This window comes from Melanerpes formicivorus, unplaced genomic scaffold (genome assembly GCF_026170545.1).
Source record: "Melanerpes formicivorus ecotype bairdi unplaced genomic scaffold, bMelFor1.0.p_v2 SCAF_249, whole genome shotgun sequence".
NCBI classification, from domain to species: domain Eukaryota; kingdom Metazoa; phylum Chordata; class Aves; order Piciformes; family Picidae; genus Melanerpes; species Melanerpes formicivorus.
In genome coordinates this window covers 151,618-221,903 of record NW_027142601.1, presented here as the reverse complement: position 1 = coordinate 221,903, position 70,286 = coordinate 151,618, and the positions used below count along the sequence as shown (strand labels likewise).

General features: G+C 53.0%; 1 long non-coding RNA gene across 1 annotated transcript; it reads left to right on the top strand.

Annotated features, from left to right (window-relative positions):
* Positions 1 to 41,890: 41,890 nt before the first annotated feature.
* LOC137458473 (uncharacterized) lies at positions 41,891 to 45,856 on the top strand. The gene is made up of 3 exons (XR_010991758.1): positions 41,891 to 41,992; positions 44,599 to 44,688; positions 45,023 to 45,856. It is a non-coding gene; the product is annotated as an uncharacterized lncRNA (long non-coding RNA).
* Positions 45,857 to 70,286: the final 24,430 nt, after the last annotated feature.

Sequence of the window (70,286 nt, the reverse complement as noted above, 5' to 3'; positions counted from 1 at the left end):
CTTGGTGGACCCAGCCAGCCTGCTGTTCACGGGAGAGTAATCCCATACTTCAGCTCCTGGGTGAGTGGGAATTCCTTAGATCAAGACAGAGAGACTGAGCTGTGAGTCTGATGGGTGATAGCTGCCCCGGCTGGGCGCCTGCCTTGCCTCGGCTCCTGCTGTCCTCTCCCAGTCTGCTCACAAAGCCTGGTAGGACTCTCCAACCTCCTCCCAGATCTCTTCTCTGCCCTCCTTGGGCAGCAGGCTTTCTCTGCTGGGAGGTTTGTGAGTCTGGCCAATTAGTGGGATCTGCCTCATGGGGCCCTTGATGCCATCCCCTCCAGCCCTGCAGAATCTCTTTCAGCTCTGAGATCCCAGCTTGTGGTCCAAGGGTGGCTGTTTGCAGAGCATCCTTCTGAGGGCTGGATCGTGCTGTGAGAGTGAGACCTTCCTCTTGGGTCCCTGGAGGCTTTGTTGCCCCCCTCTGGGTCCACAGAAGCATCTTCTTCAGCTCTGAGATCCTGGCATGTGGTCTATGAGTGGCTGTCTGGAGAGAATCCTTCTCAGAGCTGGACCATGCCGCGCATCAGGATGCATAATGAGATTCTTGGCAACGTGTCTGCCTCTTACAAATGCCTTCTGGAGTGGCTTGCCAGACAGATCCACAAGTGCAGCCTCCCTCTGCCGCTCAAAAATGAAAGAGAGCTTTGTGAAGCCACCACAACCAGATCTTTCTTGTGGGTGGACAGCAGCAGCCAGCCTGAAGGCAAAGCCCTGCTCGTGCCACAAGGCCTTGGCAGAGCACAGAGGGATGAGGGGGAGCGAGGCAGGGGCTGCAGAGGAGATGGGACACGTGGGAGGGTGGAGGACCTGGGGTGGTTTACCCTGGAGAGGAGCAGACTGAGAAGGAATCTTCTCAATGCTGATCAATATCTGGGGTGGGGGGGCAAGAGGATGGGGCCAGACTCTTTTCAGTGGTGCCCAGAGACAGGGCAACAGGCACAAACTGGAACCCAGGAGGCTCCACCTGAACAGGAGGAAAAACTTCTTTCCAGTGAGGCTGCTGGGGCCCTGGAGCAGGCTGCCCAGAGAGGTTGTGGAGTTTCCTTCTCTGGAGAGATTCCAGCCCCTCCTGTACATTGTGATCCTGGGCAGCCTGCTGTGGGTGCCCCTGCTTTAGCAGGGTGGCTGGACTAGATCCCCTCCAGAGGTCCCTTCTGCTCCCCACCATGCTGGGACTCTGGGATTTTGTGGAAGGAGAGAGAAGATGCAATGGGGATAAGTGGATAAATGGTGTAACGATGCACAGAGCTGCAGGAGAAAGATGGGAGAGAAACAGCAGGCACTGGAAAATGAGTGTGAAACTGGTGCTGGTGAAAGAGCTGCAGCCAGAGCAACCTGATCAGGCAACTCAATGCTCAGAGGGAATTTATGTCAGTGACTGGTTTCTCATACATGTATGTATTAAAAAAACATACTGGAGATAAAAAGGAGGCAGCAGTGTGTGTGCAGAACCTCAGCTCCCTCTCAAGCACAGAAGCACATCCAGACCTATATTCAGTTAAAATAATAATAGAAGAGAGCCCTGGAAAAGGAGCAAATTCTTTGGCTAATAGGATCCACAGGGAAACTAAACGAACTTAATAGCTCTGCAGGAAAGCCTGTGCAGCCCCTCGGCAGAGGGGTTTGGTGGGGAGGGGAAGGGAAAGGGAGAGGGGAAGGAGAAGAGTGAGGCCTCGGGAGCTGGAAGTGCCTGAAAAATGATGCCAGGTGTCACAGGGCTACGTGAAGGGCTCCAGGTTGCTGCTGTGTTCGCTTGTGCCAAGGAGAGCAGCTGTCTGGTCACCCTCACAGGGTGCTGCACGCTGTCTCCATCACTCCCAGTTCATTAGGGACCTGTAATCTGCCTACTGTGTCATTAGGAAGTGTGGATAATCAGCAGCGGTGCTGCGAACCTGCACGTCCCCGTGGCAGAGGCCAGGCAGGCAGGCAGGGGAGGGAGGGAGGGGAGGGGTGGGGGGATTGTAAGAGGAGAAAGAAAGCCAAGCGGTTTGCATTTTTCGGGGCGCCAGAGCATTTCTGCGGGTGAGAATGGGGCTGGAATGCTTTAGTAATCCAATACAGTGCCAGGCAGCTCCTGCACTGCTGCCAGGGAGCACGTGGAACAAACCAGCAAGGCTCTGGGGAGATGAATATCCATCTCCTAAGCTGTGTGGCACAGGGGCAGCGAGCAAGGCAGGCTCGGCTCGGAAGGGGCCCTGCGAGCTGACCGCAGGATTTCCAGCACCTGCTGCTGCACACCGTGGTTTAAACGGATTTCAGGACACTGGAACCTAACCCTGATCCCACTGCTGCTCTCCCCAGGTCTGTTCTCTCTCTCATTACAGCTATCTGCACACTCATTTGTACTCAACAAGCCTGGGTGACACACAGAGTCGTGGTTGCTGAACCTCACACTCTGCCGAATTCGATGTTATTTAAAACGTGCAGCGTGACACAGGATGTGCTGATGGTATCCAAGTACCTGAGGAGGTATCCAAGTACCTGAGGAGGTATCCAAGTACCTGAGGAGGTATCCAAGTGCCAAGTAGCTGAGGGGCAGAACCTTTTCTTGGCTCCCAAAGAAGAGTGAAGAGAGGAAGACCTGGCTTGTAGCTCCTCCCTGGAGAGCTCCATCTCAGGCCTGACTGCCGTGCAGAGCCCCAGGTGACACCTGGGAGGTTCCTCAGGTGGATTTTTCTGACAGATAAGGACACTGGGGAGGGCCACAAAGATGATCAGAGGGCTGGAGTTGGGGCTGCTCAGCCTGAAGAAGAGAAGCTTCTCTTCAGTCTCTCTAGCTCTACCCTGACATAGAGCAGGGCAGTGCTTATGCTAAGAGGCACTGGATGGTGAGCTCTGGGACTGGATGCAGCTCTGTGACCCCAGGGCTCATTCCTGGAGGTGCTTGTTTGCCAGAACCACCCCTTCCACCTCTCCTTTGTCACAGCCTGTGTTGTCTGGCACAGCCAGAGCCACCACTCTATCGATTTGGTCATTCTGGGGGTGAGAGAAGGGGGTTGAGGGTATGCAGCAGTCCCTGACAGCGTAATTAAGTAAATATAAATGAAAGAAAAACAGACTCTTGAAGTCCAGGGACTTTCACATATTTTCCCTGTTATTCCATCTCACTGGAAAAATAAAAGCTACTCAGCATGACCATTTATTAGCAATCAGGACGTGGGGCACTTGGGACCTTCTTGGACAACGAAGGTAACTAAAGATTCCCAACGTCTTCTCCCTGCATCTTGCCACCCCCCTGCTCCTTTCTGCTCCCAGACAGGATACTGTGAATTTTGTAAGGCTGGGACCTGAGGCATCAACAGCATCAGACAGCTCAGAGCTGCAGCCCAGGTCAAACCTCCAGAGCATCCTCACCTTTACCCAGAGTCCATTACCCAGCAAATGAAGCAAATCCCCTTAAAATGAAGGAAAGAACAAAAATATCCCAGAATATCACATGAAACCACCATAAAAGGATAGTTAGAAGACACAGATCTGCATCTTGCCCCCAGCATTGCTGTGAACTTTGCTATTCTCTGCCCTTCTAGACACAGGCTGAGCAGCTCCTTTGAAATCAAAGCCTTTGCACTTAGGTTGAAGACAGAATCTGCCGGCTTAGTTTAAGCTCAAGAGCTACACTTGGACGTATGGTAATGCAAGGTTGAGGAATCCACTTTGCCATCAGGACAAGGAGTGCTTCCAGCAGTGGGATTTTTGTCTCTGAAGGAAGGCTGGCTTTGGCAGGGGGAAGAGGTGTAAAGCTGTGCTGCCGTTGGGCGAGACCTGGACAGGCTGGAGTTGGAGCTGCCCTGGTCCCCCTGGCCCTCGCTGGCTGCTTTCCTGGCATCCAGCCCTAGAAGCTGGTAGTTCATTTTTCTTGCAGGATGTGTTCTTACAGCTGCAGCTTGTGCCACCCTGGGAAAGCCAAACACAATAAATCTCAAGACAGCATTTCAGTTGGACTTCTTCTTGCTGGGAGCCTCAGAGCTCGGCGGTTGTGCAGCCAAACCGCAGCCTTGCGAGGAGAGCCAAGCCTGGGTTTGTTCTCCCAATGAAGCATGAGACAGGAGAGGGCCAGAAGTGAGACAGACCTGGGCTTCCTCCTGCTGCTTCTGCTGGGAGAGGGGAAAGGCTGTGAGGACAGTGACCAGCATCAAGCAGCAGGTCTTCTCACAAGTAACTAATGACAGAACAGGAGGGAATGGCCTCAAGCTGCACATTAGGAATGGGCTGCCCAGGGAAGTGGTTGAATCACCATTCCTGGACATGTTTAAAAGCTGTACAGATCTGGTGCTTGTGGACATGGTGTAGTGACAGACTTGGTGGAGTGGGCAAAGTGGCTGGACTTGATGACCTTGGAGGTCCTTTCTGGCCTGTATGATTCTATGGTTCTTTCCCCTCCAATGTAGAGAGCCACCTTGTTCCCAGCATGGACTCTTGACTGTTAGAGCACAGACCCCAAGCACTGCATCTGCCTCAGAGAGTTCCCATCCAACCCAGGCTGACCCTGTAGTTTAGTTGTTTGGGTTGTGTTAGATGATAGGTTGGACACAATGATCTTGAAGGTCTCTTCCAACCTGGTCTGGTCTGGTCTGGTCTGGTCTGGTCTGGTCTATTCTATTCTATTCTATTCTATTCTATTCTATTCTATTCTAATGTACAGAAATCCAGGCTGAACATGAGCCAGCAGTGTGCCCAGGGGGCCAATGGCACCCTGGCCTGTATCAGGAACAGTGTGGCCAGCAGGAGCAGGGAGCTCATCCTGCCCTGTGCTCAGCACTGGTTAGGCCACACCTTGAGTCCTGTGTCCAGTTCTGGGCCCCTCAGTTCAGGAAGGACATTGAGACACTTGAACATGTCCAGAGAAGGGCAACAAAGCTGGGGAGGGGTCTGGAGCACAGCCCTGTGAGGAGAGGCTGAGGGAGCTGGGGTTGCTTAGCCTGGAGAAGAGGAGGCTCAGGGGAGACCTTCTTGCTCTCTACAACTACCTGAAGGGAGGTTGTAGCCAGGTGGGGGTTGGTCTCTTCTCCCAGGCAAGCAGCACCAGAACAAGAGGACACAGTCTCAAGCTGTCCCAGGGGAGGATTAGGCTGGATGTTAGGAAGAAATTCTCCCCAGAAAGAGATTGGCCATTGGGATGTGCTGCCCAGGGAGGTGGTGGAGTCACCATCACTGGAGGTGTTTAGGAAGAGCCTGGATGGGGTGCTTGGTGCCATGGTTTAGTTGATTAGATGGTGTTGGGTGAGAGGTTGGACTTGATGATCTTGAAGGTCTTTTCCATCCTGGTTAATTCTATTCTATTCTATTCTATTCTATTCTATTCTATTCTATTCTATTCTATTCTATTCTATTCTATTCTATTCTATTCTATTCTAAACTGTAAGGTCTCACTACCCACCTCTAGATTGCAGAGGGGACAGGCAGGTCCCAGCCCAACCTGCTGCCACCACCACCCAAAGCCTCTGCCAATGACAGCTGGTTTTCAGTCGGAAATGCTAGCTTCCAATCAAGCAGATGATTGTAGATGCCAGGTTTCTTTACTGCCTCCAATAATTCTTTGCTGGCCCTTTTTGGTTTGGACAGAATTGACTCTTTCATATATATATATCACTATATATATATTTTCTCACACTGGTGGCACATAATAAACTAATGATGTAATTACTACAGCCATAAATTTGTCACCTTGGTTAAGGCCTTTTTATGACTTAGAAGAAGAAAAGAGAAGCATGTCTCCTTTTCTGCAGTGATGTGGTTTGTGGTCACAGGCACTTTAAGGCGTGGGTTAGTTTGTGTCATTCTCCTGATTCAGGCATTCAAGGGTTTGTTTATACTTTGAGGCAGTCTTTCCTCAGCTGCCTGCTCAGGGACATTAAAACGTTTTCAGAGTTTAACCTCCTTTGCAAATCACGGAAAATCCAGCTGGGAAAGCGGGCAGGGAAGGCCAAGAAGAGTTCACAGCCTCTTGATAGAATAGAATAGAATAGAATAGAATAGAATAGAATAGAATAGAATAGAATAGAACAGAATTAGACTAGACTAGACTAGTGTCGAGCCACAATGTCCCCTTTCTTAAAGGGACAGCCTCAAACGGTCACGAATAGAATAGAATAGAATAGAATAGAATAGAATAGAATAGAATAGAATAGAATAGAATAGAATAGAATAGAATAGAATAGACCAGGTTGGAAGAGACCTCCAAGATCATCAAGTCCAACCTATCACCCAACACCATCTAATCAACTAAACCATGGCACCAAGCAGCCCATCCAGTCTCCTCCTAAACACCTCCAGTGCTGGTGACTCCACCACCTCCCTGGGCAGCACATCCCAATGGCCAATCTCTCTTGCTGGGAAGAACTTCTTCCTAACATCCAGCCTAAACCTCACCTGGCACAGCTTGAGACTGTGTCCTCTTGTTCTGGTGCTGCTTGCTTGGGAGAAGAGACCAACCCCACCTGGCTACAACCTCCCTTGAGGGAGTTGTAGAGAGCAAGAAGGTCTCCCCTGAGCCTCCTCTTCTCCAGGCTAAGCAAGCCCAGCTCCCTCAGCCTCTCCTCACAGGGCTGTGCTCCAGACCCCTCCCCAGCTTTGTTGCCCTTCTCTGGACACCTTCCAGCAACTCAACATCTTTCCTCAACTGAGGGCCCCAGAACTGGACACAGGACTCAAGGTGTGGCCTAACCAGATCTCAGCACAAGGACATGGACCTGTTGGAGCACATCCAGAAGAGGCCACAAAAACGACCCATGGCTGGGACCACTCTGCTGCGTGAGGACAGGCTGGCAGCTGGCTTTGTTCAGCCTGGAGAAGAGGAGTTTGTGGAGTCTCCATCTCTGGAGACATTCAAAACCTCCCTGGATGCATTCCTGTGTGACCTACTCCAGGTGCTCCTGCTCTGGGCAGGGGGCTTGGACTGGATGATCTTTCAAGGTCCCTTCCAACCCCTAACACTGTGTGATGCTGTGAATATTAATACTGGACAAATTGAATCACAACTTTCCAGCCATGCTGTGCTGCTTCCTTAAGATTAGTTTGGTTTGATCTGTAAATTGCATTTTTTTCCCCCCCTTCCTCCTTCTTGCAAGGGTTTTATTTTGGACAAAAGATAGTGCTTTCCAGGAGGCAAATATTAGAATGTCCCTAATCTCCTGAAGTGCCACATCAGCAGGGGGATTTCATTGCCAGGTGTACGTCTGAGCACTCCATGGCATCGGAGCTGCGGTTCTCAGCTTCCCTCTGTTCTCTTTTCCATCTCAACAAAACTCAGAGAAGAAATGTGCTGCCAAGCTGCAGCCAAACAGCTGGCAACAGTGAATTCTTCCTCTTTCAAAACTCTCCATGTGGAAAGTCCTGAAGTGTTTTGGGACTGTGCTGGGCTCCCCAGTTCACGAGACATAAGGAACTATGGGAGAGGCTCCAGCAGGAGGCTGCGAAGATGAGAAGTGGCCTGGAGCCACTCTGATGAGGAGAGGCTGAGAGCCCTGGGACTATTTAGCCTGGAGAAGAGTGGACTGAGAGGGGATCTGATCAATGCTGATCAATAGCTAAAGGGCAAGGGGCAAGAGGATGGGGACAGATTCTTTTCAGTGGTGTCCAGAGACAGGACAAGGGGCAGTGGGCACAAACTGGAAGCCAGGAGGTTCCATCTAAACATGCAAAGAAACTTTGCTGTGAGGGTGCTGGAGCCCTGGCCCAGGCTGCCCAGAGAGGTTGTGGAGCCTCCTTTTCTGGAGAGATTCCAAACCCACCTGGGCATTGTGATCCTGGGCAAGCTGCTGTGGCTGCCCTGCTTTAGCAGAGGGGGTTGGACTGGGTGATCTCCAGAGGTCCCTTCTGACCCTCACCGTGCTGGGATTCTGGGATTTGAGACATGCAAGTTTTGAGCTATGTTCCAGCATGCAGATCTTTGGGCAAGGTGAATCACAGAGCTCATCCCAGTCTAACACTAAAAGCCAGTGGTAGGGTTGAACTCTGTAGCCAGAAAACTCTGCATTTTAAGCAGAAGCTTTCAGACCTTTACAACCTTCAGCCCTTCCTGGTGGAAAGAGGAATACTGCTGGTGATTCCTGTATCAGATACCTGAATATGCATTTCTCTGTCGCCTTTCAAGGGCCTCCAACAAGCAGGTCATGACCCCACTGGGGATCTAATGGCTCTCAGAGGCAAAAGCCCTCTCCCCAGGGTAGGTTTTGCCACCAATTCTGGATGACTGCCACAGAAGAGAGAAAAATCACTTCGGAAGAGTCTGTCTTTGTCCACCTGGCACAGCAGGAGCGGGGTAATTGTGGCTGTGCTGCTCCCAAAAGCTGCTCAGCCAGCCAGCCCTTGAAAGACAGGTTCAGACATTCTGCCCTGTCATAGTCAGGGGCTCTTCCTGACAAACTAGTTGCTTCTGCTACTCAAGGAGCATGTTTTATTCATGCCAAAGAGTGTTCTTTTGGCCGTGTCGACATCAAGCAAGCGCAGCATAGAATGGGCCAGTTGGGTTCATCCCAGGAAATCATTTATCTCCCTTAGGGAAGTGCTGTGCAGTGCCCTTAAGCCCTCACTGGTATTTAATGGTGCGAGCCTGATGCTTAAGCACCGTCCCTGTGCCGGAGTTGTCTTGCTTCTGCCTCGCTTTAAGGCAACAACCACCAGCATTTGCAAAGGCTGAGGGGAGGGATTTGTTTAATGCAGCCCCAAGCCCCTGCCCTAATGGGTTGTTAATCCATACCCAGTGCATCAAATTTGCCAGCTGACTCCCGGGGGTCCCCAACATGCCTCCATCCTCCAGACGTTTGCTGGCAGCCTGTGGTTTCCTGGGATCCCTGGGGGAAACGGAGCAGTGACTGTAATAATAACCCCCTACACAGCCCCCCTCCCTCCCTCCCTCCCCCAAAAAAAAGCAGTTGGCAGCCAAAGTGATATGCACATTACTGGATTTATATGAAGTGCTGCTGAGCGAGAAAGATTTGAGGGGGTTTAACAGCTAGATGGGACAGAGAGATGATCTCAGAGCATTGGCTTGCGCCTCGAGGAAGGGCGAGAGCTTTAAAGTAGCAGAGAAGGAGAAGCCTGCAGAGGGAAGGTGTTCCCTCCTGTCCCCATGGGACAACCAGCACACCCATGGCATAGTCAAGAGCCACTGCAGGACCGTGACTGGGCCAGGCAGATAAATAAGCCCTACCCAGAAGTAGCCTTAGGCACCAAGACTTGAGCACAAGCCCTACGAGGAGAGGCTGATGGAGCTGGGGGTGTTTAGCCTGGAGAAGAGGAGGCTCAGGGGAGACCTTCTTGCTCTCTACAGCTATCTGAAGGGAGGCTGTAGCCAGGTGGGGGTTGCTGTCTTCTCCCAGGCAATCAGCACCAGCACAAGAGGACACAGTCTCAAGCTGGGGGAAGTTTAGGCTCAAGATGAGGAGAAAGTTCTTCCCAGAGAGAGTTATTAGCCATTGGAATGTGCTGCCCAGGGAGGTGGTGGAGTCACCATCCCTGGAAGTGTTCAAGAGGGAATTGGACCAAGTGCCACAGTTTAGTAGTCATGAGGTCTTGGGTGACAGGTTGGACTTGATGATCCTTGAGGTCTTTTGCAACCTTATTGATTCTATGATTCTATGATTCTGTGACTTTATGATTGTAAATGATGCAAGCTCAAATGATATTTAGACCCCAGGTCTGCCCAGTGCAGTGGCCAACAGAGAAACACAGTGGTGTTTCCTCATGTAGGCTCCCATCATGCTACAGTGCTGGAGAAAGCAAGGACCTCCTGAATGAAGATATTTTTATCCCTGCTGGAGTTTGCTAGCTCCTTGGTGATGTTTAAAGCAGACAGCCCATGTTAATCTCTCCTGTAACAGCAGGGATGGTGCATCTTTTCTGGTAATAGCAGCCAGAGACAGGCTTCACTCACAGGTCTGGTGTGCTTTGCCTGTACCCAGACCACTCAGTTATCAACTGGCAGCACCACCAGCTAGCAGCAGTCCTGCCCATAGCCAAAATCTCACTGCAACAGTTTGCTGCTTCACCAATCCTGCTGCTGGGTGCCAAGCTTCAGCCCCCTTCATGCTTCCCTGGGTCAGGGTTTTCTTCCCAAGCCTTGGCTGTGCTTCTGTCAGGATCTGCAATACCCTTCACACCGTCTCAGAGTCCCTCTTGGGTAATGCCTCTCAGTCTTGTGGAACTGCAGCCTGACTCAGGGCAACCCAACAAAGCAAACTAGCACCTACTAGAAAGGAAGTTAAGAGAACCCACTAAACCCCAACCAAGCGATCAAGTCTCGACAGGAGACTTAAATCACGTTCATCAGGAGTGAGGAGCTGTGGGATTAACCCCTCTGGTCGCTCCTTACTCCCTTCAGACAGAAAAGCTTTTAATAGGTCAGCAGATAAAAAAGCAGCAGCAAAAACATTCCTTATCTCCCCTGCCATGCCTGGGCTCTGTAATACAACTGATTCCTGCGATGTGCAGACCTACTCAAACAAGTTTATCTTCATTCGAGGAATAGTCATACAGCGAGATTGCAATGTAATTACCTTCTCACAAACCCGAACTGGAAATCTTCACATCCAGTCATTAGCTTGAAGACAGGCAGACAGGCAATTATATCTGAATAAATGACTAAGAAATGAATCCAGGAGACTCCCAGCCCTGATTCAACCTTCAGTTCACAATCCTAGGCACAGCAGCAAGCTGTCTGTCAGCTCCTCCTGTACCTGGCGCGATCCTTTGCTTGCCCCACACTCCTCATCCCGGCCATCCGTGAGTCCCACGGATGACCCAAGACCTCCCTCCCTGTGATCCTGGCGTGGGCAAGCTACTGCCTGCCTCCCCTGCGGTCTGGGATGGACCTGGGTAACATTGGCAAGGCCCAGCTCCAACACCTCCCGAGTATTTCACTCTTGGCTGAACTCCTCCTTCACCTTTTCCCTTCCTCTCTTTTCTCAGTAGGTTTATAAGCCTCCATGCTGAATGTGTGAAGTCTCCCAAACAGGTGAGCAATAAAATGACCGAGACCTCATTGCAGGGGAGGCAGCACTTCAGCCTAGTGGTTAGAGCATGCGGGCAGCAAGCCAGGACACTTGAGATCAATGCCTGGCTCCAGCAGAAACTTGCTCAGTGGCCCTGGGAAGTGCCAGAGAGGAGCAGGCTTCCACAGGGACCGTGCTTCCCTCTGCATGCTGCTTCAGCGCAGGTCAGCTCTCCTGAAGGGTCCAGCATCCACTGGCACCCACAGAAAGTCCCCCAGATGGTTAGGAGCAGCTCTCCCCCCTGCTGGGGCCATCAGCCTTCCTCCTCCTCACTCCCCTGTAGGACTGGAACACCACAGCTGGCTGGTTTCCAAGCCTTTCCCAGTGAGGGCGGGTGAACTGCGCTGAATATATTTCCCAGCCCCGCTCTTTCTGAGAGCTGTTTTAAAAAGCCAAATGCAAGACTCCCTTCCCATAGACCCCTCCAAAGGTCCCACACTTCATTGTCCTCCTGTGGGTGCCAGCACTACCATCTACCTACAGGAGAAAGGGCAAGCAGGTAATGGAACTGCCGGCCACCTCGCAGCACCCATGACATCGATCCAGGGGCTGCTGTCTGGTACTTGCCAGGTCTGCATTCCTGTTCCTCTCCCTCCATCCCACCATCAAGATGGATATTTTATCTTGTGTGATTATTTACTTAACGAAACACCGGTATTTGCAGCCCAGAGGGTATTCCCCACTGGGAGGCTGGAATAACACTTTTGCACAGCACAGTACATCAGGCTTTGGGAGTACTGACAGCATCCTTTAGAGGGGGAGATGGCAGTGCTGGGGAGGAGGAGCCAAAGCAGCTGAAGAGGTTGTTTGATTGTTTCCTGGTTGTGAAAAGAGTCAGCTGGTTATGGAGAGAGAAAAGGAGGAAGGAGAAGGCAGGGAAGGTGTGTGTGGGGGGGGGTGGCCTGCTGACGATGGGAACGACACTTCTGGCACCAGCTCTGTACATATGGAAGCCTGGATTCCTGGCGAGCCTGGGCTGTGGGTGGCCAGGTCTCCCTGTCTCCCTGGGGGAGTTGTTTCCTGGATGCTGCGCCTCCTTCCACCCCCAAATGCAACAGCTACAACTCTGCCTTTGTCTTCTGCAGAAACATCGAATTAACATGATGATGCACAGGGGAAGGAGCCTCACCACATGCTCTCCTACTCCATGCTCCAACATCACCAACAAGTCAATTTGGCTGCAGAAAGTCTCATCAAGGTCCCTACACCCCTGCTCACTGCCGGGCGACACCCAGCCAGGACCCTTCCCTCTAAGCCCCTTCGCAGCTCTGGCAAGAGAGCCACGAGCACTCCAAACCGCAGGGAGATCACAACCACATGATGGAGATGCGTGTCCCCTGCAAGCAGGCCGGAGGAGCAGCCGCGACAGTCACTTCCCAGGCAGGGAACAACGCTCTGAGCTGACCTCACCCGCAGCTAACCCCTCGAATCTCCCCAGTGATGCACCGGGGAGACAAGACTGTGGAAGCCCCGGCTGGGAGGACAAGGCCACGAGAGGAGGCGCCGAGCTTGTGCTCGGGCAGAAGGAGGGCTGTGAGCTGGCCAGAGCTGCCGGGGGGCTGTGGAAAGGCAGGGAGCTGCAGCCCCACAGCTCACATCGCAGCACTGCGAACCGTATCCCGGTACAGCACCCAGAACCGAGCGCACGGGCCGGGACGGCTGGACCGGTCACATGACCCGTGTCCTGCCCGCTGATTGGCTGTGTGGTGCATATGAACCAGGGTCCCGCGGAGGGTGCGGAGTGCGCCAGGGGCGAGGGGCTGGGCAGGGCGGACCGCCGAAAGCCTGAATTAGGGCGTTTTAAAGCATGCTTCTCTGGTCCTGGACCACACAAGCTTTCCCTAGGGTACTATTCCTAGCAAAATTAGACCACGGTGAGATTTATTGGCTGAGAAGAGAGCTGGAGTTCAGTTCTCTGTCATCAGGTTCATAGGCTGTAACTCCAGGCAGGCGCAGGGTCCTTGTCCCCGTTCCCTCCGTGCCTTCCCCCGCTGTTCATCACCTCCACAAGCAGGTTTTGGGGCTCTTTGTACCCCGCTGTGAGGGGGTGCCGGTGTATTACCCACCTCTGACAGGGCTGAGTGCTGTGGAAGCCAAGTGGGAGGTGGTGGGTTGCAGAGCACAGGCTGGGGTGTTTCTAGGGAGGGTTATCCCTATGGATTTGACAGGGGGTAATTTAACCCCTTGGGAGGTGGTGGGACAGCCCTACCTCTGAGAAGGCAATATAAACCCCTTAGGGATAAGAAATGTTTAGTGCTTGGTCTTCTGTCCAGAAAAAGTGCTTGCTGCTGGCGTTGCTTATCCTCTGTTTCACCAGGTCCTGGACAGAGCCTGTTCCCTGTGGTTAGTGTTTGGCAGCTAACAAAGCAGGGTCCTTTAGCTTCATCCTTGCCAGCCTCAGCAGTGGTGGCCCACAGGCTTGCTCTAGGGAATGCAGAAGTTCTGCCAGGATCTTGCCAAGCTTCTAGGCTTGGCGTGGGAGGAACAATGGAGAACGAACTGTGGTGGGGTCACAGTGTTTTGTGTGATGGAAAGAAGGCCTCAGCATATGACCAGAGACAAGCCTGAAAGAGGAAAGTTCATCTTCACAGTCAGCATCAGGCTTTGGAAAGCACAGGGCTGTGGGCTGTGTGGTAGAGTCCATCCACCTACAGGGGAAAACTGGATGATGATTTTGACCTCAGCCTGGTTTTCCCCAGCCTGAAAGTGCCTGGTGGTGCTTCAGGGTGGTATGAGAGCATGGCATCACACTGCAGCACAGCCACTGCTACCCTGAGCTTCACCCAACTTCTTTCATCCCCTCTCCTCCTGTTCACTATGCCACTGTACTTCTGGGCTCACTGAGTAGGAGCCAGAAGAACATGTTTGCAGACCTGAGTGGTAGAATGGTTTGGGCTAGAAGAGACCTTGAAGTTCATATAATTCCAGCCCCTCTGCCACTGGCAGGGACAACTTCAAACTGATATATTTCTCAAAGCCCCATCCAACCTCGAATGTTTCCAGGGATGGGGCATCCATAGCTTCTCTGGGCAGCCTGTTCCAGTTGCAGTTCCAAGTTGTTGTCTCCACCCTCACAGTAAAAAATTCCATTGTAATATCTAACCTACACCTACCTCTTTTCAGTTTGGAACCATTGTCCCTCAACCTATCACTGTACTCTCATACAGAATCCTTCCCCTTCTTTCCTTGCAGCCTTCTTTAAGGACTTGTACACCACTAGTAAGTTCTCAGAAATGCAGAGAAGTGCTGCTAATCCCACTGGGGACTTCCACTCTCTCCTTGCCACTGGTGGCTTCACAGACCAGCCAGGCACACACATCCCCTTCCAGGCTGCTCAACTCTGTATCTGGACAACAAACAGTGCAATGTGAAGGCCCTCCTCCAGAAGTGGCTCATTGTGAGCTGGTCTGCTATTGCTCTTCTACAGAAGGCTGCAGGAGGGTTGGACTAGGTGACCATTAGAGGTCCCTTCCAAGCTGGGTGATTCTATGCATGAGATGGGAGCCTGTTCTGTCCCCTGGGGCCTTCTTTGGCACAGGCCACGCTCAGCTCAGGAGGCTTGATCTTCAGCACACCATTACAGACTTGTTGGTCTGGGTGTGAGGGTTGAGCTGGCTGGATCAGGAGCCAATACTCTTTCCCTCATCCAGAAGCGGTGTGTCCTTCACTCCCCACGCACCTCACTGCGCCGCTTCCTTCCAGCGCGCCGCCAGCGCCGGTGCCTGAAATATGTCTCCTGTACCCTGGGGCAACTGAGAAATATGTAAACGTCAGTCTCCTTTGCAGTGCAATAATGTTTGGAGACGTTGAGGTCATTCTGTATTAACCTGGCAATGACACTGTTTAATCTTCCCAAGAGGTTGGAATCAAAGGGAAAACAGATCGAGCCCATTCCCAGGAGCGTGTCCTGCGCTTGCGGTTTTATAATCAGAAGAATGTAGCCTGTGTTTGTACTTTGCTGGGTTAGGAAAAGGCCTTTCTTAGTAGTTTGTTTATTCAGAGGTTAATGCATTAGCTGTAAGGAACCTGCCAGCGAGGGCATGGAACAGGAGGTCTTTTTCTGCCCGTGATGGCTGGCCTGTCAAAGCGGCGGCGGTTTGAGTGAGCACCCAGAAGTGCGGCTCAGGGTTGCTTTTTTTTCTGGTTGCTTGAACATCCTCTGCTGAATAAACAGGTTGGAAGGGCCTGGCTTTGTGCTCTCGTGTCTCTTTAGTGTGCCCACTTCTGGGTGGAATGGTAAAATACAGGTTTGGTCCTCGTGGCTTGAAGGCACTCTCACCGTGGGCCTTGCCAGAGGATGGGTGAGGCTGTGATGGTTTCCCGGTTGTTTATTCCACACTTACTCCTCTGTGGTTCCCCCATGCTAGCTCTGTGATGACAGTTTCTGTCTGTTCTGTCAAGATTTGAAATCTTCTTCCACTTCAGCATCTTCAGTATGTTATCCAGACCGAGCTGAGATACGAAAGGATTTGGCTGTCTCCTTGATGAATCCCAGCATTACCTATAACACTTTCAGGGCTCCCCTTGACCCCCTCAAGAAACATCATTGCTCTACTCTAGCCATTTTTAGGCATTCCTTGCTAAGTGTTTCTTGGCATAGCAGCTTTTTAGTGATGCTCTCACTGGCAGTGGGCACAGGGGAGGACAGGTCTTGTCCCCTAGTCACAGAGTCACTATGGAAACAACAGTCATGTACGGGGATGTTCCATCTGCTGCTGAGCTGGGGTTATAGCTTGTGTGAATGCTCTTCAGCAGCTTCAGCACAAAGTTGGCAAGGTCCATCTGTGGGTTAGAAACCCATTTGTGGGGCTGTGAATGAGCACAGTAGGCTTCAAAAGGGGTGATGCTACTCCATGGCGAGGGCTTTCCCCAGCATCCTTCCCTTGAAGGTCATAGTGGAGAAAGAGGAAGTGACTTCTGCAGTGTCTCCAGCTAAGGAAGAGCCTTCCTGCTGGTGTCCTGGAGGGCTTGAGGGTGGGTTGTATGTCTGGTCCAATCTCTGCTTAACAACAACATAACCTATGCATAAGGAAGAGAAAACCAACACAAGTGATGTATCCTGTTGTATGCCCAGACCTGGGAAGCACCCAGATTGTGTCACAGTCCTCCTGCAAAGATTAAGGCTACTTCCTTTCCCTTCTCAGGCTGCTAATGTTCCAACTCCCCATGTCCCTGCATCTTTCTGTCCTCAGGCATCAAACCTTTGTAAAAGAGTTGGTTACAGAAGGACATAAAGTCCTAACATATCTAATCTGAACCACTACCATAGACAGGGCAGGAGGCAAGAGGTTTTTCGTCTGTTCACTTCTATATAGCAGATACAGGTCTAGGGAGTTTCTCCTCCCCATCTGCTTTGCCTGGGTGAGACCACATCTGCCATGCTGTGTCCAGTTCTGGTCTCCCTAATTCAAGAGACAGGGATCTCCTGAAGAAAGTCCAACAGAGGCTATGAGGATGCCTGGGGGGATTTGAACATCTCTCCTGTCAGGAAAGACTGAGAGATGTGGTTCTGTTTAGCCTGGAGAAGATTGGGCTGAGAGGGATCTTACTGAGGGGTGGGTGTCAAGATGAAGGTAGTAGTCTCTTTTAAGTAGTGTCCAGTGATAGCACAAGGAACAATGGGTTTAAGCTGGAACACAGAAGGTTCCACCTCAATGCAAGTTAAAACTTCTTTACAGTGAAGGTGACAGAGCCCTGGACCAGGCTGCCCACAGATGTTGTGGAGTCTTCTTCTCTAGAGACTTTCAAAACCCATCTGGATGTGTTCCTGTGTGGCCTGCCTTAGGTGAGCCTGCTGTGGCAGGGAGGTTGGACTAAATGATCTCTAGAGGTCCCTTCCAACCCCTAACTTTCTGTGATTCTGTGAAGTCAGAGCTTGGAAATGACTGTAGAGGTAAGAAGGGCCTTCAGTGTGGCTTTGCCTGCGCCTGCAAATCCAGCCTGAATTAGCCACCTCCTGAAGGAGACAGTTCCAATATTAAAGGGATGAAGGGCATGATCCTTGTCAGCTCTTCTGATGCCCTTTGTTGGCTGTCTTCTGTAAGCTCACACTCGCTTTTAAAGGCACGTATGGTAATGATTCTTCTCCCATCCTCTGCACAAACCCCGAGAGGATTCCTCTGGCTAATGTGATTACAGAGGAGACCAAACAGGGAGATGGACTCGGAGAGACAAAGCTCTTGGTTAAACAACATGGATGTCTCAAATATTTGCCAACACTTGCAAACACAAATATTTACGCCAGCAGCAAGAGCCAAGGCATATTTTTTTGCTTCAAGATGTATTAAATGTTTCCTTGAGTGTGCAGAATTGGGGAAGAGGTCCTTATATCACTCGCCGGCTCATTTTCCAGGCCACTGACTGCGCGCTCACTTCTTTGGCACATCTCGCCGTGAACGGTTTCTTGCTCCTCGGATTTTACTGACTCCCCTGCTTTCCCTCAAAGTCTTTTGCAGGGAGGGAGAACCAGTCTGTTTTCTTTTTCTTTTCTTCTTTGTTTTCTTTCTTTTTTAACCTCCAGCCAGCAAAAGGGTGAAGCAGACTGCAAAACGTCGCTGCAGAGCTGATTGTTTGTGGCTCTCCCTGTCCCTCGTGACCTGCTGGCTCGCTGCAAGGTCGCACACGTCCAAGGGGATGCAGGGACCTTGGAAAGGCATTGAGCCTAATGAGTCTGCTTGGAGCTACAGCCCAGCCCTTGGCACGTTCATAGAATCTCAGAATCCCAGAATGGGGGCGGGGGGGAAGGGTTGGGAGGGACTTCTGGAGATTATCCAGTCCAACCCCACTGCTAAAGCAGGGGCACCCACAGCAGGTTGCTCAGGATCACAATGTCCAGGTGGGTTTGGAACCTCTCAAGAGAAGGAGACTCCACAACCTCTCTGGGCAGCCCAGGCCAGGGCTCCAGCGCCTTCACAGGCAAGAAGTTTCTCCTCATATTGAGATTGAACCTCCTGGGTTCTGGTTTGTGTCTATTGCCCCTGTTGATGGGCACCACTGAAAAGGGTCTGGCCCCATCCTCTTGCCCCCTGCCCTTTAGCTATTGGTCAGCATTAAGCAGATCCTCTCTTAGTCTGCTCTTGTCCAGGTTAAACAACCCCAGGTCTCAGTTTTTCCTCATCAGAGAGATACTCCAATCCCCTCTCTTTGTAGCCTCTGCTGTACTTTCTTCCATAGACCCAGAGTCCCTAGGCTGGAGTGACACACTTGAACTTGGGGAGTTGCCCAGTGTGTGCAAACCAAGCTGCCCCACTTCCAGAGGGATGCCCAGCCTGCCACTGTCACCCTGTGATAAATGATACCATTTTTTGGAGGCCTGCCTTTGCAGGTGGATAACCACCAGCAGTGCTGCTGCTGCTGCTGGTACCACTGCTTGTAGGCTTCTTCTTGGCAGTTCAAGGAATGTCTCTGATGCTGGGACACTGCAGGAGAGAGCTCTGATCTTTCTCAGACAGCTGCGTTCCCCTTATAAAACAGTATTTCGTGCTAACAATAAATGTGAAGCTTATTTACAGTCTCCAGCACTGGCAGAGCAAAAAGGGGAAGCGACAGGCAGCTCCCTCATGGAGAATCAGGGGGGGATTAACCAGTAGCAATAAAACTTCAGTCAGTCTTTTCCCCCGATCAAAGGGGGATTAAGCCTGGCCCTGGTCAGTCAAACTTCAGCTGAGGAATGAGGACGTTCCTGTGGGGTGTGTGCTGCAGGCCCATTGGAACAGAAACTAAGAGGCAGATGAAGTCTTGGTGTGGTCTGATGCCACAGACAGTTATGGAGGGAGGGAATATTGTGAATGAATCCAAATCATAATCCTCTTCCAAGCTGTTTGGCTTGTAGAGGCTTAATAACAGCTGCACAGATGTTTGGTTGGGTTTTTTTTTTTTGGAGGGGGTAATAGAGGGCAGATGAGGTTGGGCTTCCTCTGCAAAGACAAAGGGAGCCAAAATGCAGTGGAGCAAAACTAGAAGTGGGTTGGAACAAAACTAGAAGTGGGTAGATTCAGACTGGATATTAGGAAGAAGTTCTTCGCCCCATGAGGGTGGGGAGAGACTGACACAGGTTGCCCAGGGAGGTGGTGGCAGCCTCATCCCTGGAGGTTTATGCAGCCAGGCTGGATGTGGCTGTGAGCAACCTGCTGTAATGTGAGGTTTCCCTGGCCATGGCAGGGGGGTTGGAAATGGCTGATCCTTGAGGTCCCTTCCAACCCTGACAATTCTATGATTCTGTGAAAATGGTACCTCCAAAGCCCAGAGATGAAGTTGTTCATCCTGCTGGTCAGGGAGCAGCAGTAGATACCCTGTGTCTGGAACCAGTGGGCCCAGAGACGCTCTGCAATGAAGCACCTTAACATACAAGCAGTGGGAAAAATGCTGTGTGAAACTGGGTGGGAAAGTGGGAGATTTTTGGTGGGAGCACAATGTTTCTCAGCGTGTTAGCAAACTAGAAAGGAGCATGGGCTGCTTTGGGTGTTGCTGCAGGTATTCCACACAATCCCAGCAGCAGCAAAGCTCCAGTGGGCAGATTGGACAGGGGCTGAGGGATGGCAGGAGACACCACACATTTTCCCAGGAACACAGCAGACAGTGGCACTGTGGCATGGCCAAGATGGGACCTGGGAAAGGGCTGTTCTGAGCCAGGGAAAGGTGAAGAGGATTTTGTGGGTGCTGAGGATTAGATGTGGGAAGGTTGTGTTGAGGCCTGGGACCAAGAAGCATTAGCAGGGACAGATGGAGGAAGCTTGCCTAACATCTTCCCACTCTTTGGCTGTCTCCGTCTGGCACTATCAGCCCTTTGCTTAACAACATAATTCATATTGGCACTCAAATTCACACCCACGTATCTGCAGGGGAGTGCACAGCCCTGACCTGTACTGCCAGTGTGGTTCAGCATGTGAGCTGTTGCTGGACCTCACTGGAAGGAGATGCTCCCTCAGTGTCCTGCATTTCCACACTCTGCGCTTAATTAACGCTTTTCATGCTTGACTGAGGATCGAGACATAAACAAAGCAGTGAAGATACCAGGGTAGATCAGTGGAACATCTCTATGGTCCACTGCCTGGGAAAGGCAAGGAAGGAATGGACCCACGGTGCTGGCTTTTGGGTTGTGACGCTCTCTGGTACCATATCATAGAATCAGAGAACTGTCAGGGTTGGAAGGCACCTCAAGGATCAGCCAGTTCCAACCCCCCTGCCGTGTGCAGGGACACCTCACACTGCATCAGATCGCTCAGAGCCACATCCAGCCTGGCCTTAAAAAACCTCCAGGCATGAAGCTTCCACCACCTCCCTGGGCAACCTGTTCCAGTGTCTCACCACCCTCATCACCCACAAAGAAGTCTGGGTTGTGACAGTCGGTGTCATAAGTGGCTTCCCTTGATCCTGCTGCATGTCTGGATGCCTCCTTACGGCCTTTATCCTCTTCACGCTGCTCTGTGGTTAAACCCAAAGCTGTGTTTCCTGGAGAGTGGCCCTCTTCCAACTTTGGGGGTGGAAATGAGGGCCTTTGCGCTGCGTTCCTTCCTGCATTTGGCAACAACAAATGGAGATGTTCAGAGGAAACAATGCAGAGGAACGTTTCACATGAGCGAGACGCACGCATGAAGCATTTTTGGCATGGTGGTGTGGGAATTTGGCACAGGCTGTGGCTCACAACCTCGAAGTCTCTCTTGTCTGCAGCAGCAAGTGGTACCTACAGCCACGATGTCTGCAGTGCTCGCCCTTGTCCCAAGGAGGAGGGTCTCAGATGAGACTGAAACAGAAAGCAACGCTGCTCCGAGAGGTTTCCTTTAAGGAAGAGTCCTGAATCCCTCAAACTGGTTGACTCCAGGAGACGTGGATGTTGTCCATGGTTTTGCTGGCATAGCGCTCGTTTTTCTGCTGCTGCCTGGAAGGATGTAGCTATTTCACACCCAGAAGGGACTACAGCAAACCATGTGCTCTCCCAGTTTGTGGAAGTGGCTGAGGAGACAGCCCTCCCTGTGGCTTCGGTTGCACTGGGAGATGCCTTCGAGGCAGTGTGGAGCAGCATCTCGCAGCGTCCTCCGGGGACCGTGACTCCAGATGAAAACAGCAGCCAAGAGGAGCCAGAGCTCACTCCTTGCACCACAAGTGCGAGGTCCATAAACTGAGATCCCTATTGTTTCCCTTCTTGAGTTTGGAACTGAAAGCCAAGCGGATGGGCCCTGCTCCTTCCCTCAGCCCAAAGGAGTGATAAAGGCAGGCCTATCCCCGCCAAAAACATCAGGCCTCCATGGTTCTTATTTAATGGAGGCAAAGGGAATAGCCCAAAGATCCCATTCCCTGTCTCTGCTTCAAGATACACCTTCCAATCTGAAAACTTGTGAATCTCTGGCAGGCTTTCTTTTTTTTCTTTTCTTTTCTTTCTTTTTTTTTTCTCCCTAGAAAAACAAACAGAAAAAAAAATGTTGTTTTCTGGCCAAAAAGCCCAAGCTGTTCATTTCTTCCCTCTCTCTCTGTTTTTCCCTTTTTTCTGGGGAGTGGGGGGGGTTGGGTGGTTGTGGTTTTTTTTCTGTTCCAGGGCTGTTTGTGAGCAGCTAGGCGAGGAGGACACGCTGTATAAACATGGTACCAGCAGGGTGTTTGGAATGCTGCTCACTCTGGACCTCCTCCCCATGGAGGAGGAGGAGGAGGAGGAGGAGGAGATGGAGGAGGCTGGAGGGGTGGGGGAGTCTGGGTCACGGAGCAGAGGGCAGGGAGAAGACAGCTTCTCTTTTCTGCTTGCGTGTCCAAATCTTCCCAGCTGAGAAGAGGAACTGGTGTAGGCTGGTCCTTTTATTTGGCGCTCTCTCCGCTGCTTCTCCTTTCATCCCCATGTGTCAAACAGCTTGTAGGCTTTTATTTCAGGGGGCCAAGGAATTTGAACTAGAGGCCCAAATACTTCAAGTATCTTTTGATATACAGAGTCTTGAAGCAAAGTTCAGTGGTGTCTCGAGCCAGCACACTGTGGCTGGTAGCTTTTAGAAGGAAAGCCTGGGGTATGAGATGGTCCTAGATAAGTGATTTAAAAGTGGGGAGTCTCACTTGAGGGATGTGGGCACCATTTCAGTCCAGACTCACACAGAGCTGCTTGGTTCCTGCAAAGTGCTTGGCCAAGGTGAGGGAAGCATTCTGGGGAGGTATGAGAGTCCAAGAGGAAGAACCTCCACATGGCCCTGGTGTGGAGCATGAAGGGGGAACCATGACAAGAAGTGAGGTGGTCCCTGGAGTTTGGCTTGTGAGCTGTGTCTGCCCACCTGAGACCCTCTGCTGAGTCACACTTTCCCTGCCATCAATCTATAACCAGGGCTGTGGAAGTCCCATAGTGTCCTTCCACTGGGAGCTTTTCTCTGCTTCACACAGAAAGTGGCCATCACATCACTCTGCAAAGGAATGCCCTTTGGTAAAGGGGAAGTGGAGGCCAAATAAACAGTGGGGCTTGTCAGAGGGTGCAGAAAAAGGAGTCTTACTTCTCATCTCTTTCATCTTCAGGATAACTAAGGGTTTCACCATGACAGTTTGGCCATTTGTAGGAGAACTTGGCCCAGCACTGAGGCAAAGATGACTGTTGTGTATTCCAGACATTTTTTGGTGCTATTCAGATCAAAGAGCAGCGACTTCACCCCTCCCTGTGAATGAGCTTCAGCCTGTCGAACGGCAGCAGCTGATGGCTAGAGATAGAGTACAGCCTGCTGGGAAATGCAGTCTCCAAGGGCCATCCCTCAGTAGTGTGAACACCAAGGCTGTGTTCGTTTGTTCCACATGAATTTAGATCCTCCTTTGGCTTCCCAGTGAGTGGCTTCTCACAGGGCATAATGGTCCCAGTGAAAGCCCATTGAAGTCAATGGGAGTCTTTCTGCTGACGTCAGTAAGTTTGGAGCTGGTCCCATGCATGCGGCCCTCCTGCTGGAGAGAAATCTTCTGTGTCTGCATGAGGTACTGCTGTTGCATCACTCATTGTCTATAACCACAGTTCAGCTGGTGTTGCATTGCTAAACTGACAACTGGAAGCATTTAAAAGGGAAGGAGGGGAAAGAGCTGACCGTGCCCCCTCTGCCCAGGGGCTGGTACCAGGACAAGTGGAGACCAAGTGGTGAGTGGTGCCCCGCAGGGGTCGGCACTGCCACCGCTGCTGTTTGACATCTTTGTCAGCAGCGTGGCCAGTGGGATCGAGGCACCCTCAGCCAATCTGCCAATGGCACCAGGCTGTGTGGAAGGGATGATCATCCAGAGGCAGGAGATCACCCAGAGGGACCTGGGCAGGCTTGAGAGGCGGCCTCATGAAGTTCAACAAAGCCAAGCATAAGGTTCTACACCTGGGTCAGGGAAATCCCAACCACAGATACAGGTGGAGAAGGGATGGAGAGCAGTCCTGAGGAGAAGGACTTGGGGTTGCTGGTTGAGGAGGAGGTCAACATGAGTTATGAACATTCACCACAGCAAGGAAAGGCAGCTGTATCCTGGGCTGCATCAAAATCAGTGTGGACAGCAGGTCAAGGAAGGAGATTCCGCCCCTCTGCTCTGCTGAGAGCCCACCTGTAGTGCAGGGTCCAACTCTGGAGTCCCCAGCACATGGAGGACATAGAACTGTTAGAGCAGGTCCAGGGAAGGCCAGGAAGATGATCAGGGTAGAACAGTTGGAGTTGTTCAGCCTGGAGATGAGAAGGCTCCAGGGAGACATAGGAGCCTTCCAGTAATTGAAGAGGGACTACAGCAGAACTGGAGAGGGGCCTGAAACTAGAAGAAACTAGATTTAGATTAGACATTAGAAAGAAATTCTTCCCCATGAGGATCATGAGGCACTGGAACAGGTTGTTCAGAGAAGTTGTGGATGCTCCAATCCTGGAAATGTTCAATGCCAGGTTGGATGGGGCCATGAGCACCCTGGTATAGTAGGAGGTGTCCCTGCCCATGGCAGGGGAGCTGGAACTACCCAACCCAAGCCATTTTATGGCTCTGTAACACAACCTGAACATAGGGAGATCTTCTGGTCAGTGCCTTCAGTGGGGCTGAGCTCATCCTTTCAGAAAAACTTCCCATGTCCCTGAGGTTCAGTGGTGGAAGAGCACTGAAGAGAAATGGGTTAAAGTACCCACTACTTGCACCCTCTGGAAGATGTCAGGGGCTGAGAGGGGACTGTGAAATGAAGTTGTGGCAGCTCTGAATTTCTTCTCATTTCTTCTGGAGAGTGACTACAAACCAGCAATTGTTACTGTGAGGACTTTTGGGATCTCCCAAGAGCTGGGAGATGACGGCGTTTGGGGTACGCTATACTGGGTGGTGCCAGCCCTCCCCAGATTAGCAAGCTCTTGAGAAGCAGCCTTTGGAAAAGGCAAGATGGAACCCATCAGCTGATCAGTGAAATTGATCTGTGTGCGAGGCTGTGGCTCTGTGATCCTACTGGGTCTGAAACCTGGTGAGGCCTGAGAGCTGCTGCCTTCTGCAGAGACCTTCCCTTGTGTGCTCCTGGCTGCCAGCCCTACCTTGGCTCTGCAGGGTGCCGTTCCCCACGCTCTCACGTGCCATCCTCTGCACCCGTTGGTGGCTGGCTTCTGCTGCAGAGCACTGAAACCCTTCCAAAGCAAACAGAGCACAAAGGCAGAGGCCACCCTTCAGAATAGGGGCTTGCTGCTGGCTGAGGGCTTGAAACAGGGGAGCTGGCTGCAGGCAGGCAGCAGCTGGGCTAGGTCTGACGACAGTCAGAGTGGGGTGCTAAAAATGTGCCCTAGTGGTGCTTACACTTGGCACATCCCTTGCAAACAAGCAAGTGTGGAGGGTTGTGGTTCCTGTTTTCCTTGCTGGGATGTGGTGCCTTTCCCCCTGAGCTGACTGACGGACTGAGGAGGTGAATGCCCCTTTGCATCAGCAGCAGTGGGCAGGAGAAAAGGCAGAGGCCAGCTGCTGTGGCCCTGGCATGCCAAGAGTTATCCAATAACCCCTTACTACACTCCTGCCTGCTTCCACTCTCAAACACTTGCTTCTCTCCCTTGAACCAAGTGCTACCTTGTGGCCATCAGTGGATTTTAAATTAACCCTGCCATCCCCTGAAAGGCAAGCCCACTGTGGAGTAAATAAAGAGTTCAGTTGAATATGTGAGGCAAAGAGAGAAGCTCTTGTGAGCCTCAGGAGCAGTTTCATTTAAATCTGTAGGTCTATGTTGTACCTACAGGCGTGTGTCTGTGTATGGAGACAGACCCAGCCTGTACATCTGCATGTGTGTGCACAGACGAAGGGAGGGGGGTACTTGGTACAAAAGGCAAAGGTGTAGAATTTGAGGGTTGCCATGGATACAGGTCAGATGCCTTTGTTCTCGCATCGTGGTGTAGCTTAGGGAGATGAGAGATGCGCCAGCTCCGGCGGGCGGCGAGGGGGGAAGTGGGGCTTTAATTGTTCCTTGAGACATGGAAGAGAAATAGCTGTACCTTTTTATAGCAAAGTTGGAAAGAAAAGGCAGTAAATGAAGGCTAATCTGGGGATGCAGATGTGACTGAACTCACAGAGAGCCCGGGCAATGACTCAGTTGAGTGGCATCAAGGGAAATATCAGCGTGGTATCGTCATGGTCACAGGCAGCCCCGCCGCGGAGCCACAGAGCCACTTGTCTGCGGTGCCTCTGCCCTGAGACGGAGCCTGATGTCTCCATGCTCTGCCTGCATGCAGGTGTGCACACCTGCATGTGTGTGAGTGTATATGGGTGTGCTGCTGCCTTTGTTTGCCCTTTTAAAGGCTTCTTGCCGGCTTTCTGTTGTCCGAGGACGATTTGATCCGTGGCTGAGGAGAAGGTTTCAATCCGGGATCCATATGGGGGGGCCCTGACAGTTGCAACTGGATTCGTTTTAAAGTCCTTGTTAAGTCCAAAAAAAGCCAAAGATTAGAGCTGATATGTTGGCTTTGATCCAAAGGCTGATCCTTGACAGGCTGTGTCAGACTGCCAGGCGACTCTCTCGTTCCCCTTTTTCTCCTTGCTCCTCTTCTTCCTTTCTCATTGCCTCCCAAATTTGGGGTTATTGACATGAGCTGGAAGCCAGGTAATCAGAAACAGGGATGTTCTTCTCTGCCTCATCTCTTTCTGATACCAATCAGTTCCTGTCTCTTTGTTGGCTCAGGAAGTCCATTTTAGTATCCTGACCACCTTGGCAAGCTCACTGGGGTCACCTTTCAGGCCAATTGTGAGCCAGCAGGGACCTTACTGTAGCCAGCCAGCCATGTCTAAAAGAAAAGCAACATGGTTCATGTCTGTTAGATGGGAACACTCTTTCCTGTCCCCTAAAGCCAGGGCTACAGCTGCTCTTCCTTTGTCCCTGAGGCTCTTTGTTCAGGGCTTGTTCTCATCACGGCCAGGGTGCCACCAGCGGGTGGAGGACATCCCTGTGAGTGAGGGATCTGGCACTGAGTGCTGAGCTCCACCTGGAAATGGATGTCCCTGTCCAGGCCTCAGTGTCTGTCTGTACAGATGCTAATGCTAAAGTCAGGCCAAGGTGATCAGGACAAGGACAACAGGAGCTTTCATGGTCAGTTCCTGTTGTCTCCTGTGGTCCAGCTGCACTCCACCGCCGGAGATCTCTTTTCCAACCTGAGCTCCTCCCGTCTTTTCACATCACATCACAGAGCTTGTCTCTGAGAGCAGATAGCTCTTGACAGTCTGGATTGAGAGAGAAGCAAGAGGGGGACAGAAAAAGAGACCTGAGCTCTGTTCAGAACTCCGTGTAATCAAGCCAGGGGAGAGGGCAGGGATCTAAGGGGAGACAATTAAAAGCTGCGTAGAAGTGGTGCTGAGGGAATAGATTAGGTTTATGCTTGGACTTGATGATCTTTAAAGTCTTTTCCAACCTAAATGATTCCATGATTCTGATTTTATGAGTGGATGTTGGTGATACTTCGTGCCAAAGCCGAAAGCCCAAGCAGAAGGGATCATGAGGCTGTGTAAGTCCAGCAGCCCAAACCTGAGCTCTCATGGTTCCTAAATTCTGCCTCATTTGTAAGACCCTCTGTAAAGCCTGTAAGTGCACCTCATGAAGTGACAAAGCTGGAGCTGTGGAGGAAGGTACTTGAGCTGCTGAAGGCGTAAGGAGGACGAGATGAAGATGAGAGCCTGCAGAGCTTTGGAACTCAAAGCTGGAAGCAGAGAAGGAACTTGGGCTCTGTTGGATACACTGCCCTGGGGACTGAGCATTGCACATCTTCCTTCTCCAGGAGGCATAAAAATGAGTCCCTCAAAGGCCTGGTCCTGTCCTACAGGCTGGCCCAGCAAACTTCTCCTCACCCAGCACAGGAAAGGCTGTCCACATCCCCCCCCCACCAGCAGCCAGCACCTGCAGAGTTTGTGAGGAGTATTTTGAGCAGCGTCTGCCACGGGGGCTGTGTTCAACCAGGGGCATTAAAAAGCCATCATGCATTGTGTTGTCCATAGATTAATTGAAGATCTGTGCAGGCACCTATAAAATATGAGCTCAGATGTAGTATTTTTGCAGTTGAAGGTGGGCAGCAGGCCGATAGATTTTCGGTCTGTGGTGTAATGCACACTACGAGCAGGCAGCAGGGAGATCTGATGTGTGAGATGCATCTGGACCAGGAACAGCTTGCAAAGCCATTCAGAGAGAAAAATATCAAGAGGGATGAGGGGAGGGAGTGGGCTTGTCCTGTCTTTGTGTTGGTGACTGCTTTAACTCCGGGCTTTCTGTCCTGGGAGTCCCACAGAACAGGCTGGTGACCCCCTACAGGCAGCATTAAAAGGAGCCAGGCCGGCCCATTCTGTGCAGTGCTGTCATCTCACTGCTTCAGCAAATGCTTAATGAAGAGGGGTATTAAAAGAAAGCAAGATTTCCATTCACTCCTGCCAGCCTTGGCCTCGCTGGGAATCCCTCTGTGCAGGCAGGTTTGCCACAAGGCTCTGGGCCAGGGAGGACTGGGCAGGGGACTCTGCACATCCCTGCTTGCAGCGGCCTGCCTCCTGCTTCCCCCACAGTGTACTGTCCCAGTCCAGGCAACAGCTCCTTTGTCTCACCCCCCCAGTTAAATCTTCCCTTCTCACATCCATCCCTCATGGCACTTCTGGTCTGGGACTGCCAGCCACTGCTCATCTCTCCTCCCACTTGTAGCATCCCTCTCTAGTTCGGCTCTGAGCCATCTGAAGACTCCAGGTGGCCATCTGAATCCTAGCTGGAAGCACCACCCCAAGGAGCTATAACCTCTATCCCTTGCATTTTGTCACTGGTTTTACAACATTTAGGCTCAGGGTCTGAGTTCCCTGGATCTGAGAGGGACACTTTGACTTCCTTTCCTTCTAATCTCACTGAAGGGGAAAGATCTGTAACCAGTGAGGGCTAACTAGGAGGATACTTCTCCTGTACTGCTGCTACAGAATGACAGAATCATCTTGGTTAGAAGAGACCTACAAGATCATCAAGCCCAACCATTCACCCAGCACTGCCAGGTCACCACTAAACCATGTTCCTCAGCACCACATCTGCACAGTCTTGTAGCTCCTCCAAGGATGAGGAATCCACCACTGGGCAGCCTAGTCTAGGGCCTGACAACTCTTGTGGTGAAGAAATTGTTCCTCATGTCCAACCGAAACCTTCCCTCATGTAACTTTCAGGCCATCTCCTCTTCTCCTATTGCTTGTTCCTTAGTAGAAGAAACTGCCCCCCCACCTGGGTCTAACCTCCTTTCAGGTAGTTGCAGAGAGTGAGAAGGTCTCTCTTCAGCCTCCTTTTCTCCAGGCTAACCAACCTCAGTTCCATGGAGCACTGAGAGCCATCCAGCACAAACATGGCAGGAGAGGCAGCAGTGGCACAGCCTGGGGACATCCACAGCAGACGGTGGGGGCTGCACTCTGCACCTTATTCCTCTCATCTCTTGCCTTTTGCCTCAGTCACACACCAGACCCCAGGAACAAAGCCTGTTTGGTTTCCTGCTCCAGACAGACCTTAAGGGTTCACACTGGAAGATGTTTCTTATTTCTGGAAGCACCGTCTGGGGCATTTTGCTTTAGAGAAACTTGAGTTTATCAATGGGGGAAATGTGGTTGGAAGTGGACATTATCCACAGCATTCCCCATTTCAACCAAAAGCCAGAAAGGCTAGGGGGTGGTGTGGGAAGGAAAGGAATCTTGGAGTGTTTGGTGTGAGGCCTGTTGATCAGCTCGGATCTGCTGATGGCTGGCCCCCAGCATCCCCTTTTCCTGCCTCACTATAATGGGAGCTCAGAGGCCGGGGCCGAGACACAGACCCAGCACGCTGGGAAATCAGCGGGATGTGTGCGCTCCGGCTTGGATACAGTCCACCCCGAGCACAGCCTGCACCATAATCCAACCAAGAGCAGCGAAGCTCTGAAGCCTGAGGAATAACATTTCATTTCTCCCCATCCCCCTGTTTCTTTTTCCACTCCTGCTCCTGCCGGCGCACACCTGGGCTCTAGTTGCCGCATCCAAGGACCACGGAAAGCCTTGGTCTCGCAGCACCTCTACAGCGAGGGCTCCAGCTTTGCTGAGACCAGGCTTTGCCCTGCCTGGGTTATTTTAAGCCCAATTTGTTGGTTTGGTTTTTTTTATCTGCCTGTGGGACCTTGGCTTTACCAGGCTGGATCTCCAAAACTGGTGAGGCTTGAGCCAGCGTGAGGAGACACCCATGAGCCTGGGGAAGGAGCATCTCTCATTCCAAACTCCTCCAGTTCTTCGATTAGGCAGAAATTCAAACAAATGAAGGCAGTTGCTGGAGAGGACAGGAAGCAATTACAGACCACCCTGTAAAGGCAGGACAGCTTGTGTGGCTGCTGCTGCTGTTTAAACAACAACAACCCCCAGGCCGGGAAGGGCAGGAACATCTTTGAAGAACAATGCTGGAGCGAGGTGCACTGGAGGAGTCAGAGGAGGATTCATGCAAAATGCTCCGGCTCAAGGGCCCTAGGCTCTTGCTGTGTGGGTCAGCAGGGTCCTGCTGGCAGCAGGAGGACAAACAGGATGGGTTCGTGGTTCCAAGGAGAGCCAGGACCCAGGACCTCCTGGTACCAAGCCAGTGAGTGGACCCACGCAGGTCAGCAGGAGGGTGGCCTGCTGGATGCCTTTTCCATCTGCAGGGCCATTTTGTGGTGGGATTTTTTTCCCTCTGCCATGGAGGGGGAAAGCTGGGGGGAGGCATTTCCAAGCTGTTTTCTCCAGGATATCCCAGCTACGCCTGACAGCTGGTTCCCATTGGGCTCCTGACCAAAGGCAGTCTCCAGCAAGGGTGGGAGTGGGCGGGAGTGGGGGAAGGGAACCTAATAACGATGAGGACGAAGAAGAGGAAGGATGAAAGGCACTTAAATGTGGAGGGTGGAACTGAACCAGGAGGACACTCGGTGGGAGGGGCTGGCAAAGCTTTGAAGCTCCTCTCTATGGGGAGCCTCCTTTAAACCCTACACCATATTGGTACAAGGTGGGGGAGGAGGGTCTGCCTCTCTTTTTCCCTCTGCAATACTGCGAGAGGTTGAGACCCCCACTCAGGATGGCCTGTTTCTGTCCATTAAGCATTTAAAATGCTTGTCCATCTCCCATGGCCCTCTCTCCTTCTGTTTCTTGGGCTAGGAATGGGAGATTCCCAAAGATGCCCTCTTGGAAAATGAGCAGGAGGTAGGGCTGATAACAGTGGTGTCAATCACAGCTTCATGCCAGGAGGCATTCGAGTGGAGGGTGTGTGAAAAGGAACTGTTTGTGTCCTGAAACCTGACATCAGGTGGTGATTTCTGCTCCTCTCCATCAGGAATCTCAGCAGGCAGGTCAAGGGGAGGCTGGCTGGTGCTGCCTGACTTCCCCTCACTGCTGGCCAGGAAGGAAACCTGCTGGGACCAGTGCTCCCTTGATCCCTCTTCCAGAGGGGTTGAAGGTGTTGGCTGCCATATGAAGGGTTCCATCCATCACTGTCCTCCTCATACACCCTTTTTCCTCCAGAGCAGCCATGCAATCCAGGAAGAAATGAGTGGGGGTTTTATAAGCCAGGCCACCATGATGCCCCCTCAGGAAGCAGGGTGTGGGTTTGCTGATAAAAGCTGGGCTAGACCCAATCCAGGAGACACCCTGGCCACATGTAAACACTCATACCCTGGAAACACTGCAGGTCAGATTGTTTGGGGCCCTCAGCAGCCTGGTTTAGTCCCTGCTTACTGCAGGGGATTGGACTAGATGACCTTTAAAGGTTCTTTCCCACCCAGAGCATTCTGTGGTTCCATGATGCTATGCAAGGCAGTGCTGTTGGCAGGGCAAGCCATAAACTTGGCTGTTGGTCTGAGGAGCTGGAGAGGGCTCTGCACTTTCCAGGCACCAGGCAGGCATTGTTGGCCTGGATGTTTAAAAATTATGTTTATCCAAGGACCCAAGGGTTCATTGGGAAATAATGCCCAGATTTCAGCTCACTCTGGTATGTGGCACTAAAGACTCACTGAGGAAAGAACAGGGAAGCACCCGTGGCGAGTCCTTGCTCACATTTGTGGTCTAGGTGAGTTGGCATCAAACACTTATGCAAGCAGAGACTCTGCTGGGAAACTCCTGCAGAGCTCTGTGCCTTCCCCAGGCTGATACTGTTGGGTGTCTCATCTGCTGAGAGCCTCTCAGACCTCATGGACTTGCTGCAGGAGGCATCACCCCTGCCTTTCTTCTTGCTGCAGTGATAGACTGAGGGATACCTTTGATGATAACAACTTTCTCTGTTGTTTTCTGTTTCTTGTGGCACCCATCTGACTTTGGATTTGATTTGATGAAGAAGAAAGAGCAGAAAAAGCTCCTTTTCTAAGGGTGATGGGAAGACTAGATATAGAGGAGAGATTTTTGATGCTGAGTGTGCTGAAACACTACCACTGGTTGCCCAGAGAGCTGGTAGATTAACCATCCCTGGAATCACTACAGGTCAAGTTGGACAGGGCTCTGAGCAGCCTGATCTAGTTGGAGATGTCCCTGCTGACTGCAGTGGGATTGGACAAGATGACCTTTAAAGGTCCCTTCCAACCCAAACCATTCCATGACTTTGTGGCCTCCCCTCTTTCTTCTCTACTCGAACTCAACCAAAACTCCCCTCTGGAAAATTGGACTACAGCAGTTTATGAAATTGCATCTAACTAAATTCAGAGCATCAAGGAATATAATGACAGCCAGCAAATAAAAACACCTGAACCACACACACAAAATACCCCAAACATGTCCAGGAGCCATCTGCTTTGGGAGGGTTCAGTGTGTCCCTCATGGGCTGCAGAGCTGGACAAGCATGGCTGAGAGCTTGTTCCCATTGCAGCTGCATTACCTTGACCTAATCTATTGATGAATCTACTCCAAAGCTATGAAAGGAGAACTAAAAAGCCATGTTCAGTATACTCCCTGAAAGGAGAGGACCTGTCCAGGCTGGCTGTGAAAGGTTCAGAGCTGTACCCAGAGTTGGAGCTGGAAGGGCACCTTGTTCCTCAGCCCTCTTTGGTGCACAAGCTGTAAATCTCTAGAGGAAAAAATACTCCATCAGTGCATTGTTCCTGCCAAGGCTGTCAGGAAATCAGTGGGGGGAGAGGCATGAGGTGACACAGAACAAACAATGGAAGGAGAAAGTTAACAATAACACTTTATTTTGGTGTGTGGAAAGCTATTTCTGACAGAACAAGTTGAAGGTTCAGAGTGGTAATTTGTGCAGTGAATCCATCTCAGCCTGGAGAAAAGGAGGCTGAGGGGAGACCTTCTGGCTCTCTACAGCTCCCTGAGAAGGAGGCTGGAGGCAGGTTGGGGTCAGTCTCTTCTCCCAAGGGAAAAGTGATAGGCTGGGAGGAAGTGGCCTCGAGTTGTGTCAGGAGAGGTTTAGGTTCGACATCAGGAAAAATTTCTTTGCTGAAAGAGTGGTCAAGCCCTGGAACAGGCTGCTCAGGGATGTGGTAGAGTCACCACCCCTGAAGTGTTCAAAACATGTAGATGTGGTGCTGAAGAGCAAGGGTCAGTGGTGGACTCGACAAGGTTAGGCTAACAGTTGGAACTGATGATCTTGGAGGTCTTCCCCAAGCTTTAGGATTGATTCGGTCTTGGCTTTGCTCTGAGTTTGGGTGCTGGGTGTCCCTGGACCTCTGCAGGCAGTGTCTGTTCAGCAGCACCCTCAGTGTCTCTGGGTGATCCAGAAGCTCTGCAGTTGCTCTCACACGTGTGTGCAGCTCAGGAACCCACAGCTGTAGCACTCAGGTGTCTTTGGCTGGAGCCCTTGGATATGTGGTCCCAAGGAGATGCAACTAAGGGAGGAGGCCTCACAGGGGACTGTCCATGGCTGTCTGGCAGCTCCTGCACATCCCCACTTTGGGGGTCAGGATTACAAGACAATTCACTGCTCTGAAAGCAGTAGGAGCAATGAGAGAATTGCAGGATTCCTGTGCTTTCTTTTCACTTTGCCTTCCCTTCACCTACTTCATGTCAGTGCTGGACTCTTCCCTCTTTCCTTTCCAACATACCACTCCTCCCAGGAAGAAGTAGTCCACTCCTGGCTGTTTAAACCTTCCACCATCGAAAGTTTAGGTTGGACATGAGGACCAGTTTCTTCCCCAAAAGGTTGTCATGTCCTGGAAGAGGCTGCCCAGGGTAGCAGTGAAGTCCCCATCCCTGGAGGGGTTTCAAAGCCATGCAGATGTGGTGCTGAGGGACATGGTTTAGCAGTGATCTGACAGTGCTGGGCTAATGGTTGGACTGGATGATCATAAAGGTCTCTTCCAACCAAAATGATTCTCTAATTCTACATTTGCTCTAGCCTAGCCAGGAGGAGTGGGACAACTGTGTTCCCCTTTCTCCATCCCTGAGCAGAAGAGCGAGGTGGATGGACACCTCACCAAGCCCCAGCCTTCCAGGCCCCTTCTCTCCTTGCATCCTCCCAGCCTTTTCCTTCATAAATCCCCCAGGAACACAGCTCAAAATAACTACAATCAACCAAGCAAATGCATTTTGAACAGCAGACATCCCTAGGCTGGCTTGGATGGGCCTGGTGGGGCACAGGGGCTGCTGGCATCTGAAGAGACTTTCGGGCAGCCCAGGGTGATCTGAGCCAAGCACGTGCGAGGCAGAGCAGCAGCAGCAGGATCAGAGAGCTTCTGCTGCTGGCCAAGGCATCTCCTTTGCCTTCCGCCTCCCCCCTCCTTTCCTTTCCTTTCCTTTCCTTTCCAGTAGTCCCTCTTTTGTTGTTGGGTTTTGTGTGAAGATCTGCAGGTGTCTGGAAGGCTGCGACGAATTGGGAAATGGAATGCGATATTAAGTTAATTAAAGCTGCCCTCTGTGTGTTAATCTTCTTGTCAAGTTTTAATTAAGTGCTGATAAAGGCACAGCATGGGGGGTGGGGAGGAGGAGGAGGAGGAGGGTGTTCCTCTTTTCCCCTCCTGCCATCCAGGCGTGGAGGTGCTCGTTGGGAGAAGGTTGGGGTTACAGCAGGTCCCCTAATGCCCGCTGGTGCTGGTGGTAGGGTCAAGGGAGCCTGGAAGCCTGGCTGCAATGGCCTGAGAGAGGAGCTCCTTAGTGTCTGCACCCTCTGGGGCTGGTGTCTTTCCCTCCCCTCAAAAAAAACCAAACCACAAGTAAAGTGAGATTTGGACTTTTTGTGTTTTCATCCCTCTCCTCTCTCTGCCTTGCATGGATGCCAGCAGCCTGCAGGTTCCTCTCAGCAAGTGGACACAGCATCTCCTCTCCTCCCAGGGCAGGTCATGCTCTTGGTGATGGCTGATTTTCTGCTCATGAACTGGAAAATGCAGGATAATTGTCAAGTCAGGGTAATTGTCATTTGTTGCTGCAGGGACAGGCAAGGGTGGGAGCAGCAGGAGTGGGGTTCAGGCTCTCTGTGCATTCCTCTGCTCCTATAATTGTGTCACCTCTTTCTGAAGGTGATTATGGATACGTGGAGCTGGTGCCTGAGCCCTCACCCTCAGCATAGTAATGAGGGATGCTCTTGGGAAGAGATATCCAGGCAGGGCATGATGAGCTGGGAGCAAGAGTGGGGCCTGCAAGGAGGAGGAAGCACAAGGTCCAGATGGGTTCAAGGGCTGGTTAGGTCAGCAGTGAGTTATGTGCAAGGTGAGGGAGAATCCTGGAGTGGTCCCAGGTACCCTGCAGAGAATTAGCAAGACAGGGATGCTGCACAAGGGGAATGATGGAGAGCTTTGGGCTGAATTTGGGTTGTGGTGGCCTTGGAGTCCCAGGAGCTGAACTCTTCTCATCCTGTTCCTGCAGTTGGGGAGGTTGTGCCAGCAGGACAAGCTGCCCCTCTTGCCTTCCATCCACCTCCAGCACCCCCAGATCCCTGCAGGTCACAGGGGCTGCAGGGATGAGCTCACACATGTCTCCCTGTGCACATGAGTGGTTCAGACATAAAGTTGTCACCAGGGCTGGTGAAACAGTGGGAGATGCACAGAAGATAATGCCAGGGCAGGAGGACAAACCAAAGGGAATGACGTAAAACGTGCCTTGGACAGCTAAAACATGAGAGCCACAGAAATGAGCTGAGGGCTGGAGTCCCTCTGCTGTGAGCATAGGCTGAGAGAGTTGGGATTGTTCACCCTGGAGAAGAGAAGACTCCAGAGAGACCTTCTTGTGGCTTTTCAGTACTTAAAGGGACCTGCAAGAAAGCTGGGCACAGACCTTTTAGCAGGGCCTGTTGTGGCAGGTCAAGGGGTGAGGGTTTTAAACTGAAAGAGGGAGATTCAGACTGGATAAATGGAAGACATTTTTGACACTGAAGGTGCTGAGACACTGGCCCAGGTTGCCCAGAGAGCTGGTAGATGCCTCATCCCTGGCACCACTCCAGATCAGGTTATTTGGGGCTCTGAGCAACCTGCTCGAGTTGCAGATGTCCCTGCTGATCGCAGGGAGTTGGACAGAATGACATTTCAAGCTCCCCTCCACCCCAAAACCATTCTGATTCTATGATTGGCTGGCAGACATAAGCCCCAGGAGCTATTCCCTGAAGATTTGCATTGATTCAGCTCACTGTTTTGGTCTGCTGATGGGAGCTGGGGGTGAGAATGAGCTGGTGCATGCCATGAGGCGAAGCCTCCTTTCACAGCCCCACCTGTGGTGTTCAAAACCTGCACTTGGAGCAGTTTGTTGAGACCTCAGAATACTTGTTCTCCAGATCCTTCACCAGCTTTGTTGCCCTTCCTTGGACCTACCCCAGCACCTCAGTGTCCTTCTTGTAGTGACAACCAGAACTTTATTAAGTGATGTTGTCTTTAGAATGAATTGTGACTGTTCCCAGCCCGGGGCAGCTCCACATCACTGGGGATCATAGAAACATAGAATCAGCCAGGTTGGAAGAGACCTCTGAGATCATCCAGTCCAACCTACCACCCAGGCCAACCTATCACCCAGCCCTAGCCAATCAACCAGACCAGGGCACTAAGTGTCTCATCCAGGCTTTCAGGGCCCACCTGGATGCATTCCTGTGCAACCCGATCGAGGTGAACTTGCTGTGGCAGAGGACTTGGACTAGATGATTTCCAGGGATCCCTTCTAACCCCTATCATTCTGTACTGCCATCATCCTGTAATAATCAAAATAAAGTAGTAACAATAATAATAGACTCAAAAGAAATAAAACAGAAAAATAGACCCTGAGGATCAACCAGGTTGTAAGAGACCTCCCAGATCATCCAGTCCAGCCTATCACCCAGCCCTAGCCAATCAACCAGACCACTAAGTGCCTCATCCAGGCTTTTCTTGAAGACCTCCCTGGGCAGCCCATTCCAAAGGCAAGTCTCTCTCTCTGTGAGGAACTTCTTCCTAACATCCAGCCTGAACCTCCCCTGGCACAGCTTGAGACTGTGTCCTCTTGTTCTGGTGGTGGGTGCCTGGGAGAAGAGACCAACCCCCACCTGGCTACAACCTCCCTTCAGGGAGTTGGAGAGAGCAAGAAGGTCTGCCCTGAGCCTCCTCTTCTCCAGGCTAAGCAACCCCAGCTCCCTCAGCCTCTCCTCCTAGGGCTGTGCTCCAGACCCCTCGCCAGTTTCGTTGCCCTTCTCTGGACACCTTCCAGTCCAGGATGCAGTGCTGGGGGTGGGTCAGGAAGCATCTTTCCATCCTGCTCCATTCTCCAGCTCAAAGAGTACGATTCCAGCATTGGCAGGCAGTGCTTGTTCATCTCTCACAGCTTTAGGAGCTAATCACTTTAGGAAGGTTCCCATCTATCTCTCCTGCTCCTCTGCACGGCTGGGAGCAAGGCTTGCCTCCAGCCATCCGGCGTGTTTCGGGGAGGTGGTTTCTTCACCCCAGTCACCAGCAGTCATTGTGGACAGGCATTTTCAGAGGCTGAGGGAAAGAAAAGGGGAAGAAGAGGGAAAAAAACCCAAACCAAACCAAAACACACACACACAAAAAAAACCCACCTGGAATCAATTGTCAGCACAATGGAAGTTGGCATAGTTAGCACTGGGGAGAAAGGGGTGGACAATAGTTTATTTACCAGAAGTACTGCTGTGGGGACAATCAGGTCTGGTGGGGAATTAGGGCCAAATTGGATGAAGAGAGAAGGCTGGAGAAAAAGTTAAGAGGAGGAGAAAAAGAAAAAAAAAGAAAAGGGGAAAAAAACCAGCCCAGCAAAATACACCACTCTGGCAAAAGTCAAAACCTTTAGTCATACTCCTTTCTGAAATGATTTTTGTTTGTGTTGTGAAGGGGCAGTGAGGAATCTGAGCGTGAGCTGAGGTTTGAGGAGGCAGCCAGGCTCTGCCCTGGGTTGCATGGAAGCGAATCCTTCCTCCCTTTCCTCTCTTCACCACAACACCCCAGGGGAAAAAGCCCCTCTCCAGCTTGCCAGGGTGATGCCAAGTCCCCAGCCACGGTGTGGAGCTCCCAGTCTGCTGCTTGCCCCCCACAACCAGCCCGCTCCCCGTCCTGCCTTATCTCCGTGCCTCCAACCCTTGCCCGCTGTGTTTATTCGCGCCGTAAACCTCTTCCTGATGGGCTCTGGCTCTCCTTGCGTTTGTTTTGAAGCCCTGTCCCCACTCCTGGCTTATCTCTAGGCACAGAGATAACAACAACCAACAACCCTCTTTGCTTATAGCACTGTCTCTTTTAAATGTTTTCATAATCTAAAGCAGGGCTTCTATCTCCTCTTCCTTCCTCCCTGTGAGAGCACCCGGGCACTAACACTAATGGGCCCAGCTCGCACTGAGAGGTTATTGCCTGCGCTCTCAGCTCCTTTTCTGCAGCCCCTGTGGAAATGAGGGAAATGTCAGACTGATGCTGTGTGTTTCTGTGTGCTTCCCCTACAAGTGCAGTGGCTGTGGAAGAAATAATTGCTCCATCCTTAGGTCGATGTGGCTTTTGACTTGGGGAGTTTGCCCCAGGGCTTGAGCCTACCTAGGGAGGAGGCACTGTGCTCCCACTCAGCAGCTCCCCAGTCCTGGTGCAGGGCTGGTCGTGTGTCCTCCTCAGCAGTATGTGAGGCTCCAGCCTTAGAGAGCCAAGCCAAGTGCAACTGGGAAGTAGAATCTACATCCCACCCACTGGGAAACATGGAAGAGCCAGCAGGTGCCTCTGTGGGGATGGAGCATCCCTGTGGGGATGGAGCATCCCTGTGGGTCTTCTCAGGAGAGAATTGAGGTTGTGTAGCCTGGAGAAATGGAGGTTCAGGGGAGACCTTCTTGCTCTCTACAGCTCCCTGAAAGGAGGTTGGAGTGAGGTGGGGGTCAGTCTTTTCTCCCAAGGGACAAGCAATAGGACAAGGGGAAAGGGCCTCAAGTTGTGCCAGGGAGAGGTTCAGGTTGGACACGAGGAACAATTTCTTCCCCAGAAGGGCAGGCAAGCCCTGGAATGGTCTGCCCACAACAGTGGTGTAGTCCTCATCCCTGGAGGGGTTTCAAAGCTGTGGAGATGTGCTAAGGGACATGATTTAGTGATGACCTGGCAGTGCTGGGTTAGGGTTGGACTTGCTGATTTTAAAGGTCCCTTCCAACCAAAACAGCTCCACGATTCCCTGCAGCTCCACCCCGCTCCTCTGCTTCCATCCCTTTCCCACATCCACACCACTGAGGTCTTTTTCACTGCTTCCCACGGGCTTGGGTCTCCCTGCTTGCCCTTGTGGTGGGCAGACACCCCTGCTGCTGTGTGTTAATGTATGTGCAGCCATGTGTGAGCCTGGCACTGGGCTGCTTGTGCCCGGCTGGGTGGCAGCGGTGCAGGGTTACCTCTGAGTACTGCTGCATGTTGGTTTGCTTTTGTGGGTGGGTTTTTTGTTCTGGGTTTGGGTTTATTTGTGGTTTGGGGAGGAGGGAGGGGAGGGGTTGTTTTTCCTCCCCCTCTCTGTTTTTTGACCCCTTGGGAAGGAGCATCCCTCTGGGGGGGGGGCGCAGAGCGTGCGTGTGCCGCTCGCCTGCCGTTCGCCCTGATCACCAGAAGGGAAGCCAGAGCTGCCGGGGACTGAAGGTCAGCAGAAGGACATCTCAATTATTCTGTGTCATCTGCGAGGAGCTCAGCTCTTGTCAGAGTCCCAGCGGAGAGCAATGAAACAGTAACTCGGCTGGAGGAAAAAGGGGAAGGAAAAAAAAGAAAGAAAGTGGTGGGGGAAAGGGGAAAAAAACAAGGCAAGAATCGGGAGGGGGGTGGGAAGGCAACTGTGCAGTGTGCACAGAAGCTAAGGTCACCGGGATTGACAGCTGCTAGGAGGTATCTGTGTTTTGTGTGCCCAAAAATAACACCTCTCTGGGCCGCGGGTCTGCGTTTGCAATTAAACATTGGGCAGCGAGGAGTGGGGGGAGAAGCATAGCCGAGCGATCGGTTCGGAGGAGGGGGAGGAAATGGAAAACAGGCTTGAGAAGGAGGCTGTGCTGCCAGCAGCCTTGCTTCCTTGGGCTTGTCCTGGGCGTTTCTCCTCCTCTTGTCCCTTTGCTTCACCTCTCCTCCTGCAGCCCTGGCAAGTTGGAGGCAGCAAGTAACTGACGACGGGGTGGCAGGTCCGCTGCGCCTCGCGTTTGAGAGGCATAACCCAGCCCCGGGGGCTCTTGTGCAGGGCTGGGATGCAGGCAGGATGCAAGCCCTGCAGTCCTGAGCACTGATGGGATGCCTTCGTTAAGCACAGCTCATTGTCAGTCGAGGATTTCCTTGTCTGTACAGGTGGGATTTCCTTGCCTCAGGGGTCCTGGCACAGCAGGGTGGCTGCTGACCCTGGCTGTGGCTGAGCTCATGCAGAGCACTGAGGATGCCATGCCCAGAACTGATGATGATGATGATGATGATTCACCTGCAGCCAGTGTTTCCTCACTGCTGGTCACAGAATCAGCCAGGTTGGAAGAGGCCTCCAAGATCATCCAGTCCAACTGACCACCCAACCCTAACGAATCAACTGGACCATGGCACTAAGTGCCTTGGTCAGGCTTTTCTTAAACACCTCCAGGGATGTCGATCCCACCACCTTGTCAATCAATTATCTGATATCCAAGAGGAGTGGCACATCCTGAAACTAGCCATATTAAGCACCAAGCAATCACTAGAAGTCAATAATTAATATTTGAATATTAATATCCCTTCTTTCTCACCAACACTGGTTTGACAGTCTGCCCCTTTCCCTCCCTCCCACCCACCCCATTTCCCCCCTATTTCCCCTCAAACCCACAGCACCTGGGCTCTGTTGGAGTCTCCTCCCACCCCAGGTGTGGCCACTTTGTCCTCCCCACCCACTCCCCTATTTAATCCTCCCCAGGAAGGGCAGCAGCCCTAAGCTGAGCCCTTCTGGGCTGGAGGATCCTCCTCTCATCTCAGGTGAGTGCCCCTGGTGCACACTGGGTGATGGTGGTGGTGACTACAAAGGCCGGGGGGCCTGGTGGCCCCCCGGTTGTTAGGGCTATGATTGATGACTACTCCAACATCATCCACGGGTGCTGGGTGGGGCTGAGCTCCTCTGTGTGGTATCTTGGCTGCTTGAGGGTCTTGCCCCTGGCTCTGGGATGGCTGCAAAAAGGGTGGTGGTGGAGCAGGAGCTGTTTTGCTGTTTCTTAACCACCCCAACAGCAAGTAGGTGCACCAGAAGCTGGGAGGAGATGCAGCCAGGACAGCTGGCCCCAAGTGACCCAAGGGATGTTCCATGCTCTCTGACATCGTGTTCTGCAATAGAACTAGGAGCAAGGCTGACAGGAGGCTGCTGCTTGGGGACTTCCTAGGAATTGGTTTGTTGGTGGTGAGTAACTGCTTTCCTGTGCATTTCTTGTCTTTCTTGGGGGGTGCTGGTAGGTAGTAGGCTGAACATGAGCCAGCAGTGTGCCCAGGTGGCCAAAAAGGCCAATGGCATCCTGGCCTGGATCAGGAATAGTGTGGCCAGCAGGACAAGGGAAGTTATTCATCTCCTGTACTCAGCACTGGTCAGGCCACACTTTGAGTATCCAGTTCTGGGCTCCTCAGTTCAAGAGATGTTAAGGTACTGGAAGGTGTTCAGAGACAGGCAAGCTGGGGAGGGGTCTGGAGCACAGCCCTGTGAGGAGAGGCTGAGGGAGCTGGGGTTGCTTAGCCTGGAGAAGAGGAGGCTCAGGAGAGACCTTCTTGCTGTCTACAACTCCATGAAGGGAGGTTGTAGCCAGGTGGGGGTTGGTCTCTTCTCCCAGGCAACCAGCACCAGAACAAGAGGACACAATCTCAAGCTGTGCCAGGGGAGGTTCAGGCTGGGTATTAGGAAGAAGTTCTTCACAGAGAGAGATTTGCCACTGGGATGTGCTGCCCAGGGAGGTCTTCAAGAAAAGCCTGGAGGAGGCACTCAGTGCCATGGTCTGGTTGATTGGCTAGGGCTGGGTGATAGGCTGGACTGGATGATCTGGGAGGTCTCTTCCAACCTGGCTGATCCTCAGGGTTTATTTTTGTTTTATTTCTTTTGAGTCTATTATTATTGTTATTACTTTGATTATTACAGGATGGTGGCAGGACAGAATGATAGGGGTTAGAAGGGACCCCTGGAAATCATCTAGTCCAAGTCCTCTGCCACAGCAAGCTCACCTCGATCAGGTTGCACAGGAATGCATCCAGGTGAGCCCTGAAAGCCTCCAGAGGAGTCATCCCCAGGATGTCTCTGGGTAGCCTGTTCCAGTTCTCTGCCACCCTCAAAGGTCTTTCTCCTTAAGTTCAAGTGACACCTGCTGTGTCCTCGCTTGCCTTTGTTGCACCTTGTGCTGTCACTGGACACCACTGAAAAAACCCAGCCCCGTCCTTTTGCCTTCTGCCCTCTAGATACTTATATACCTGAAGTCCTCACCCTGCATTCTCCTTTGCCTACAGCAGAGGCTGTGGCAGGAAAATTGTGCCTTAACTCTGTCATGCTCCTCTGTTAGCAGCTCCTACCCCTTTCCTCTCTGGTCCCATCTTACTCTCTGGACAGGGCAGCTACTGTTCCCTGCTCAACCTTTTTCTCTCCCTGTGGCATTCAAAACTACTTCTTCCATGTAATTCTTCAATGCAAGAGAAGTGAGAAAGTGTTTCCAGAGGGAAAACTTCCTGGAAGCTCCTTAGCCTGGAGCAACCAGCCCGCTGGGTGGGCTAACCTGACTGGGAGCACTTAGCCAGCAAATGTCTGGGGCTTCCTTGCAGGTAACTGTGCTGATACCTGCCACCAGCATCCCCTGCCAAGGAGCCTGGGGCTTTGGGGGTTTCAGGCCAGGCAACAACTAATACAACAACAGCAGACTCCCTAATTATTGCCATTGTTCCCAGGCACAAGCCAGCATCAGCAGCACCATTACAACTTCCTAATGTGCAGGGCTGTTGATAGAAAATTAATTAATAAATGGCTTCAGCCTGCTAATCATGCTCAGCCAGGGATGGGGCAGGCTGCCAGGAGGCTGGGGGAGAGGTGCACAGGGGCTGTGCCACACAGCCAGCACGCTACAGGAGCTCTGCTCTCCCTGGGCAGGATGCTCTCTCTGCTCTGCAGAGCCCCTGAGATGCCACAGAGGAGCAGCCTATGGCTTGACCATCACATGAGCCCTTTAGAAGTGTCCTCAGGAGCTGGTCGAGGCTATTGCAAATAATTTCAGCCCAGCAGATGTTATTGAGGCATTTGGGGCTTTTGTGTGCTCCTCCCCAACGTGACTGTCCTAGTCCCTTGGAGTGGTGAAACCTCTTGCTCGGGACTGGAAGCTGAAATCCATCGAGCTGTGGGAGCCTGGGGCTGCCCCTCTCCATCTGACACACCAGAGGAGATGCCAACAGGCTTCATCTGGGCATCCTGGTCCTGTATCCTGCACAGAATGGAGCCCTGGGCTCCTGCACCAGACCATGTTTGGGCAGGGGGCGTGAGGGAGTGGCTCTGGGGCATCGTGGTGCTCCTTGGGCATGGGCATTGAGTAATTAGCTAAGAGAGCCAATGAAGCAACTGCTGAGTGGTGGTGGGTCACTCATAATGCTGTAGAGTGCCAGCATGGTGTTCAGGACCCCTGCAACACCAAGCTGCTTGAGCTGCCCATGGCTCATCCATGAGAAGTGAGTACCTGAAGAGGATTCATGAGCTCAACACCCATGGGTGCAGGGAGAGGTCCATGGAGATGCCCAGCTGGATGTTAAAGCACTGGGGGCACAGCACACAATGAGATCATTCTCTCACCCCCCCCCCCCCCCCCAAATGATGAACCACCACGAGGTCCCTGTGAGTTCTGGTGTGCAGTAGGATGCTGACTTGCTCATACCATGGGGAAACACCTGCTGGCACTTTAACTGAAGGGTGGGTTAGGTGATGGTGACCCTTCCAGCCAGAGTGCTGGTGCAGACTGGGCAGTGTTGGCATAAACCTGCCCTTGGTGCCAAGTGGCTGTAGACATCTCTTCCCTGTGAGCTCTGTAGACCCTTTCCATGGGATCCCCTTTCTGCTGTGAAAGGGCTTTTAGAGGGGGGAGCATGAAACTGAGGCTGGGGGTGGCTGCTGCTTTGGGGGTACCCCTGTGCTCGAGGGGTGTGCTGGGAGATGGGATCTATGTCACTGTGTCCTGGCATCAAGGCATATCCAGGCTTTTCTATCCAACACAACTACCAATTCCACATGCATTCACCTTGCAGGGCTGGAGGGAGAGGTGTGCTGCTGTCCTCTGCTTTGCACTGTGTCTGTCAGCCAGCCCCACATGCATTCACCTTGCAGGGCTGGAGGGAGAGGTGTGCTGCTGCCCTCTGCTTTGCACTGTGTCTGTCAGCCAGCCCCACATGCATTCACCTTGGAGGGGTGGAGGGAGAGGTGTGCTGCTGTCCTCTGCTTTGCACTGTGTCTGTCAGCCAACCCCACATGCTTTCACCTTGGAGGGGTGGAGGGAGAGGTGTGCTGCTGTCCTCTGCATTGCACTGTGTCTGTCAGCCAGCCCCACATGCCTTCACCTTGCAGGGGTGGAGGGAGAGGTGTGCTGCTGTCCTCTGCTTTGCACTGTGTCTGCCAGCCAGCCCCACATGCCTTCACCTTGCAGGGGTGGAGGGAGAGGTGTGCTGCTGCCCTCTGCTTTGCACTGTCTGTCTGGTGGGGAGGTGAACAAAGCAAGCGGTCAAGCAGTCAGAGGTGCTCTGCACGGAGGCTCTGCTCCCTTTTTCCCCAGCCCTGGACCCAGGCACTGGGAGTCATGCTCACACATCATAAAGTGTCCCTGCCATTGCTCTGACAGGCTTCCCTGCAGCACACCCTGGCTTATTTTATGTGCCCAGGAACAGAACCGTTTTGCACCGAGCAGCAGACGCGATGGGAGCAGCTGCAGGTATTTCACCTTTGAATCCTGGCCTTGCTCGCAGCTAAGCAGGAGGCTGATGAATTGCAAACACATTCAGAGCCCAGCTTGCTGGCAGGCCTCTTGCCTGGCTCTGTCAGCTGCTCAGCCGATGAGTTGTTTAAGTGGTCTTTTTATTGTGCTTCCCTTTCAAACGCTCAGATATGTTAATGGTAGGAGGCTCCGCTGAGCCCCGGGCAGCCTTCTCCAATCTGTCCTCGACCTCAGTTGGGTTCTTCTAGGCCCTTTTGGATGGGTGGGAAGAGGGGGTGTGTGTCATCTACCTGTTGGCTTCATGGATTTTATGGTCTGGTCCACCTGTCAGGATTTGCTGTGGGCTTCTTGTGATGAGTGGAGTTGTGTGAACCCATTCCGGAGTGCCCTGAACTGCTGCCCCCAACCTAAGCAACCACTCCTTCCCCTCAAAAAAACCAACCTTCTACTGAGAGCTTTTAACTAAAATTGATATTATTTCCTGGCCTGACATCACCTCTCTGCTTGCTTCTTCTGAGCTCTATCCAGAAGCTGCACAGCTCCCACCAGTGTGTTCAGCTGGAGCTAGGACCTGAGGTCTCATCTCCCAAGATCTCCAGCCCGGTCTGGCAGCACGTTAGACCCTGCCAGGGCTTGGATCACCTCCTTCAGCCAAGTGCAGCTACCCAAAGCTATCTGTAGGTCTGATTTTTAGGGGTTAGGAATAGACTTCCCATTTCCAGAGCTCCTGGGGTGTCACCCCATGGGTGGCTGGAGCAGAGCCTGCCTGGAGAAAGCCTAGCAGGGGAACAGGAGGACGGCGAGACACGAGCACCTGGAAAGAATTACTGCTTACCCTCGGCAAGAACTTGTGAGGAGAAAGAACAAAGCCAGCGAGGAAAAACCAGAGCAAGAGCAAAATGGTGCTAGTGGGAAAAGGCATTCCTGCTGCTCTGCAAGGGGGACACAGCCTGAGCAGCACTGCTGGGCTTTGGTGGGGGGGAAGCCACTCCCTGGAAGAGGCTCAGCCCTTCTCACATTTTCCTTGCTGTTCACTTCTGCCTCTGTTGCATCTCTTTCTTTCTCTTTTTCCTCTCCTCTTTGCCTTTCCTTCCCTTTGCAGCTTTATCCCACCCTTCTTTCTTTCTTCTGTCTGTTTCTTTCTGTACACCTTTCTCACACCCTCCTCCCCCCTCCCTTTTTTATTGTCTTCAATAAATTTGCATTTATTTCACTATTTGGGTGTTAGCAACCATTTCTTCCCCCAAAAGGCTGTCAGGCTCTGGAACAGGCTGCCCACAGGGGCAGTTCCCATCCCTGGAGGAGTTTGAAAGCTGTGTGGATGGGGTGCTGAGGGACATGGCTTAGTGGTGACTTGGCAGTGCTGGGTTAATGGTTGGACTTGATGATCTTAGAGGTCTCTTCCAACCAAAGTGAGGATTTCTGTGTCCAAAGACCATTTCCACTTTCTCAGCAGCCTGGGAGCTTAGTACCCCAGCTGCCCTTTCTCCAGGCTGGAGCCTCAGTGCTCTTTTTCACCCACAGCTTCCTTGGGAGGTGCAGAGTTTGAGCACTGATGTGAATTAACTGAGATTCTGGAAATTGCCACTTCCTGGAGGAGATATTCTGCATGTGATCTTCTAGTGGGCTGAGAGAGATTGTCCTGAAACCCAGCATCATGGGGTTTGGAAGGGACCTTTGGAGATCATCCAGTCCAATTCCCCCAGGGTCTTGTCCAGGTGTATTTGGGATCTCTCCAGAGAAGGAGACTCCACAATCTCTGTGGGCAGCCTGGGGTGGTTCTCTGACACCCTCACTGCAAAAAAAATCTTCCTCATGTCCAGAGGGAACCTCCTGAGGTTCTCCTAGTCCCCTCTTGGACCTGTGCTACTGGCTTCCCAAAGCCCTTCATTTGAAATGAATGTTGCTGGTAGCTTTTTGGCTGACTTCTCTTTGCTCCCCACCAGACCTGATCACAGCAATTACTCAAACAGAAGACAAAAGCATTGCACTGCACAGGGGAGTTTCCCCTCCTGCTTCCTCTCCTGGTGCACTGTGCCCCAGGTAGAGATGTCCTGCACCCCATCAGGGACCCTGAGCTGAGAGCTGGACTCCACACTGCTCTAGTCCAGTTGGCAGCCCCGATTACACTCTGCAGAGGAATTTGTTTCCTGAGCCTAGTGTGTGTGTGAAGCATTAGTGAGGAACATTTGCAGCGCTGCTTGCTCTTTGCTGGTGCCAGAGCATGGCTCTGGCTTGGTTATCCCACAGAATTCCTGGAGCAGAGGCTGCAAACCAGAGCTCTGGCACCTTGAAAACTGCCTTGCCTCACTGGGAAGCAGGTAACACAAGCCCCCAGAGATACTCAACTGCAAATCAAGGCTGTGACAAACCTTTGGCCAGCTGAGGGAAGGCCTCTCTCACCCTTTTGCCCTGGTTTTGCCACTGGCTGGACCAAATCTGTTGGTATTTCCGATCTGACTGACAGCAGTGAGATCTCCACTGAGCTCCTGCAGCCAGCTCTGTTGGCTTGAGGATTTGCAGGAGCTTAGAGAAGCATTCAAGCATCTGAGTGTGTTACCCAAAGTCCAAGTGGAGTAGAGCTGGTGACAGAAAGGACCTCGTGCAGCTCACCCACTCCATCTCCCTCAGCTTTCCAACTTCCTGAGTTCCTCCCACCACCCTCTCCTGTCCCTGTAGGGCCTGATGTAATGGGGTAGCAGTAAAAAGTTACTAGGTATAAATGAACTGATGGGGATTAAAGAACCAGCACATGCCTCCTGGAAGGCTTTAAAAGCATCCTGTTTAGAAACAGCTCTGTTTCTGCATCCTGCATTCTTAGCCCTTCTCTTTCTCCTGGGTTTTTATTCATTCCTAGGGAGGAGGTGCAGGCTTTCAGGTCCCATTCCATCCAGCCTCCCAGGGCAGGAGGATTGCTGCCCCACTCAGCCCCTTCCCAAGGCTTTTGTTTTGGTTTTAGGTGTGGTTTTAGGGATTGTTTGAGTTTAGTTTCAGAGTGTTCCCTACCAGTGGGATGGCCACAGGCAGGCTGCAGGCTCCTAGGGCAGCAGGAGCTTGGCTGTGCTCAGAGTGATGTCCACAGCCCTCATGCAATCATAGAATCAATCAGGTTGGAAAAGACCTCAAAGATCATCAAGTCCAACCTTTCACCAACCTTTCACTTCATGACTACTAGACCATGGCACACTCTGTGTGCCCAGGATTCTTCTGAACACAAGCCAAATTCCTCCTTGCAGGGCAAAGGGCTCTTGCGGCCTCCAGTGATGCCCAGTGGGTGGCTCTCCCATGGGATCCAGCTTTCAGAAGGAAAACTGAAATCCCTCCTGCTTTGGGATAGGGAGAGTTAGGGTGGTGTGGGAAATCTGTGGAGTTTAAGGTGGTTATTTGCCTTAAAGGGCATTTTTGTTAACTTGGCACTGACAAGTGCTATGATTTACTGCTCACAGCTAATAGCAGAGAGTTCTCTGGCTGAGCTGGGAGCCTTGCTGCTCCCAGTGCTGTTGGCATGCATGAAGTGGGAAGGAGGAGCTGAGGCTAGGGAAGGAGTGAGGAGCAGGCGAGATACCAGCCACGAGATAGCCTCTGAGCAGAGGGCTGAATTTCTAGCAGCCTTGTGGAGCTAAGTTTGGATGCTGAGGTCGTGCAGGATAATCTGTGCAGCGAGAGGTTGAGCATCTCCTAGCAGAAGAAACGTGAAGAGGGTGGAGCTGGGATGTCCTGGGGCATTTGGGATCATTTACAGCCTTGTCTCATCTGGGCCACATAGCTTGGCACTGAGGTGTCACTAGGAGAACCATGCTGTGCTGGACTTCCCAAACTCCCAGGCACCTTACAGCCATGTGCAGTGTTTGGGAAGGGAGCAGCCAGGGCTGTGTGTGGCTCAGCTGATTCCTTCCTGGAGAATTTTGGCCCACCAGTGTAATCACCTTCGTGGAATCCCAGCATGGTGAGGACTGGAAGGAACCTCTGGAGATCATCTAGTCCAGCCCCCCTGCTAAAGCAGGGTCACCCACAGCAGGATGCCCAGGTTTGCATCCTGTGCTGCTTGTCCACCAGCACTTCCAGGTCCTTCTCCACAGAGCTACTTTCCAGCAGGTCAACCTATCAAGTGTGCTGGTGCAGGGGGTTATTCCTCCTCAGGTGCAGGACTCTACACTTGCCCTTGTTGAACTTGATGAGGTTCCTTCCACCCAGCTCTTCAGCCTGTCCAGGTCTGGCTGAATGGCAGCACAGCCTGATGGGGTGTCAGCCACTTCTCCTAGTTCTGTGTCATCAACAAATTAGCTGAGGGTCCACAGGTTCTTTTCACCCAGGTCACTGATGGGGATATTGAACAAGCCTGGACCCATGTGGTCTGTGTCAAACTGGGTAGCTGTGGGGTTATTTTAGCCTTATTCATGTGTCAGGCCGTGGCAAGGGTCCTTGGCATGGTGACTGTGGCCAACAGTTTCCATCCATCCCACCCAGTTCTCAGCCAAGCTCTGGAAGCCTAACATCAATGTGACATCCACGAGTAAGCAGCACAGGCACAAGACTGCACTGAGCTTGGCCACCTCTGCTCTGCCTGCTGCAGTTGGATGCCTGTTCTGGCATTTCTGTGGTATTTAGGAGGTTTTCATGACTGTGGAGGGGCCGTCTGGCGTGGCTGAAATGGAGTTGGTGGAGCTGTGCCATGTTCCTCACGCAGAAGCCTGTCCTCAGTGCCACTTCTCTCGGCGTGTCAGGCAAGGCTTCAGAAGAGCTGGCAATGGGTCTCAAGAGGTTTGCAAGTGCTGAGCCATTCGGGCAGCTCATCCAAATGTGCTGCACAGATCTGGGGTTTGAAGATTGGGTTGGAAAACTTTGAAAGATCTCCTTTCCCCTGAGAGTTCTTCTGCTCCCTGGCTCGGCTCGAACCGAAACCGCAGCACCAGAACAAAGGCTTTCCTCACTGCACCTTGCTACTTGAGATGGAAACAGGGCTCCAGTGGGAGACAGCCTGCTGAAGGTGTCTTTCGAAGCAGGAGCAAACCAAACTCCTTCAGCCTGTATCTGCTGAGGGTTGAGCTGAGTTGCAGAGAGGGCTTGAGCCAGATCCTCGTTTGTTTTGGGTTTGTTTTTTTTCCAAGCAGCTGGAAAACAAACCAGAAGCTCAGCTCATACCTACTTCCAGAAATCATCCAGCTTGGATGGGATCCCTTTAGCTGCCCTCATGTGCTGCATTTGCATGCTGGGTGGCCTGAAGCTTTTTCCCATGGTGGCTGAGAGAAACCAGAAGCGGGCTGGGTAGCAAACCAGCGGCAGGGAGAGATTATTTGGGTTCACAGCTGGGCTTTCACACGCCCACTCACCAGCCAGCAGAGCACCAGCCTCTCCCCTGGCTGAGCTGAGTGCCATGCCTGCACCTTGGCATCTCCCTCCACCTGCTTCGTGCACGGGCAGCTAACGTGAGCGGGCGCTGTGCTGGAGTGAAGTGTGGGAAGAGGGTTTGTGCTCTCCCTGGCAGGCTGCAGATGATGAGGTGCATGTGCTTCTGCAGCGACAGCAGCGATAAGGGAGTGTTAATATCACCACCAATCCCTCATTTGGAGGAAAACAGAGCTTTTTAGTCCAGGCTGCTAAAGACTTTGACAGAGGCCTCCACAAATGCAACTCGGCAAGCGGTGCCTGCATCCAGCTGCTCCACGTGAAGCTCGCAGAGCCACCTTCCCCTTCAAAGCTGGGGCCTGCCTCAGACTGTGAGATGGCTGTGAGGCAGAAATGCTCTGCATTAGAGCAGACACTGATGGGATCAGAGGTGTCTGTTCTGCTACAGCCAGGCTCACTCTTCATTTCTCTCCGTCATGCCTCCTGCGTCTGCCTGCATCCCCCTCTCTGCATCTGCATGCTGAGCACCCTCCGAGCTGGCCGGTGGCAGGATGGTGTTGGGGGGGGTTCACATTACACTGCAATGCCTTTTCCAGGTGAAGTACCCACATAAGACCTTCCTACAACGTTTCTTTAGCCTTCCAGAATGCTGTGTGCCTGTCCTCCCTCATTTCACCTCATCTGGGTGGCTTTATCACGCAGACCCTTTCCCACCTGCTGCCTTTACAGGTAGGCGCATGCTGAGGTACAGCTCTGTGATGGAGGCAAGACCTCCCCACTTCCATGGCCTTAGTGCCAACTCCCTGGATGGGGGTTGACACATCAAAGCACCCCACAACAGTGAGGCTTAGGGACATGGTTTAGTGTTGACCTTTCCCTACTGGGTTGAAGGTTGGACTGGATGATCTTTGAGCTCTCTTCCAACCAAACACATTCTGTGTGCAGGCTTCAGGGGGGGGAGGCCAAGCTGCACCATAAGTGTGAGGTTGAGGCTCAGGGGCTGCTCTTGCTGGCATGGGGATTCAAGCATTATAGAATCATAGAATGGTAGAATCATTTAGACTGGGAAAGACCTTTAAGATGATGGAGTCCCACCTTTAACTCAACACTACCAAGTCCACATCGCTGCAGCCAGGGTAGGGGCAGCACTGGGGAGGGTGAGGGTGACCCAGAGATGCTCTTGCAGAAGGATGGCACCAGGAATGGTGACTAAGGCTGTGATGAACCATGTCCAGAAGCTTTGGAGGGTGCTGAAGACCATCCTCTGCCTCACTGATGGCATTGCTTGGGATCATGAGGGACTGCTGCTCAAAGCCCTCCTCCAGCGTGCAGTACTGGCTTCTTCCTACCACACTCCCTAATTCCCAGGACACGAGCTGCTGCAGCTTCTCACCACAGGCAACAGGATTTATTCCAACCCTGACATACCTTTGGTTTTCCTGGACTTTGTGGCTTGCATCAGACACAGACCACCAGTCTCTCACTTCGCTGCTCGCTTGCCTCCCAGGTCCCTCTCCACACTTCATGCTAGAAGAGCCGCGACCCTCCCAGCTCTGTTCTCCTTCACAGGCCTTTCACACCGAGGTGTGGAGTGGATTTTCCAAGGCTTGGTGTGCTCATGGGCACATCCAGTGCTCCCATCCATCTGCTTAACTCCTTGGGAAATGAAAAAAAAAAGAAAGAAAGAAAAACTAAAGCAGCCAAACAATGAGTGAGTACAAAAGCATCTGGGAAGACTTGGCAGGGAGCATTCCCTGACTCACAGCATCCATGCTTCTGCATGTCTGCTCCACACACAGCTCGCTGCCTCTCCTCCTCGCCCTTGCTTTTAATTAGGAAGGGCTGAGCACACTCTGGGAACACACTGGAAGAGGAGTGATGAACAAAACAGCAGCTCCAGATGAACGAAAGCATCTGAGGAGCTGAAGATGGAAAGAAAAAAATGGCTTGGTCTGTGTTCTCTGGTCGGGGATGTGTGTGTGTGTGTGTGTGTGTGTGTGTGAGAGCGAGCTCACCGTGCCGGTGACTGCTGCAGCTAACGAGCATCCTGGTTCCCAGGAGCAGGCAGAGGTATGGGCCAGCAGAGGAGCTGCCTGCACCAATTACCTGCGCAGGAGCACATTCCTGGAAGCGTCATTTCTCGGAGTGGTATTTAGCTCATCCTCTTCTGATGCTGGATTAGGGGTCTGGAAAGTCTCTTGCCTTGGGTCTTGGCCAAAACTCTCCTCAAATACCTCCAGCGACGCTCTGCTGCTCCTTCCTGGAGAAGCTGGCCTGCCGCAGAGGTGACCCAGGGCTCCAGTTAAACTTTCCTCTGCACAGTGTCCTCCAGGTGCCCTCAGCCAGACCATTTCATCCCCTCCTAGCTGGCTGCAGACCCGTGGCTCCTCTCCTCCTTTGCCCCCCTGCAAATCCGTGGTCCTGTTGTCCACCTAGCCTTAGCTGGGGCTTTCCTAGGCTGGGATAATTTTCTACTCTGTTGATCTTTCTGAAGCAGCTGGAGGCTCCTCCAAGAGTGCTCCAAGAATGCAGCCTAGTGGCCTGGCAGCTGCCTTCCCAACTCTGCTCTCAGGTGACAAAGGGAGGGGCTGGGTGTGCTGGGAAGGGAAGGGCTTTCAGAGGCAGCGTGAGCACCCCCTTTGCCCTCCCCAGCAGCCAGATCAGGGCAGTGATAATGGCTTTGTTTAAAAGGAAGAAGAGGAAGGAAAATGGAAGTCTAACACAACAGGAGTCGCCTCACCCAAGTATCCCAAGGACCTCAGCTGCCAAAATTGGATGGAAATAAACTCTCCAGACAATGCTCAGCCATATCTGGGAGCCACAGGAGCCCGGCCAGAGCCCTCTTTCCTCGCAAGATCTGATAGGGCTGGTTGCTGGCACGGGATGGGCGCTCCGGCCATTGTTCCCGCATTGTCCTGGGATCCACACGGCCTCGCTGAGCGCAGAGAATCGCAGGAAATCAGAGCAGATCATACCCCACCTTCAGCTGCATCACAGCCCAAGGCAGCATTTTGCTCCCCACACCGTCCTCGTTGGCTCATTTTGGATGGGAGGAACAGTGTGACATGCAACCAGTTGGTCTCCCGAAATAGCTGCGAGTGTGATCATCGCCAGGCTGATTCACGCTCTACCTATGGGCCACATCCTGCCCCTGGAGAAGGCTGGAAGCAGAGGGTTGGTGAAAAAACAGGCATGGAGCATCCAGCAAAGCTGCTGGGTCTATCCCCAGGCTGAGCAGGGAATGCTGGTGCAGCCCTCACTCGTGAGGGGTCTTCACAGCTGATATCCGTGGTGGTGGGGTGCAGCGTGGGGAATCCCTGTAGTGAGCAGGGGAAAGTCCTTGCTCCTGCCATTTCTGCTCACAAATTTCCCCTCCTCTTTCTGCTGGGCTGCTCTGCTCTGGTCTGCTGAGCACCTACCTTCAGTGCTGGACCCATCTCTGGGGTCCTCAGCACAGGAGAGACATGGACCTGTTGGAGCGGGGCTAGAGGATGCCACAGCCATGACCCAAGAGCTGGAACCCCTCTCCTGTAAAGGAGGAGCTGAGAGAGTTGGGGTCTTTCAGCTGGAGAAGAAAAGGCTCCCAGGAGACTTTCTGGTGGCATTTCAGTACTCAGAGGGGCCTGTGAGAAAGCTGGGGATGGATTTTTCAGCAGGGCCTGCTGTGACACGACAAGGGGTGATGGTTTTAAACTAAAAAGAGGGAATTTCAGACTAGACACAGGGAGGACAGTTTTGACATTGAAGGTGGTGAGACACTGGCTGAGGCTACCCTAAGAAGTGGTGTATGCTTATTCCTGGAACCATTCCACATCAAGTAGCAGAGACTCTGAGCAATCTGCTCGAGCTGCAGATGTTCCTACTGACTGCAGGGTGTTGGATTAGATGAGCTTTAAATGTCCCTTCCCACCTAAACCATTCTGTAATTCTATGATGCTATGAATTATTAAAGCAAAAGTTCCTGCACAGGAATGACAAATCTTCCTCTCCTGCCCAAATCCACACAGTAAGGAAACCTTCTCACTGCTGAGGGGTTCAACCTTTGCTGTTGTCTCTTCAAACCAGAGAGTCTCAGTCTGTGGCAAGGAGTCTGCACTGTTGCCATTCCCAGCAGCATCCTGGGCCACCAAGCAGGGGATGTGTGGGATGTGTACTGCATCTTTGGACCAGTCACCAGGGCTTGACATTCCCAGCAGGTTCTTTGCACAGTATCAAAACACCATGACCCCTGAAAGCCCTGGAGCAGGCTTTCCAGGGAGGCTGTGGAGTCTGCTTCTCTCTCCAGCCCCATCTGGGTGTGTTCCTGTGTGACCTGAGCTAGGTCCTGCTCTGGCAGGATCGGGTTGGACTTGATGACCTTCAGAGGTCCTTTCCACCCCCTAACATCCTGTGATCCTGAGGACACAAGCTCTGCCTGCCCTTGAGCTGTCACCTCAGGGCACAGGAAGGCCAAAGTGGCTCAAACACCTGGCAGTGGCCAGCAGCCCTCTGCCCACAGTGGTCACCGTGGTCAGACACTGGAGCAGCGCTCAGTGCTGGCATCAATAAAGACTTAGTGCTACCAACTGGGCAGCCAGAGCCCTTCCTCCCCACCAGCAAAGATGATCTTTGGGCTCCTTGCAGTGGAAGAAGCTGAGCTTTTTTCACTTCCATCCTTCCCACAGACCAGCCACGTGGCTTTGGGCAAGTTCTGGGTCTCAGATGAGACAGGCTAAGCCCTTGCAGGTGCTGCAGATCCCTGGCTGAGGGAGGCCATCTTCACCCATCCCCGGGGGGGCTGCAGCAGCGCCTCCCTTCCTGCCCATCTCCCCAGCTGGCAGGGTCAGCCGACAGCTTTCCATCTTTAAAATATTACCAGTAATTAATTTGTCTGCAGCCATGCTCCTGGTAATACCATTATTTGTAATACCTCAGTGCCTCCCCAGGGAAGGGCACGAGCCTTAATTAACATCTGTGAAGCTGCCTGAGCACCATGCCTGGAAAATGTGAGGCGAGAGAAGGTTACTGTCCTAGCGAGATGGCTTTAACTGCCTTTTTCCTCTCCTTCTCTTGCACACCTCCCCCTCCCTCCCTCCCTCTTTTCTTCTTTTTCCAGTGGATGTGCAGACCTCCTTGCTTTTCCAGCATTGCCTCTGCTAGCAGAGAGCCTGCTGGACACGTTTTTTCCCGGGTTTCATGGGTTTTCCCAGGGTGTGCCTGCGCAGGGCTCTGCCCTGCCTCCACACAGACGCTCACTCCCTCCAAGTCACAGAATGTCAGGGGTTGGAAGGGACCTAGAAGGATCATCCAGGCCAACCTCACTGCCAGAGCAGGAGCACCTCGAGCAAGTCACACAGAAACACATCTAGGTGGGTTTGGAATGTCTCCAGAGAAAGGACTCCACAACTCTCCTGGGCAGCCTGCTCCAGGGCTCTGTCACCCTCACAGGGTTAAAGTTTTCCCTTATGTTCCCATGGAACCTCCTTAGCTCCAGCTTGCAGCCATTGCCCCTTGTCCTGTCCTTGCACATCCCTGAGCAGAGCCTGGCTCCATCCTCCTGACACTGCCCTCCATATCTTTACCAACATCAATGAGGTCACCCCTCAGGCTCCTGTGCTCCAAGCCCCAGCTCCCTCAGCCTGTCCTCACAGGGAGATGTTTCACTGCCTTCAGCATCTTTGTGGCTCTGTGCTGGATCCTTTCAAGCAGTTCCCTGAGGTCCTTCTTGTACTGAGGGGCCCAGAACTGGACACAATATTCCAGCTGTGGCCTCAGCAGGGCAGAGAGGGAGGAGAACCTCTCTCGACCTGCTCACCACAGCCCTTCTGATCCGCCCCAGGATGCCGTTGGCCTTCTTGGTGACAAGGGCACATTGCTGGCTCGTGCTTTCAGCACCAGTCTGCAGGCCCCTGTGCTCTGCAGAACCTCACAAGTCACCTTCTGCCTTCTCTACAAAGCAGCTTCAACTTGCTTGTGCCTGGGCACAGTCACACTGAAAGCACACATTGGCTTCTTAGACCCCTTTCAGCAGACAGCTCCAGAGTCCTCGCTGCTCTCTGCTTGCTAACTGAGAAATTAGACACAAATGAAATGTAAATCCCCAGCTCTCAGGCAGCCAACATGAAGCCTGTGCCTGGCATCCTGGTGCAGCCCTGATGTTCCCCAGAGCAGCTCTTGGGGCACAGGAGCAGGCAGTGATCACTTGGTGAACCAGCTAATGATGACTCCAGCCACTCTGGCCTCATTAGTGTGAGCCTGCCATGGACTAATTAACTCCTCTGGAAGGGCAGGTTGTAGGAAGAGGCTGGTGAAGTGCCACAGTGCTGCAGTCACACTGCTCTGGCACTGGGAGTGGAGCTGGGTCATGTCATGAAGGCGTACCCGGAGTGCCACAGGTTCCTCACAGCTCCTCATCGCTTCGGATCATCTGCCAGGGGTGCAGTGACCTAAATCCTCCTTTCACTGTACAAATAGGCGGGCTGGCTGATGTCTGCCCTTTTGTCAGAGCCCCCATTGAGCTCTCTGGAGGAGGCAGCCCTCTTCTCTCCACTGAAACCCTCTGCTATGAGGTCAGGATGAGAGTTAGAATAGAATAAGCCAGGTTGGAAGAAACCTTCAAGATCATCGCGTCCAACCCATCAACCAATCCAACCCACCCAAACAACTAACCCATGGCACCAAGCACCCCATCAAGTCTCCTCCTGAAGACCTCCAATGATGATGACTGCACCACCTCCCCAGGCAGCCCATTCCAATGGGCAATCACTCTCAAGTTGGGGTTGTTCAGCCCAGGGAAGAGAAGGCTCTGGGGAGACCTTATTGTGGCCTTGCAGGACTCACAGGGGGACTAAAGGAAGCTCTGGACAGACCTTTTAGCAGGAGCTGTTGTGACGGGACAAGGGGTGATGGGTTTAAACTAGAAGAGCAAGATTCAGACTAGATAGAATGAAGTCATCTTTGACACTGAAGGTGTTGAGATGCTGGCCCCAGGTTGCCCAGAGAGATGGTAGAAGCTCTATCCCTGGAACCACTCTAGGCCAGGTCAGGTGGAACTCTGAGCAACCTGACCTAGTTGTGCAGATGTCCCTGTTCCCTTCAGGCAGTTGGCTGAGATGACCTTTAGAGGCCCCTTCCCACCCAGACCACTGGATGATTCTATGATTCCCAGGAGCAGGAGAGGCAGATGGGAACCAAACCTTCTCCCCACATTCCACTCAGGTACCAGCGGCCCCAGCACAGCTCTGCAGAGCTCCTTCCAGCGAGCAGAGGCCCCCAGCTCAGTCGCGGGTTGCTGGGGAGTCTTTGCAGCCAAACCTCCAACGTCTTGGCTGAGCTGAGCTCTGGAGGCAGCCAGATTTCTGATGCTTAGCAAAAAAACTATTCATTAACGACTTAATCTGCACACACACACACATACACACAGACACACACACACAGGGGGAGCTTGGAGAGCGTTCGCTCGAGCTCTGCGAAAGGAGGGATCTGGCCACTCGCTTTCAACTCTGCCCTGCTCTGTGATCTCAGAGGTGAAGAATTCAGCAAAATGCTGCTGGGGGAGAAGGTCCAAAGTCTCCCTCGCTGCGTTCACACCACCCAGAGGCAGGCAGGGCCGGGCTGGAGGCGCAGGTGTTGCTCAAGGCAGGGATTTGCGGGGAAATTGTCACCTCGGCGCCGCAGGACACGGCAGCGGGGCTGATGTTGGCCAGGTCCTTGAGGAGGGGAGGTCTGGGGATTGTCATCCTCCCCTTGCCTAGCTCGGGAGGTGGTGTTAAGTGATGGAAAAGAATCACACCCCTGTGGTGCTCAAGCTTTCTGTGTCCTGTCCTGCGTCTCGATGTCTTGGCCGGTGCAAGCAGGCTAAGGAACCCCAACTCCTGTCAAGAGCGAGGGGTGGCTTGCTCAGAGGAAGCTGAGAGAGCACCATGCACATCATTTATGTGCAACCAAGGAGAAGGCAAGAGACTGCTGGGGACAGGGAAAGCCAACATTTGGGGGTTGAATGGCTTGCCTGGGGGGTTAGTGCTTGTGACCCCACCCAAAGCACCATCATCCTGCCCAGAATGCTCTCCAGACACACTGAACAAGGCAGTGCTGGCATTACCTTCAGACCTGTGTGTGCCCTCCTCCACTGAGGAGCTGAACCCCTTCTCTCCCAGCTACTAACTACCTGAAGAAAGGAGCTGAGAGTCCCTTACATCAGCTCTTGGGGAGCACCAGGCTAATTCTGGATGCTGCTGAGGAGCATCTGCCTTGGAGCGTCTTTGCAGGTTCCCTGCATGCCAGGGGAGAGACATTCCAAGCCCTTCACTGTTGGCTTTTGGTCCAAACTCCTCTTGGATTCACAGCTCCTGCAGACAAATTGCTTCTGCTGAGAATCCTGCAGCAGGAAAGGAGTTGGTGCAGTGGAGGAGATGAATCTCAGTGCTCATGGCTTGCACAGGAAGGCAGAGTGGGATGTGAAGGTGGGAAGGAAGAGAAATCATGGGGGAGAGCTGCCAGCATGGGGTAGATAAGCCCCGGAGCTGTGCGAGGGCTGGCCGGCCGGGGAGGTGTGAGCTGGTGATGCAGCCAAAAGGAGGCACAAAATCACACACAACCATCCCAGCTACACCACCACCACCACCACTCATCCCCCACAGCCCGGATGAGACCATTGGGTGGGTGTCTCTGAGTCACAGGAACATCCTCCAGATGGAGGTGCTGGGACTCCCAAGCTCTGCTGACTGTTCCCAGATCGCTGCGTGTGGGACAGATGTAGGTGGCCCTGTTCTTTGCTTCAAGAATACTCAGAGCCATTGGCCTTGCTGGGAGACCCAGCACATCCCCCCAGCCTCCTGTAGTGGGGGGACATATGCCTGTGCCACCTGGAGGTCTGAGGTGAGGATTCTGCTGGCTGCTGCCTCCTCGTTTTCTCCATCTGTACCATCAGGTCACTTTGTGCAGGGCAAGGGGCTGGAGTCACAGGGCAGAAGGGAGGTTTAGAATCATCAAGTCACAGAACCATTTCAGTCTAAATAAGCCTTAAAGATCACTGAGTTGAATCATTGACCCAGCACTGCCAGGTCCCCACTAAACCATATCCCTCAGCACCACATCTATGTAGTTTTTAAACCCCTCCAGGGATGGGAACTCCACCACTGCCCTGATCAGCCTGTTGCAGGGCTTAACAATCCATTTTGGGGATAAAATTGCTCCTCATGTCCAACACAAACCTCCCCTGGTGCAGCTTGAGGCCTTTTCTTTTCGTATTGCTTGCTCTTTGGGAGAAGAAACCAAACCCTGCCTTGCTCCAGCCTCCTTTCATGGAGTTGTAGAGAGTGAGAAGCTCTCCCCTCAGCCTCCTTTTCTCCAGGCTGAACAACCCCAGCTCTCTCAACCACCTCTCAGGAGACTTGGTCTCTCCAAAGCTTGACACCAGCAGAGATGCTCCTCAGCTCATAGCAGCAATGTGCAGGGAGCAGGTGGCCTTGGTCCCTGCACCTTCTGGCTCTGGGGAACTCGTGTGAGCACAGAGAAGAGGTCAGGGCTTCTGCCCTTCCCTTGGAGGGGACATCAAACAAGGAGAGAGACACCTTGGGGACAACACCATCCCCTTGGGATGGAACAGGGCAGTGGTAAACGATTCATCCTGGTCCCCTCCTCCCTTCCCCTTGGCAGATGCTGTTGTGTCTAAAGCTAACCTCTTACAGCTGATAACAGCCACAAATGCTGCTGCTGCTGCTGCTCCCACAGCACTCCATGGGATGCCAGATCAGTTCCATGCACAACAGGAGCCTGCAGGCTGTGGCTGCACCAGCTTCTCCCCCCACATCTCCCACCATTGCTGACACTGAGCCAGGTGTGGGAGTGAGGTGGGACAGCCATGGGCTGGCTTGGGGGGGAGAGGATCCTACCCTGCTCTGCCCCCTGCTCACCTCTGCTGCTGCAGCTGGGTGGTGAGAGCTGGGGATGGACAGGGTGGAACAACACAGATTGATGGACACACACACACAGGGATTTTATAGGAGGTTCTGAGCAACTTAGTGCATAAATCCCTTCAGAAATGAAGTTCCTGAATCCCATGGGAACATCTGGGTGTGTCCCAGGAGGATTGGTGTGTCCCAGGAAGATTGGTGTGTCCCAGGAAGGATTGGTGTGTCCCAGGGAAGATTGGAGTATCCCAAGAAGGATTGGGAAGGTTGCTGTGTTCCCAAGGAGGTTTGGTGTATCCCAGGTCTGCTGGTGGCCCCAGATGAGAAGATCTGTGTGCCCCAGGGAAGATTGGTTTGTCCTGGCTGTGCTGGTGGCCTTGGTCAGGGAGGGTTCTCCAGGTGTCTCTTGGGGAGCCCAGGCTGAGCTGCTGGCAGAAGCTCCTCTGTGGCATGGGATGGGATTGCTGTGGGGTTTTACAGCAGGAACACTGCTGAGGAACAAACAGGGTGCTGTCTGAGCCCTGTTTGGAGGAAACAGAGGAGGGAGTGGAGGGGCTGAGGGAAGGAAAAGGAGCAGAAGGAGGAAGAGAAAGAAAGGAATAACCTTGGTGAGGTTTCCTGGCTGCTCTCCAGGTCGCAGGCCAGTGCCAGAAAAATCTCTGAGTCCCTTTTGGCTGGAAGTCCTCTCCCCACATTCAGTGAATCACAGCCACAGGGCTGGAACGTTGCACATTCACGGATGCAAAGCTCCCAGTAATTAGAAAAACTACAAGACCAAGGCAGGGGGAGAGGGGAAAAAAGATTTGAGTAACACTTACAAGTGGTGCTAGGGCACTGCTGCAGGATCAGCAACAAAGCTGGGGAGGGGTCTGGAGCACAGCCCTGGGAGGAGAGGCTGAGGGAGCTGGGGTTGCTTAGCCTGGAGAAGAGGAGGCTCAGGGGAGACCTCATTGCTGTCTACAACTACCTGAAGGGAGGCTGTAGCCAGGAGGGGGTTGGTCTCTTCTCCCAGGCAACCAGCAGCAGAACAAGAGGACACAGTCTCAAGCTGTGCCAGGGGAGGTTTGGGCTGGATGTTAGAAAGAAGTTCTTCATAGAAAGAGAGATTGGCCTTTGGAATGTGCTGCCCAGGGAGGTGGTGGAGTCCCCATCACTGGAGGTGTTTAGGAAGAGCCTGGATGGGGTGCTTGGTGTCCTGGTTTAGTTGATTAGATGGTGTTGGGTGAGAGGTTGGACTTGATGATCTTGGAGGTCTCTTCCAACCTGGTCTGGTCTATTCTATTCTATTCTATTCTATTCTATTCTATTCTATTCTATTCTATTCTATTCTATTCTATTCCATTCCATTCCATTCCATTCCATTCCATTCCATTCCATTCCATTCCATTCCATTCCATTCCATTCCCTGCTTCCACTGATGGATGTAGCCCTTTCACAAACAAGCTGCTGGCCCTTAAGATCTGGAGCTGCCATGCCAAGAGTTGGTCAGAAGGAGTTCTTTCAGCACAGGCAGTTCCTCAGAGTGCCAGAGGTGACCAGCTGCTGCCACCCAGCCAATGCATCAGCTGAGAGCCTTTCTGCAAGCACACACCAGCAGCAAGCAGTGACCTGCTACTTCCTCAGTGCTGCATCTAGGTGCTGCTGGTTCCTGAGCCCCAGACAAACCCCCAGAGTCTAGGGGAGTCTCATAAATCACCCAGACAGTCTTGCTTCCAACAAACTGATGGATGGAGCTTTCATCCCTCCCTGACCCTTCTGCTGCTCTTCATTAACAACACAAGGGCTGTTTGAACCTGGGAGCAAGCTGGGCTCTGGTTTGTTTAGTTAACTCTCCTCCTGAGTCATCCCACTTGGCTCCATGGTCCAGGCAGCCCCCACCAGGGCCATGCTCCCTGAGCAGGCACCTCAACATGAGGAGGAACTTCTTCACTGTGAGGGTCACAGAGCACTGGAACATGCTGCCCAGGGAGGCTGTGGAGTCTCCTGCTCTGGAGACTTTCAAGCCCCATCTGGATGTGTTCCTCTGTGACCTATGCTGGATTGTATGGTCCTCCTCTGGCAGAGGGGTTGGACTTGATGATCTCTTTGGGTCCCTTCCAACCCCTGACACCCTGTGAGCTCTGTGATCTTTGGGGGTCCCTCCCAACCCCTAACATCCTGTGAGCCTGTGACAGGAGGGTGTGTCTGATGGGTGAGCATCACATCCCAGGGTGTCTCATCACATCACATCATGTCTCATCACATCATGTCTCATCCCATCACATCATGTCTCCTCCCATCCTATCTCATCACACTGCAGTGCAGCACGTGTGTCACCATCACACCTCTGGGCCGCCTGGTGAGCAGCAGAGCCGGGCTCAGAGCCTGGCATCGCCCTGGCTCGCGACACCTCCGCCGCCCGTCCAAACAGCGTGAGTTCATTGTGAGATGAAGGACACAGCTCTTGCCTTCTGACTTCAGCCACTGTCCAGCTGCCAGGGGGGCAGAGAGTCCATTCAGAGAGGGCCAAGGGGCAGCTCACGCTGCCGACGATGAAGGGATGCTGCGGACAAACCGAACAGCGACTCCTCCTGCGATACCCCGAGACAGATTGCTCCATCTCCCTGCCAAGAAATCAAACATTCCTGCTGCAGTCAGGGCTTTCACAGAAGCCCCCTCTGGGACATCAAGTGAGGCTAAGACAACAGTCCAGAGCTTTGCTAGCAAATCATGAGTCCCGAGTGTCTCTCCAGCTGGCAGGACCATCATTGACCTAACTGGCCTTGTCCTCCCTGAAGCAGCTCTGTCAATTTGGCCACAATCCACTTAATAATGTAGCTTGAGTATAAAGATGTAGCCAGGCCCGACCACAAAACAGCTGGAGACTGTAGGGTTGACTTAATCCTGGTAGAACAAAACGGGGGAACTAGTGGGAGTCAGCAAGGATGTTGCTGGCTGGGTTTGGAGCAGTGCTGAGTAATAAAAGGGATCAAATGTGTTCAGCACAAGCTGTCTGGAGCCACAGTTGTTGTTGTTGTTCTAACTAATTGAATTTTAGTGCTGGTGAAAGGTACCAGATTGACAGCTCTGGGGAACGGTGTCTGTTCCTCAGCCCAGGTACAGCACAGGCAGCGAATCCCCTCTTAATCCCCATCTGCAGCCAGACACTGTCCTTTCCTCTCCTGGGGAGGAAGACCTTCTGACACATGGAGACCTTCCCTTCTGCAGCTGGGACCTGAGCTGAGGGGGCTGCATCCCTCCTAGCGACCCCCAGCACGCCCTGCCTGGCTTTGTGGAGATGCTCCAGGGGTCCCTGAGGGCAACATCTTCAGGTCAGGGCGGGGTGAGCCAAGTGACCTGTTCCATCCCTGCTGCAGGAGCCCTATCTATGGCTAGGGAGAGGCAGGCAGCGGGCAGGGCTGCAGCAGCACAAGAAAGGCATCGGGAGCAGTTGCTGCTCAGGGTGAGAAACCCACTTTGGCCAGCAACCAGGGAGGAGAGTGGAGGGGAACAGTGCATCACCCCCCAAAAGGGGAGCAGTGGCTGCACATCATCCCTCAAGAGGGGAGCAGTGGCTGCACTATTCCCAGACAGGTAGGGAGAGGGCAGGGACATGGCTGAACTCACATGCTGCCCCTGCTATAAGATGAGGATGATTCCTGCCCAGCCTTGTGAAGTGCCAAAGGGTCAGGCACTTTGAGCAAGGTTTCACCGCTGAAAGCCCAGATGCCCAGCCTTGCCCAACCCTCTGCCCTGAGCTTTGGACCGTGTCCAGCCTCGAAGGTGCAAAGGCTGGGAGGATCACAAGGCTGGGAATGCTGGGGCTGGCGGTGCCAGGGGCTGGCATGCCCCTCAAGAGGGGCATCGGCGCGGGGAGAGCCTCGCTGCTGTGCTCCGGCAAGTGCGGGGGGAGGCAGCTGTTTCCCACGGGACAGCTCTTCACAGGGGCACCTTGTCAGCCCTCCCTCTATAAATAGCTGGGAAAAAGCCTGGGCAGGAAGTGGAGGATTTTAGGAAGGGCAAAGGGAAGGGCTGGGTTTCAGCCTTGCCAAGTCTCGGTCACGCGGGAGGACGCTGAAGGCAGCGCTGAGGGTTTCACCCGGCGAGGCAGGGCTGCGCTCCCCGCTGCAGCGAGCCAGGGCTGCGCTCCCCGCTGCAGCGAGCCAGGGCTCCCTTTGAACTGCTCCTGCTGCTTTCCTGGCCAGACCTGGCAGGGCCTGGCCAGCAGCTCCGTCCTCCAGCTTCCAGGGACAAGCCCTGCCTCGGGTTTTATGGCAGAGCCTTACTGCTGGTGCGGGTAGGGACCTTGGAAGTCGTTTAGCAGATGTTAGGAGGGATAAAAGCAGGCAGGTCAGCCCAATTCCAGGCGGGCTGGGACCATCCAGGTGCAGAGTTTGGGGGTATTAAGTTAGTGATCCTGATGGGCACGGACATAAATTCTTCACACCGCAGGTCTCTCTCCCTCCCTCTCACTTAGCTTAGCTTTGCTCCTGCTTACTGGGCTGAGCAGAGCCTGGCTTTGCTTTGCTGTGTCAGTTCCTGCACCGTGACCCGTGGCTTACAGGCAGTTATTGGGAGCTGGCTCTGGCGTGGGACTCGCAGGGGATCAGATTTCCAGCCGGGCAGCCGCCTGGGAACGGCGGCCTGGCTAATAACAAGGTGTGCCCCGTCCCTGCCAGCCCCGGGAGGAGGGCAATAAAACCAAGGAAGGATTAAAAAAAGCCGTGGCTGCGCTGCAGCCCGCCCCGCGCTGCTTTCATCCAGGTTCGGGGTGGTTTGGTGCTTTTTTTTTTCCCTTGCTAGGGAGCCGAGCTGGATTTTTGGCTTTCAAGTGATCCTAAAATAGCCGTTCAGCTGCGCAGCCCGGTGCTGTCCTGCTTTGCAGGCTGCGGCTCAGCCTGGAGCTCGTCCTCAGCGTGAGCCATCCCCAGCAGGAGGCGTGTCCCCAGCCAGGTCTGGTCGCGGCGATTTGGGCGCTGCCGGCACCTGAGGAGCTCCCGCAGGGAGAGGGGAAGTTGCCACTTTCCCTTGGAGAATCAGCGTGTCGGGGACAAGTGCCCAGCTCCTCCAGGCAGGTTTTGGGGGTGGTTCTTTTTGCATCAAAAAGATAGAGTCAGCCTTTCATATCCGAGTTCCTCCTGGGCTGGAGGATGTGGGGATCTGCTGCCTCTCGATGTCACTTCATGAATCAAAGTCCTGCAGACCAAGCTGTGGCTTCAGATGCCGAGGGCTGGGGCTGGTGACAGCTTGTGGTGTCGTCTCTGCACTCGTGGCCAGCCAGGTCTGCTAATTACTGAGCCGCTGCTCACCGCAGACCCTGCCTGCGTCAGAAGCCCAGCATCAAGGGGAGCAGCATGAGTCAGGCTTGAAAGCCCAGGAAAACATAGCCAGGCTCAGAGCTGGCACTGCCTGAGAGCTGCTGAAGTGGCCCAGGCAATGATGCTGAGCTCCCACCCTGCCTCCTCACCACAGGCATGGAGGAAGATGGAGCTGGGCAAAGGTCTCTGGGTTCTGTGCATCCTGTGCCCTCCTGCAGCTGGGGGCAGAAGGAAATCATCTGGTCCTGAGGTGATGCTGAAGGCCAGGTTGGTGTTGCTGTCCCTTCCAGAATCCCTGCATGGTAGGAGCTCCAAGGGATCTCTGGAGATCCTGCAGTCCAACCCCCATGCTCAAGCAGGCTTACCCAGGACAGGATCACATCCAGGTTCCTGTCTTGTGCTTGGGGTATGCCAGTTTGGTGCTTCTTGCTGCCTTCCAAACTCCCCTACCCCACCTGTGCCAGGTCCCTCACAGTCAATAGGAGTTTCCAAGGGATCTGGAAAGCAGCAGAGATGCAGAGCAGAGCTGCTGGTGCAGGATCAGGCCCTTGTCTCTGCCTGCCCTGTAACTTCCATCTCTGATTCACAGCAAGACAGCAGGATGCAGAGAGCTGGAGCCATGCAAAACACAGCACAACTCGTGTCCAGGTGGGAGGAAAAGGTACAGGTGATCCTCTCCCATACCTGATCCCAAACCAGAGGAAACCTTTCATTCCTGTGGCTCAGGGAGTGCTGCCTGCAGCGGGGTGCCCTCCCTGAGGGGAGCAGCAGGGGAAGCAGGCAGGGAGCAGGCAGCAGCACCCTCTCTTGAAGCCGAGCTCTGCTGGTGCTCAGAGCCAAAGCAGAATTGAAATGCAGACAGCAGGGCTGACAGCAGGGCTGGGAGAGCCGTCCTGTGTCCCGGCCTTGCATGCCACCTACGGTTCCTTTGGTGGAGGTGATCTGTGCTCTCTGGAGCTGCTTATCTGCAGTCAGGCAGAGGCAGCTGTGGCAGCCTGAGATTCCCAACGGCAGACTCTTCATTTGCAGTAAAACTCCAGTATGAAACCCATCGTTGGTGGCACTGGCTCCCTGCCACCACCTGGACGAGCCTGAGGGCAGGAACCTCTGCCACCCTTCATGGGGCTGGGCTGGGGGGGTAGGAGGAGGGGGGGTATGGAGCTGGTGTTCCTCTGCCAGAGAGTCACTGTGGCTAGGTTGTGTTTGAGAAATGAACCACACCTTAGTGAGATGCACTGGCAGAGACTGGAGGGGTACTGTGTCATACAGGGGTACAGAGCAAGGAGCTGTTTCAGCCCTGGTGGTGCAGCTCTGCTCTGAAAGTCAGCAGCATTCGGGCTCTAGCAGGTTGGGCACCTGACACCAGGCACCCAGAGCTGGGGTCAGCCAGCCCTGGTGGGATATCCCCCACCATTTTCTCACCTACAGCTGTTCTGACCCTTCCCAGCCCCTCCTGAAGGGCATCCTCACCTCTCCAGCACAGAGAGGTCCTTCTGGGTCAGGGGTGACCTTGAGCCTTAAGGCTTGAAATGCAAACCTCAGCCTTGAATTTCAGACAGCTCTGCATCTCCAGTGCTCAGATTTGGCTTCCTGGTTTTCTTTGTTAGGAAGGGAAGCAGCAGCTGGATGTCTCAGTGCCTTTTTGCCCACTCTGAGTCCCGTCTGTACTGTCCAGGAAGGGGAGGATGTGTCTCGGAGGACATGTCCTCCTGTGCTGTGGCCAGTAGTAGATGCTCAGGGAAAGAAGCAGATGAAGGCTGTGCAGAGACAGATGTGCTTGCAGCTTCCTCCAGCAAGCTGAGGACCATCTTGCCTGTGAGCTGTGTCTGAATGAGCTGCTGAGGGCCCTGCACGCTGTGAGTTTGCCTCCATCCCTCTGGAACAGCTTCTCCTCTTGACCTCTGCAAGCCATCCGTGGCAGGCAGTGTGGTGGCCACACCTCCCACCGATGACTTCAGGATGGAGCTCTGGCTGGTGGGACCAGGCATCCCTCACAGAGCAGAGGGAAGTGATGGCAAAGAGCAGAAGAGGATGGCAGAGACAAATGGCTGTGTCCTGCGTGCCAGCACTAATGGGGGGAGGATGTGCTCCAAATGCTAACGATGTGGCAGCAGCAGCCACTGAGCTTGTTCCCAGCAGTATGGAGCTGATGGAGCAGAGCTGAGTCCAGGTCACATCCAGGGGAGCTGCTGAGCTTGCCTGAGAGTGTTGCACCTCCTAATGCTCTGCACAAAGGTGTAGTGACTTGGAAACTTGGGTTGTGCAGCCTGAACTTGATCATCCCAACTGCTTCTGCCTCATTGCACTTAAGGGGGACAGCATCCTGATGGCAGAGAGGAGCTCTGCTGGGCCTCCAGCAAAGACTGATGCAGCCCCATCTGAATGCTGGGCCATCTGAGAAGCTCTTCCTGGAGAAATAAGTATGGGAAGCATGCTCCCAAGCAGTCTCCCTTTTTTCTGGGAGATGAAGGGCACAGGATTGATGCTGTGGGAGACATGGTGTTTAATATTTATCAGCCCCACATCCTGGTGTACTCAGAGGTGCTGCTGAAGAGCAGCCAAACCCCAGTGGCCACCACGTTGAAGGGTTCCCTCCCAAATGCTGCTCTCAGTAGGCTGGCAGGGGGCTCTGGGCAGGGAGTGAGCTGCATGAGGTGACATCCTCCCCATGCCCTGGCTCCTGCCTCGCTCATCCAAATGCGAGGTTGCCTTGGAGACACTGGGACATGATCGGTGCCAGCAGCTCTCTAAGTGCAAGCTCTTTCTTCCAAGGGAGACACAGCCTTGGACATCCCTGAGACAGCCATGCAGGGCATCCCTGCTGCCTCGCTGCCTGCTGTTAAGCCCTGGGAAGGCTTTCCTGGGAGCAGTGCCCCTTGTTGTGTGGCATCACCCAGCAAGAGGATCATCCCTCTCCTAACCAGGCATTGCTGCCTCCTGTGGTATCGACACCCTGCAGCCCCCAAGGTGTGGGGATGGCCGGGATCGCAGGAGACCCTGGCTGTGCCAGCCCCATCCCAGTAGCTCTCTCCCACGCTGGGGTCGGAGGGGTCATGCAGTGCCCTGGGGCAGTCCAGGCACCGAGCAACAAGGACCCATCACAGCAGGAGTGCAGCTGGCAATATTGAGATGCTCTGCACCCCGCCGAGCCTCCAAAAGCCCCATCTCTGTCCTGCATTAGAGATCTCCGCTCAAACAATAAGGGTAATGGACAGGAAATTAGAGATAAGTAGGTGGTTTGACAGGATTAGGGATAAGCAAAAGCAACATAATTATGTGATAGCTGCTATCGGACAAGGGCTGCTACGAAAGGGAATGTAAATGACCTAAAAAAAGCACTACACCAGATCAAACAGCTCCACTTTGCAGATAACAGCCCAAAAACACAGGGTATAAATATTTATCACACATGAATTCTCCAAACACTCCCTGCTCACGCTCACATTAACAATAGATGGGATTGAGGATAATAAAAGCTTTTCACAATCTTTTCACTCCTCCCCTCTCCCCCCCCACCCCCACCCCTTCCTTTTTTTTCCCCTACCAATTTTATTTCCTGGGGCTGTTGTACCCTTCCAGCTGTGTGGATGTGTCTGTGAGATACGGAGTGTGCCCTCCGGCTTGTGTAGGGGCAGGGTGCTGGCAAAGGGGGCACCCGGGGGGTCCCACATCCCTCCTGCCTCCTCACGGCTCTAGGTCCTTGCTGGGCTGCCCACACAGCTCAGCCTGCTCCAGGCATCCCAGGGAAAAGGAAGGCTCAGCCCCTGCTCCTGCCTGGGGGTCACTGCACACCGGCACTTTAGGCTGGATGGTAGGAAGAAGTTCTTCCCAGCAAGAGAGATTGGCCATTGGAATGTGCTGCCCAGGGAGGTGGTGGAGTCACCATCCCTGGAGGTGTTTAGGAAGAGACTGGATGGGGTGCTTGGTGCCATGGTTGAGTTGATCAGATGGTGTTGGGTGATAGGTTGGACTTGATCTCAAAGGTCTTTTCCAACCTAATTGATTCTCCTCTCTTCTCTCTTCTTCTCTCTTCTCTTCTTTTCTCTTCTCTTCTCTTCTCTTCTCTTCTCTTCTCTTCTCTTCTCTTCTCTTCTCTTCTCTTCTCTTCTCTTCTCTTCTCTTCTCTTCTCTTCTCTTCTCTTCTCTTCTCTTCTCTTCTCTTCTCTTCTCTTCTCTTCTCTTCTCTTCTCTTCTCTTCTCTTCTCTTCTCTTCTCTTCTCCTCTTCCATTCCATTCCATTCCATTCCATTCCATTCCATTCCATTCCATTCCATTCCATTCCATTCCATTCCATTCCATTCCATTCCATTCCATTCCATTCCATTCCATTGTCTCTTCCAACCTGGTTAATTCTGTTCTATTCTGCTCTATCCCACTCTGTGCCTGTGATGGTCCAAACTATTGAGGTTTGCCTTTGCCATAGGGGTGGTCAGCAAAGAGGCCACGATGCTCACTCCCCAGGGAAGTGCTGGAGCCCCAAAGCCTGCCCCAAACCTGGATAACTCCTCCTGCTTCTCCCTCTGAGCAGGAAGGGGGGGGGGCGGAATTACTGAATGATGGGCACGTTCCCGCGGAGTCCTTGGGAAACCTCTCCTGTCTGCAAAGCACGTTGAGCCGTGCAGCTCCTTTGCTCCTAATGCCAAGCGTGGCTGCAACCTCCGATCAAGCCAAGGATGATGCCCTCCTCAAGGCTTTCAGCACGGGGCCCAGGGTCTCCCCCCCTCCCCGCCCCGTGCTCTGCCCCTCAGACAGCAGCCACTCATCTTCCTGCTGCGTCCTGGTGCTTGTTGTTGTTTGTGACACAAGAGGGGACACAAAACCTCCCTAACCTGGGCTTGCAAATTACCGCAGCCCAGGAAATGAAAACTCCACGGCAGCATTAATTGGAGGGCTTTTTAATTAAAATCAGCTTGTTTCTCCATCGGAGATTAAAGGGAGGAAGAGAGCTGAAAGAAAAAGAGAGAGGGAGGAAAAAAAAAAGACATAATAAAGCAATTCCCTCCCTGCCCCTCTCTGGCATTCACGAGGTGCAGGCGGAGCGCGCTGCCTCGTCCCCACTGCT